The sequence below is a fragment of the Corylus avellana genome, chromosome 5 (assembly GCF_965113065.1).
Source record: "Corylus avellana chromosome 5, dhCorAvel1.hap1.2, whole genome shotgun sequence".
NCBI lineage: Eukaryota > Viridiplantae > Streptophyta > Magnoliopsida > Fagales > Betulaceae > Corylus > Corylus avellana.
The window spans coordinates 12860286-12932374 of NC_142494.1; the positions used below are offsets into that span (position 1 = coordinate 12860286).

At 37.4% G+C, this 72089-nt stretch overlaps 2 protein-coding genes across 4 annotated transcripts; both read right to left on the bottom strand.

Annotated features, from left to right (window-relative positions):
- Positions 1-30046: 30046 nt before the first annotated feature.
- Positions 30047-55987, bottom strand: LOC132180917 (protein RAE1). Of its 3 annotated transcripts, XM_088516266.1 has the most exons (14): positions 55823-55987; positions 50007-50071; positions 42781-42862; positions 42620-42681; positions 38159-38245; positions 37965-38042; positions 37675-37865; positions 36214-36355; positions 34769-34849; positions 33887-34015; positions 32304-32381; positions 30935-31006; positions 30379-30459; positions 30047-30270 (listed from the first exon to the last, which is right to left on the bottom strand). In XM_088516266.1, the coding sequence occupies exons 4-14, from the start codon at positions 42674-42676 to the stop codon at positions 30223-30225; spliced, it is 1044 nt and encodes a 347-aa protein (XP_088372392.1). In that variant the 5' UTR covers positions 42677-42681; positions 42781-42862; positions 50007-50071; positions 55823-55987; the 3' UTR covers positions 30047-30222. The 3 variants fall into 3 exon arrangements, with proteins under 3 accessions (XP_088372392.1, XP_088372391.1, XP_088372393.1); XM_088516265.1 differs by lacking the exon at positions 42781-42862; XM_088516267.1 differs by lacking the exons at positions 42781-42862; positions 50007-50071; positions 55823-55987 and adding an exon at positions 43065-43215.
- A 13644-nt stretch (positions 55988-69631) lies between these two features.
- Positions 69632-71718, bottom strand: LOC132181867 (uncharacterized). The gene is made up of 2 exons (XM_088516766.1): positions 71560-71718; positions 69632-70078 (listed from the first exon to the last, which is right to left on the bottom strand). Exons 1-2 carry the CDS (start codon positions 71716-71718, stop codon positions 69632-69634), a joined length of 606 nt encoding a protein of 201 aa, XP_088372892.1.
- Positions 71719-72089: the final 371 nt, after the last annotated feature.

Consider the following 72089-nt stretch of genomic DNA (forward strand, 5'->3'; position numbering starts at 1 on the left):
GAAATCTGTCAAATTGCAACAAAAGCTGTTGCAAAGAGGATTGGTTCCTCAAAGTGGCCAGTTTTATTGCTTATTTATTAGTTATTTTAAGTACTAATAGAATAATATGTACTAATTCATGTCAATTCAGTTCAAGAAATCCATAAAAAGAATGTCATCATCCAATTTCAAGGCCATCCAATAACAAGATATTATTGTTAATCGAAGAAAAGAAGAATAAGCTATTAATTAAATGTATAATCTATTAATGTATGGTCATCAATTTGTTGAAATTAACCCTTGAATTACTGCGCTTTTGAAAAGATTCCTCAAAATTTTAAAAACTCGCAATTTTACCCCATGAACTTTCAATTTGATTTAATTGACCCCCTCCGTTAGATTCAACTGTTAACCTTCAATAGAAATGCCTAAAAGACTAAAATATCCTTCGTTTTGCATTTTTTTATTATAAAAAATAAAAAAAATAAAAAGAGGAAAATGTGGGTCAAGCTAAACCCACGCCCATGCCCCATGTGGGTCAAATTAGGACCCACATTGGGTCTCGGCCAGAGACTCATCGTGGCTTAGGAGACCCATGGCTAGGTCTGGCCACGACCTAGCATAGGTCAAGAGATCCAGCGTGGGTCTATTTATCCATGGTGGGTCTCTGGCCAAGATCCAGAGTAGGTTAGGAGACCCATGCGGGTCTGGACGTGATGCAGGGTGGATCTCTGGCCGCGACCTGCCTGGGTCACCAGGTGACCCAGTGTGGGTCAACTTTTTTTTTAATAATTTTTAATTTAAAATTAAGGGTAAATTTAGAATTTAATAAAAAAGTTAGGAGTATAAAGGTCATTTTATTACTTTTAACGTTTAAAATTTAACGGAGGGGGTCAATTGAATCAAATTGAAAGTTTATGGGGTTAAACTGAGAGTTTTTGAAATTTATGGGGTATTTCATAACGTGGGGTAGTTCAAGGGTGTAAAGTAAAGTATCCTCAATAATTTAAGCTAAAAGAAAATGGTTATTATTTTTTATTTACTTAATACTTTAACTCTCTTTCATGTATAAGTTGAATGAGGTCCAATATATGTGAAATATTCATTTGAAATGTGAGGTATATTACAGAAAAGAAAAAAAAAATTGATGAATTTAATAATAAGCAAATTTAATATTTTATCTTGTGCGGACATGTAAAAATAATAATAATAATAATAATAATAATATTTTAGAAAAAGTAAAATGTAAAACTTCACATTACCCCCCCTAAACTTTCATTACATTTATTATTATCCTTGTAAACTTTAAAAAATCTCAATTTAATTCATCTTTCAATTTTTTATTTTTTATTTTTTTTCAATTTCACCCACCCGGTTTTTAGGAAAAAGAAAAAAATTGCAAGGATTTAGACGTTGGTCAAAATCTAATGGAATTCGCAAAATACCTACACCTGAATCTTAGAAAGGAAAAAAATCTAGTATTAAAAAAAAAAAAAAAGAAGAAGAAGAAGAAGAAGATTGAATTTGCATTTTCTTACAATAGTTGCCACTTTTAGAAGAATTTTCAAGTAAATCACTTGGGCACTAGGATGGAATTAGATTTTCCCCCAATCCGCAAGCTTTGTTCTAGGTGTCAACTTAAAACTTATAATTGCTTTCTAATGATTAACGGTGCAGATACAGATGATGATGATGTGTGGAAACCAAATGACGTTGACACCAGTTTTGGAAATCTGAATCCAAAATGGAGAAACATCCAAGTCCACCAACAAACACTAGATTGGATTGTGTTTGAGAAATAGAACTTTTAAGTTAAAATGTGTTTTTTTGTCGAAAGTTTTATTTTTAAGTTTTTGTCAAAACTGCGTTTTGACAATTTTTAGAGTAAAAAAGTCAAATAAGTACTTTAAAAATGTTTTACCAAATATGTTACATTTTGTTTGGCACAACTTTTTAGGTACTAAAACACTTTTTAAGCTTTCTAATACAATCACAAACAAGCCATTAGCCTAACATAAATGATCCCCAAAAATTAAAGATTAGCGAATCGAATAGCAATTTTAAAATTGCTGGAGATTTAAATAAAGAAAAAAATAGCCAAGTCAATCAACTCTACGACCTTACTATTTAAATCGTATCATCACACTTTCATCAATAGTTGACCATGAATTACATTGGGCTCTTTGCCATCCTACAAGGTTTTAATGACGGTAATTTCATAATTTCATAAGTTTTAATGAGGGTAATTACGTAATTTCATAGGTTTTAATGAGTACAAAATTGGAATAGAAGGCATCAAAATCCCACGTGAGATGCACGTGGGATGATTTCCGTCCAATTAGAAGGAAATTAGTAACGGAGTGTCTGAATTGAAAATTTTTGAAACATTAGGGGGGCTATATTGCCAATTTTTAAACATTGGGGTTCGAATTGAAAAACTCCTGAAACTTCAGGAGGTAAAATGAATTTTCCCCAAACAATAAATAAATATAAGATTGTGCACACCGAATGTAGCCAATTTTCTAGAACCTAATAGAGTCCATGTATTGTTCTAAGTTGCCGAATATCAATGAAAGGCAATCTTTCAAATTGAAACAGAAGTTGTTGTGTAGAGGATTGGTCCCTTGGAGAGGTTCGTTTTATTGCTTATTTATTAGTTAGTCTAAGTAGTAAAAGAATAATATGTAGTAATTGCAGATTTGATGTCGAATTCAGTTCAAGAAATCCATGAAACGAATGTCATCGTCTCATTTCAAGCTATTGCTACTCTAAGAAAAAAAGAAGTGAAAGTCACTATAATTTAACTCGTTGTATTGCATTGACTATAGAATTAACCTATTAATCTATGATCAATCTTCTGAAATATCACTAAGATATAGTATGAACCAATTTGATAATTATCAACATTTCTTACAAACTTTAAAGGCATAATCTTTCCCTCATTATAAACAAACGTCAATCTATCAAAACAAAATGAAAATAAAACTGAGAAATTAAAAGTAGAAGTTGAAGAAAAAAAAATTGAAAGGTGTTAAATCACCAATTATTCAAAAAGTTAAGTTAAGAAGAAATGATAAATTTTTTTATTTAATTAATGTTTTAACACTCTTCTTCATGTGCGTGTTCAAGCCCCACTTGAATGAATGACGTTCAGTATGTGAAATATTCATTTGAAATGTGATGTGAATTGGATAAACAAAAGAATTGCGAAAAGCAATAAGTAATTAAAATTAGAATATACTTTTACCTCTTCACAAGATATGTTTAGGTAGCTTAGAAGTTAGGAATATGAATTTATTACTTCCTGCATATACAAGTTAATTTTTTTTCTTTTTGTTTTTCTTATTCAACTGGAAAGAAGTTACTTTGCACAAACTAGTAGACTTCATTAGGCCATGCAAATCTTATGCTTTATTCACTTGAGAAGTTACTTGGCACAAAGGATTGGAATTGGAACAATGCAAATCGATCATAAATCTATAACAGGTGGCAGAATATATACCTTACCACCTACCATGGTAATCCTCAATAAGACAATTTGCTTGTTGTTTGCATGCAATTGAATGCCAATTGACTTGGTCTTATCCCAAAGGTTAGATAAGTAGTCTAAGTAGAAATCTTTACCAATTTCCCTCCACAACAACACCAAACAACTGCCACCAACCAAACTTATATTTTTGTCATTTCCAATCACAAATCCCAATAACACTAATCCGTTCTCCTTTGTGTGGCCATATAAGAGAGATGGATATTGAGGATTTTCTAGTAGAGAAGTATTATTGGGGTGACATGTACGCAACATGGGTGGAAAATGATGTTTGTAGGACATACCAGAAATTGATATCGGGTACCGCTTTCATATACAGGGGTAGAGACATGTTCTTTCATTTGTCATGCCTTAATGCACCCACCAATTACAAAGCCCTTATGTTACACTTTAGTAGCTGTAGGCATGATCCCTTGATCTTCACAGAAGAATTAAAAAATGATGGCAAAGATGATGTTTTTTGCTTTGGGTGCAAGAAGCTAGTATTGGGTCCAAGATATAAATGCTCCACCTCCCATTGCAACTTAGCACTCCATCAATCTTGTGCTGAGCTGCCTCGCGAGATACAACAACACTCCTTCCATCCAAACCACAACCTTGTTCTTGTGAAGCCAGAGAAAAAACATTGTAATGCTTGCGGTAAAAACTGCAATGCATACCCTTTCTACTATTGCAATAAGTACGATTTCAATCTTGATTTCGAATGTGCTACTTGCATCCAAATTAACAATACTCAAGACTACCAACACTCATTCATTTCCTTCTTAAAGAAGAACCAATTCACTTGTGAAGCTTGTGGTGAGGAAGGCAAGGAGTTAGCCTCCTTATGTAGCATTTGTCAACTCTTGATTCACAACAAATGCGCTCGATTTCCACGCATCATCACTATTACAAAACGTGATCACTCCCTCGCTCTCACATATTCTCTTCGTCAAGTCAAATAGCACAACAATATATTTTGTGACCTCTGCTATCAAAAGGTGAAGACAAAGTATGTAGCCTATTATTGTCAGAAATGCAGTTACGTCGCCCACTTGGCCTGTGCATTTAAATATGAGAAAAATGTACATCTCACGTGGCTACCTGAGGAACCTATTGATTTAGAAACTAATGTTATGGAGGTTGAAGGGGCTGGGCAGATACAACATTTTAGCCATGAACATGATTTAATTATTAGCAATGAGAAGCTCGTGGATGATAAGCCTTGTGATGGTTGTATGGCATTAATCTCCACCTCATTTTACAGTTGTACGCAATGCAACTTTTTTCTCCACAATAGATGTGCTCAACTAAAAAGAGAGAAGAATCACCAACTTCATGAACATCAGCTCACCCTCATCTCGAGGTATCTAGATTTGGTAAATTGTTCTCTTGTGATGCTTGTAAAAGTCTCAACAACAACTTCAGCTGTAGATGTGACATATGCGATTTCAACCTTGACCTTTAATGTTGTTCAATTTCAAAAACCCTAAAATATGAAGGTCACCAACACTCTCTTCCTTGCTACTAATTCTAATAGAAGATGTGATGTTTGTAACAATTCTATCGAGAAACCTGGAGTATTTGTATGCATTAGTTGCGATTTTGCCTTGGGTTTCAAATGTGCAACTCTTCCGCTCAATTCTAGGCACAAATTTGACGATCATCTCCTCAGGCTCACCTACAGTGCTGAAACACATTGTAACTATTGTCTAATTTGCAAAGAAGAAAAATATGCAAAACATTGGTACTATTATTGTGCAGAAAGTGACTTCTCTGCTCATACCCAATGTGTTTTAGGGAAAGATCTGTACATTAAATTTGGAAGAACTTTCACATCCAAAAATTTTCACCAACACCCTCTCACTTATGTCCCAAAGACTAAGTCATCTCCTCCATGTGTTGGTTGTGGTAAAACTTTCAATGGCATAGCCATAAAATGCACTCAATGCAGATTCATTGTCCACCTTTCTTGTATGTCTCAGAAAAATAACTAACAAACTCACCTCGAAGTGATGATTGAAAAAGTAAAAAAACATAGCCTTAGACTCACCCGAGGTATGGAGATTTTGGAGTTTACTACCTATCAGGAAATTTATCTGTCTTGAGAGGTTTGATGATATCTTTAATAAATTATCTAAGTTGAGGAAAATAGAATTTTGTCAAAAACTTGTCAATATGTATTGTATATTGTGCTTATGCATATGGAGTTTGTTGATGCATGATATTAATGAAAATGATGTTTCTCTTAACATGTTTAAGGAGGAGGTTCTCTTGATTGTGAATGTCGATTTACATCTTTGAATACTTGCATCGTCTAACCTAAAAATTTTCTTTATTTATTTATTTATTATTTTTTAAATAGAATTCTAGTCTTTATGTTATGCTCATGCTCATTTCTTAAACCCTAAGCTAAAGTTTTTCTTAATTGTTTTTTTTTTAAAAAAAATAAAAAAATAAATAGAATTCCAGTCTTTATGTTATGCTCATTTCTATTTGTGACATAACAAGATTTTTTCTGCATCATACGATTAAAAAAAAAAAAAAAAAGTTGGACTATTGGATACTAGGGGTGAAAAGGCGTTTATAGTTAGCGGTTATTAGCAAAAATCGCAAATTGTAACCGTCTAGGTGGTTAGTTAAATTCACTAACCGCCTAGGTGGTTAGTAAAATGCACTAATCGCCTTCGCTAACTACTTAGGCGGTTAATCGCCTAGACAGTTAACTAGCGGTTAGTAGTTAATAACCTAATAAATGTTAATCACTTTTTAACAGAAAAAATTTTAAAATTTTTTTTAAAAAAAAAATCAAATTGATATCGTTTCTATAGTAATACGATAATACCATGATACGACATTGTTTCATAGATATATGCGGTTAGTGGTTAGTGCGGTTAATAACCACCCACCTTTTCACCCCTATTGGATATAAAGCCAAAGACGCCCTTGTACTGTAAAAGACTAGGATTCCTTATTATAATTCAACAATCATTATGAATAGTTACTAATTTTGACCAAGTGTTTAAAAAACGAAACCAACCATGCATGCATTTGCTTAGATAAGTCAACGTTGACTAGAGTTTCACCCGTTAACAATGTGAGTTTAGTAAAGTCTAACTATCAAAGAAAGATGAGTCGCACTTCCAATAGAGAAATCTCATCTTAAGAAAATCATCATAAAACTTAAATACTTTTGTTGATTAAAATAAACTTGATTATATATATATATAGGCAACAATCTCTTATATTTAAACTTAACTACTATATAAATGATTAATAATTCAATCGCACAAATTTAAATAATAAGATAATAAAGATAAACTTTTCATTTAGCTCCAAGATGTATGTCACTAGTCATTTGGAATGCTTTGAATGGGCAAATATTTGTCGAACTAAGATGAGAAAACGACAAGTTTTGAATGGGCAAGTATTTGCAAGGAGAAAGTGGTGGCCACTGGCCCATTGTGATGAGGATCGAGATCGAGCTTAGCAATTTGACTGGTGGGTTTAGAGGGGCCATAAATAATGGGCTTGTGCTTAATTGGAAGCTGCTTAAGAATTGCGGTACGCTGAAGAAGAAGTCGCCAAACTAAGATGGGTTTGGAAGAAGAAGAACAAGAACAAGAACTGGAACAGTTGTGCATTAAGGGAAGTGCTTTCTCTTATACTTCATCTTATACATCAAGAAAAAAACCTAAAGCCACTGTCGGAGACATTGGAAAGGTGGGTGCATGTAGAGTTATGCTACAAGTCACTCTTATGTCATTCTTGTGTCTCTCTAAGAATGAGGTGACTTCTAAAATCACAATAGACATTATGATTGATCATAATTGAATTTTGATTAAATAGTAATTTTAAAAGCCACCTCACTTATCGAGTGACACAAGAGGGATTGATCAAATCAATTTCAAATGCCAAAGGAGACCATTCCCGTGGTAGCCATTTTTGTTCCCATCCAGCAGCCCACCATGATAGCTGTGAAAGCACCAAAAGAATAATAATAATATCAAGTGAGAAATACAGAAATAATATATTAGAGAGGAGGGAAAGGAGTAATGTTATAGACCGCCCTTTTATGTTTTAAAAATAAAATAAAAGTGTGATTTTTAGTATTTCGAAAAAAAAAAAGAAAAAAAAATAATGTTATATATTACACCTTTATTGAACTTTTATTCTTCTATGTTGATATATGAAGGTTTAATAGCCTTTGATTGTTTTTTTTTTTTTTTAATCCAATAATTATTAGACCTTGTCACATCAATAAAATAAAATAAAAAATAAATGTGAACCGTATATCATTATTTTTTTGTTTTACTTAATCTAATCTCAATATTTTCCCTTTATGTTATATTTTTTAGAACTTTTTTTTGAATGTCAAGTCCAACTGTCCAAGTGTGGGCCTTTTGCTTTTGATGTAAGGAAATATTTTGTAACAAATTTCATGAAAAGAAAATGAGAATGCATAATACCTCTTTGTGTTTTTACTTTAATGTTCCACTGTAAGTACCACCTTAATAATTCTTCATTTAAATTGGGTTGGATGGACTTCCTCCAATCTAGTCTATAAAAATGCAATGTATCCATTTTGCAGGTGAGAAACACATGCTTTTGAAATAGTAAGGACAAAGTTGGAAAAGACGCATTTTGTTTTAATAAAATTTCTTTCAACTGTGTCCGTACTATTTTAAAAAACATGTGCTTCAAAGAGTTTGTTTGGGATTATGATAGAAAATAGAACTTTTGGATATAGAGCTTTTTTCAAAACTACTACTACTGAAAAGCTATTTACGTGTTTGGTAAGTGCTTTTTTTATTTATTGATGTTTAGTAACAAAACTAAAAAAATGTTTTTAGTTACAAAAATGTCAATATAGGACATGTAATGTTCTTTTTTCTTCTTTTTTTTCATTTTAGAAAATGGTTAATGTTTACTTCTTTTTTTATTATTGTTTTGTAATGGTTCATGTAACAAAACATCAATATTTTCTTTCTTTTGTACTTATATGTAATAATAAGTTATATCCATCATTTTCTTTATTTCTTTTTTGGGTAAAGTCCTCTTAACCCCCTCAAACCACCACCCCAATGACAATCACCCCCCCCAAACTATCAATTGCGACAATTTACTCCCCAAACTTCCAAAACAATGACAATATGTCCACAATGTTAACAAAATGATGAAATTATCGTTACTAAAATAAAAAATAATAATAATAAAGTTTATAAAAAAAATAAAAAAAAAATAAAAAATAAAAAAACAAAACATGGGTGCAAGACCAACCCTAGATGGAGGTCGGACCACCCCTAGGTAACTGGGGATGGTCCGGCCACCCACCAGGGGTTGGATCAGCCAACCCTGACACTTGCTTGCTCTCCTCGTCCACCTCTGACACCTTCCTCCCTGCTTGTTCTTGTCTTTGTGTTTGAGTTCCGATCTGTTCTTTCCCTTCTTCTTCTTCTTCTTCTTCTTCCACCCTACCCAAAAGAAAGAATTTACGAAAGTTGGGAAAATTCATATTGATTTGATGCAGCTTAGCAACAAGTTCTTACCTTTTTAGACAAAAAGGAGGCCTTCCTGGTATTGTTATTTTGGTTTGCCTCAAAAGATTTATAAGGATCCAAGTTTTGTGCTCAGAACCATCTAATCTTCCATCGAATTGATTGATGGCAATTACAATTCCTTTGAGGGAGTACTCTATTGCAGGCCACACTTTGATTAGCTGTTCAAAAGAACTACGCATTTTGTCTGCGAAAATCGCATCATCAAACGTACTCTAACTCTGCTTGGTTGCTCCATCTAACTTCTTTCTGTGTCAAACCATTTTTAGGCTCTTTGCTACCCCTCCACGTTAGTCATGATCATCGATATCCCTCCCTCCATCGCCGCCACCGCCGAGTTCGTCGTCCCCAGATCGATCCCCACCACCTTCTCATTCACTACCCTCACCAGCCCAACCCTAGCCTTCGTTCTGAGTCTCAGATATGACGCCGCTTTGCCGAATCTCTCTCCTTGAAGAAGAACGCTCTCGAGGACGACAAGAGATTTCGGTGAAAGGGATTACTCCGGAAAGATGCAGTAGTGCCGAGGCCATGAATTTGGGCAATGGAGGAGGACGCCATTTGGGTGAATTGCTGGCGGTAAATTAGGAATTGGTTTAGGGCCAAGCCACCCCTATTATATTCAGTGTTGGCCGATCCACCCTCTAGGGGTGGCTCAGCTATCCCATGCACCTGGGGGGCTGCAGAGGTGCAAAGCCACCCCTTGCCACCCATGGGGTGGTTTGAAAGAACCACCTCTATTCTTTTCTTTTTTCAAATTTTTAGGGGTATTTTTGTCTTCTTAAAAATTTTATAGGGGTAATTTCATTATTTTTCTAGCATTAGGGTACATTGTCATTGTTTTGGTAGTGTAGGGGGTAAATTGTCACAATTGATAGTTTGGGGGAAAAGGTGGGGGGAGATTATCATTACGGTGGTAGTTTGAGGGGGTTAAGAGGACTTTACCATTCTTTTTTTGTACTTATTTTGAACAAAAAGTCATAACAAGTATAGTTTCTAAGCTATATATAAACTTTAAATACAAAACTATAATAATAGTAAAAAACAAATAAAGAAACATGAATGTGCAATAATAAACACACTTATATCACTAAAATAAGAACATATAATTTGTCAAAAGTAGAATCACAACATTTTAAAGTATTTAATACATAAAAAATAACAAAATTCAAGGAGATCCTTACAATATTTTAAATAGTTTATAACAAAATAGCATAACAAAAAAAAAAAAAAAAAGGAGAACAACATCAACGGGTCATAAGTAGATTAGTAATATAATCATGCTCAATATTCATAAAATTTTCAGTGGATGTCTCCGATTGTTGCATGCTTGACTCATCTTGTGCTTTGTTATCGCCTATACTTTTAGTAAGTAGTGAATCCTCATTAGTCATCATCATCATATGGTTGGAACTCAACATCTTTTACTGCATGCTTCCTAATGAAGTTATGAAGTGTCATACAAGCCACCACGATTTTCACTTGTTTTTCATAAGGAAAATTCAGCATGCTATGCAATTCCATTTTTTTTCCAAACTCCAAATATTCTTTCAATAGTGCATCTAAGTGATGAATGTGCATGATTCCATACCCCTCGATTGGCTTCCGCAACGAAAGTCTGGTAGATGATATTGTTCCCCTTGTATGGTCTCATGTATCAGGGTGTCAATACGCTAACCGTAACTGCCTTAGCGGTTAGTAAATTTCACTAACCAATAACTAACGCCGGTTAGCGGTTGGTGAAATAGGTAACCGCTGCTAACCGCTTTTTCAAAATTGACCTTTTTAAGCTTTTTTTTGGCCTTTTTGGGCTTTTTTATTACTGTAGCATTTTTTACTCTCATTTGTTTTTTGTATTTTTAGTGTCTTCTTAGGCCTAATTGCTATAAAAAGAGCCCATATTGAAAAATCAAAAATATTTGACCCCAAATTTACATTTACTTGTACTTTAAAAAAAAAAATGCCTTAAATACTACATCATAACCGGTTAACTTTTTTTTAAAAGAAAAAAAGAAAAAAACCTGCACAACATATTAAAAAAAAAAAAAAAAATCAACACAGCATATAAAAAAAGTTCAACACAACATATAAAAGAAGTTAAAATAAAACATATGATATATATGATTATATGTCATATTATATATGATTATATGTATTATTTGTTATTATATAATCATATGATTTAATGATCAATTCATCATATGATATAATCATATCAATTATAGTGATAATATTACTAAAATTAGAATGATGATACATTAATACTTCAATTGTGTTTATAAGTAATATATTGTTTAATCCAATGTCAATTACTTAATTTGATATTATACGAATCACATTATCATTGTACATTAATAATATGATTCACTTGAATAAAGTATTTAAATTATCATTGAATCATATGATTAAGTATTGATATTATACATTTATATTATTCATATGCATATATGTCTAATTATAATTTATAACATATATAGACTTATAAGTTTATAACATACATTGGAACTAAGTCTCTAGGTACTTAATTGTTGTATTAGAATGAATTGGTATGCTTATGACTTATGCTATATTATATATTTATAATTTGTTATTATATAATCATATAAATTAGAATGATAATACATTAATATTTCAATTGTAGTTATAAGTATCACATTATTGAATCTAATGCCAATTACTTAATTTGATATTATACGAATCATATTATCATTGTACATTAATAACATGATTAACTTGAATAAAGTATTTGAATTGTCATTAAATCATATGATTAAGTATTGATCTTATACATTTATATTATTCATATGCATATATGTATAATTATAATTTATAATATATATATATATATATATATATAGACTAATAAGTTTATGACATACATTGAAACTAAGTCTTTAGATACTTAATTGTTGTATTAGTGTGAAATGGTATTCTTATGAGTTATGTCATATTATATATGTATAATTTGTTATTATATAATCAAATGATTTAATGATCAATTGATCATGTGATATAATCATATAAATTATAGTGATAATATATTAATACTCAAATTGTGATTTAATGATCAAGTGATTATGTTATATGTATAAATATTATCAATATTATAATTATAAAAATATATTATATAAAAAGGCGGTTAGCGGTTAGCGCTTACGGTTAGTAAACCCAATAACCTCTAACTGCTAACCTCTAGGCGGTTATAGCGGTTAGATGGTTAGTAGTTAATACGATTAAGCGATTAAGCGGTTATAACGGTTAGCGGTTAGCGGGCAGTTTCTAACCGCCCGCATTGACACCCCTACTCATGTATCCCTTCATATGAGGATATCCTGTGTCTACTAAGTAATATTTGCCTGCAGAATAACGGTCATAAAAAATATTGAAAAGTATTTTTTCATGTATAATTCATAATTGTTATTTTTATTAAATACAAACCTCTAGGCGGGAGTGGAAATTGCAATTCTTCCTTTCAAATAGCCTCCAAAAAAAAGGTGTTTCATGTGCAGTACATTCCCATCCAGCCCAAACAAAGGTGAAACACATATGAAAATCACAAACAACTATAACATTCTGAGTAGGAGTCCATTTTCGATCAATATATGGTATTTGTTTTGATGGAGAAAGTTTAATTGGCACATGGGTTCCATCAATGGCTCCAATACAATCTTTGAAGTATGCACAATACCGCTCATAATCACAAATTTTGCTTAGAACATCTCTAAATTTCCTATCAATAGGATTAATAATGTCAATCGCCATTCTTGAAACAGCCATTAAAACATGAGTAAAATGTCTACTAATTGTTTTCCCTGAATGTTGAAACCTTGCAAAAAATAGGAAATAACAAAGTAGTTTTAACAAAATACTTTCATTCAAAAGATTATTAGAGGATTACATTTACAAATTTTTTTATCTTAAAGACTCTCGGTCGAGCCCCATTCCTTCAAAGAGTCATTATCATCTGAATGCTCTTCAGGTTGTGGGTGCTCTTTAGCTTCTAGGTGTCCCTCAACCTCGGACCCAGCAAAAGGATTGTAGCCAAAAAATGTGATCCCCTATCAATCTGGCATTTCCTTCTGACCGATGCTAGCAACTTCTTGAATTGCCTCTTCAACAAGAGGAATATCTTCAGCATTAACAGTGTCGAGGTTGATGAGATTTGAAGGATCTTTGGCCTAAGCTTGGAAAGTTTCAAAGCCTATAATAAAACATTCGCCCCAGCTTGAGTCTCAGACCCAGGAAGCAAAGGATAGCTGCTTGTAGAAGCTCTGAGCTTTCTCCTTATATTTGCACACTTGCTCTTTTGCTCGGCAGAACTTCCCTTTGAAGCTTGAAGTCCTCTCCTCAGCAACCTTCTACTTCTCCTCAGTAGTCTTCAATTCTCCTCAGCAGACTCAGCTCTTGCACATTGAACCGAGGCTTCCTTTTGTGCTTCGTGAAGTTCCTCGGAAATAGAGTTAATCCGAGCTTCAAAAGCTTTGCATTGGAGTTTGTTAGATATTTGTGTCTCAATATCTAATTATTTGATTGACTTAATTCGGTGATCAAAACCATGGTAAGTTGTGTTATTCATTTGTGAATGTTTTATAACACTTACTACAGTGGCTACTGTCCATAGGTGCATTCACTGATGTAGTACGCTTAGAATCTGATCTCTACCGTTCACATTAAAGATTCATGTGTTGTGAGCATCTCTATAAAGTTTCAACTCAATCGGACCACAAAAACCTATCCATTCGAGCTGTTAATGAAAGCCCTACGGAATTTCCAATTTCAAGAAAGTTCTGAAAGTAGTGTTGGGGAGGTTAGTGGTGACTGATCGAAGCCCAATCAAAAATCGATCGATCACTCGGTTTAAAGAAAAGAATTTATGAAGAGGGCAGTGGTGACCAATCGATGACCTATCGAAGACCAATCGATCGGTGGCTATGTGAAGAATTTCCTGAAAGTGGTCAGTGTTGACCGATCAATCCCCGATCGAAAACTGATTGAATGGTGGTGGCCTGCAATGCACGATTCCCCCGCCTAACAGCATCTTTTAGTGGAACTTGCCTGCCACTAGTGGAGCACGCCTTTTGATGCGGCATTGGTCCCTGACACACTTGCAGATGCCCTGACACGCCCCAGTATGCATGAAGATGCTTTGACACGCACGTAGTGCGTTCTGTGCACTGACTGAACAAAGACCAATCGATCGGTCACCTGTCAGACAGCTTTTTACTTTGTTTATTCAATGATGTCTTGTCCTAGTCCTTTGTGACTATTTAAGTGAGTACTACTGAGATTATGAGCTCACCTTGAGAGAAAAGCTCAAGAGCTTTGGTATGTTTCTTTGACGTGCTATGAGAGACTTTGTCATGTGCCTTAGAGCCACAACTCTCTTGGAGTAATTGCTATTGTGAGATAGCAAGTGTTGTTTGTATGTTGATAGTTTGTATTGTGTAATTTACTTTGGAGAAGAAGAACCTATCGGAATGGTTCGGTGAAGGAGTATCACTTGAGGAGGATTGTGAGCTAGGAAAACGAGTTTGAGGCTTGTCAATTCTTACAGAGCCAAGAATGTACAAAGGGTTGTAAGTGTCTCGTGTCTGTAATCTCTTGATAATTTGTCTAATAGTGATACTTTTGGGTTAGCTACCCTGAAGTGGTTTTTCCTTGAAGAGGTTCTTCTTGGTTTCCACTTCGTCACCCAAAATACTTATGTTCATGCTTTATCACTTTACATGTTTTTGGTGATTGTTGTTGTTGCATGTGTTTAATTTTCATTCCACATTATTTGTTAGCAACACAAATTCAACCTCCCTTCTAGGTGTATTTGAGAGTCTTAACCTATTTTCAGAGCTTAGCCTCGGCATGCTTCGCCTTGATTTGACCAGTTTTATCTTCAAGGGCTGAATAGTTTGTCAGCAGCCTCTTGGATCTTGCTTGAGCAGCAGGAAGCTCAATTTCTAGATCTCGGATTCAAGACTATGCCTCAGTGTTATCTTTAGAAGCTCAAGCAGACTAAGATTCCAACAATACTATTCATTCTCCTGAAAGTAGAAACTTATTGTCTTATTGAGTTGACAACTCTCGCAACCAAGTGACTTTAGCCTTAGAGTCTTCAAGTCTCTTCTTTAAAGCTTTAGTGTCCGAAGTAGAGTTTTCAGTAGACTTTTTGAAGCTGAGGTAGCAGTAAAAGCTCTTCATGGATCCCTGCAAAGAGATAATGTGTTAAGTCTAAAGATTAAAGAAGAAGAAATCAGAAGACTGAGAGACACTTACATAGAGCTGATGGTAACATCTGCTCCATCACTTCTTTCGGAGGCTGTGTGCTACCACCTGCCGAGCGATTTGCTGGGATCTAACCAATGAGGGTGCTAAAAAGGGTTACCTAGCCAATCTTCGCCCAGTAGAGAAAGGTGTATGATTCTCTAAAGAACCATCTACCCGTGAAGTCCTAACAATGTTATGTATTTCAAAGCAGACCGGGTTATTCCTAGGTAGTTGGGTAGGCTTTTCACTATTAATCGGTTCCCCACTAGCCTAACGATCGGCTTGCTCATTTTCTTCAGCCTCGTCAACTACAGAAGTAGGCCCAGTGGCCGCAGGCTCAGTGGCCACAGGCTCGGGTTGAGTTCACCACAACTGGCATCGGGAATTCACAGATGGAGCTCTTGACTCGGTCTGCTCTGGGACCACCATAGCAATAGGCTCTATTATCGGCGCCTTAGCAGTAAGATCCTTGAGAATGCGTTCCATATCCGGGAAGCTCCTTGTGTCATAATCAGAAGCTGACAAGTGCACAACTTCTATAGGGTCAGCTGAAAGGGGCACAACAAAGAGCGGCACAATTGCAAGTGGCCCAGACGAAAGAGGGTCAGTTTCCAATGGCATGATGGTCAATGGCCTAGAAGGTTTGCCCTTACAAAGAGCATCCCAAATTTTCAAACTCTTGGCCAATAGCATCCTGGCACCAACCAAGACATTAGTAAACGCTCTGATGATTGGAGCAGGCATTGTAGGAGCAGTTATCTCTGCTCCCGAACCAGCTTCAAGCCTATCTGCTCTTAAGCCATCTTTAGGATTCTCTACTTCTAAACCAGCTTTAGGCCTCTCTGCTCCTGAGTCAACCTCAAGCCTCTCTGCCTCCAAGCAAACTTCAGGCCTTGTTGTTCTCGAGCTAGCCTCGGTACTCTCTGTTTTCTTCCTCTTCAAAGGAGGAACGTCAGTGTCTTCAGGCTCATCTATGAGCCTCAAAGAAGTCTTAGCAGGGGCTTGAGGTTTGGCTGCTATATGGATTCTCGGAAGAGCGTCACCAGCTTTCCTCTTGCCTTTATCTTTGACCAATTTTTGAGAAGGCTCACCAATATTGCCTCGATCTGATGTAGGACATGTGTGTCCCCACTCCAAGAATAAATAGTTTAGTTTATTTTTATTTTATAATCATTTCCCCACTAGGAGTATATTTACTTTTCCTATTAGAATTATGTTTACTTTCCTACTAAAATTAGATTTACCTTTGCTACTAGAAGTAGGTTTTTTTTTTTTTTTTCCAAGGTTTTCTCTTCTATAAATAGACTAGCTTATTATGTAAAACTCAATCAATTGAAGTATTATCAAATCAGAGAATTCTCTCTCAAATACTCTGCGGAGTTTTATTTTTCTTTTAGCCAGTAGGCTTGTTTTATCTTTTGGGTAGAAGACGAAGACACTTCTCCTTGCAGAATCAAAGATGCTGCTTTTTTATTAGTTACCATAGTCTTCCGCTACGTCAGTTGGTATCAGAGCAGGCTTTATCCTGATCATGGTCAATCAGCGCAATGGTGACAAACTTCTCCAACAACGCAGCTTATAGGGGAGGGGCTTTTTCAAGAGTCAAATTCACGGGGTATCCGAGCCGGCGTTATCTGGATTCGATGGCCAACTTATACTACAACAACAACTTCTATAACGACATCGTTCGTGAGAGAGATGTTGTTTCAATATCCGACTACCAGCAATACATCAAGCGATCAGAGGCTCATTTGAAAGCCGAATTCCATGAGCTCCGGCAGACGGCCCAGATGATGCAACAGGAGATGCGCCAATTGTGCAAGTTGTTTGAACGTAGGCAGATGCATGCCCATTGAAATCACAGAGACACCTGAGAGTACCGGATGAATATCGATCTCCCTTCATTCGATGGTTACCTTCACATTGAAGATTACCTTGACTAGATAATGGAGGTAGAAAGATTCTTTGAGTACATGTGTATTCCAGAAGAAATGATGGTGAAGTTGGTAGCTTATAAGCTCAAAGGTGGAGCATCTGCTTGGTGGGAATGGTTGAAGCTCTCTCGATCCAGGGAAGGGAAAAGACCCGTGACATCTTGGCATAAGATGAAGCGGTTACTCAAAGCCCGGTTCCTACCACCAGATGACTATGGGATCCGAAGGGAACCCGTTCGGTATCCTTATGTTGACCGATTCCATGATGATGACGTAAGCCACTTTCGTCATGTCCATAATCATCTTCATAACTCCCCAAATAGGCCCTTCGCCTATGAAGAGAATTTTAATTATGGTGAAGAATTTGTGAGAGATGTTAAGTTGGTTGGAGAAGTGGAGTTGCCATCAGAAAAAACATATGTGCAACCATTATCATTGATTCCAACGACTACATCTATGGAGGAACAGCTGTCGCCTCCTCCACCACAAGTGCAACTTCCTCCACCACAAATGCAACCTCCTCCACCACAGGTGCAACTCATCACGATCACCACAAAAATTGGCGATCCTTTGGAAGATAACGGTGAAGTTGAAGATGACGGCCATGAAGAAATCGTTGGGGGAATTTTTATGGAAAAGGACGAAAAGGAGAAAACGTGTCTTAGTGAAATCTATGTAGATTTCTCCAAATATATTTATATGGAGGAGCTGTGCGTGCCATGTCCCAAAGAAACTCGAGTACGAGTTTTTTTCAAGTGGGGGTGTCTGATGTAGGACGATATTTACCTTTATTTTTGGTAAAAAATAAAATAAAGAAAATATCAAAAATGATATTGTAGAAGCGCCGGTTGATCAAAATATTACTCGTTATCAGACAATGGAAGTAGAAAAGGAAAGATTGTCACGATTCCCGTTGATTGTCAATTTTATATTAGGATTTTATTTTATTTTATTAGAACTTTATTTCATTTCCTTAATAGGGTTAGATTTGCTTTAATCATTTTCCTTTCCTTATTAGGGTTAGGTTTACTATTACTACTAGGATTATGTTTACTATTAGGATTAGATTTACTTTCCTACTAAGATTAGATTTACTTTATCTACTAGAAGTATGTTTACTTTCTCTACAAGTATTTTTCTTCTATAAATAGGCAAGCTTATTATGTAAAACTGGAAAAAAAAAAATTAATTAAATTATTATCAAATCAGAGAATTTTCTCTCAAATACTCTGTGGAGTTTTATTTTTTCTTGTATCCTGCGAGCTTGTTTTATCTTTTTGGGTAGAAGATGAAGACGCTTCTCCTTGCAGAATCAAAGACACTGCTCTTTGATTAGTTACCTTAGTCTTCTGCTACTGATGTAGGACATGTGTGTCCCCACCCTAAGAATAAATAGTTTAATTTAGTTTATTTTTATTTTACAGAGAATTCTCTCTCAAATACTCTGCTGAGTTTTATTTTTCTTTTAGCCTACGGCCTTGTTTTATCTTTTGGGTAGAAGACAAAGACGCTTCTTCTTGCAGAATCAAAGACGCTGCTCTTTGATTAGTTACCTTAGTCTTCAGCTACGTCAGTTGGTATCAGAGCAAACTTTATCCTGATCATGGCTAATCAGCGCAACGGTGACAATCCCCTTAACGACGCCGCTCGTGACAGGGAAGCTCTTTTGAGACCTGAATTTCAAGAGTTCCAGCAGACAATGCAGCAGGAGTTACGCCAGTTGTGAGAGATGATGGAGCGCATGCACATGGGTCCTATTCGTAATCACAGGGACAATCTAGCCCATGATGACGATGGGATCCGAGTGAGGCCTATTCCTCACCAACGACCTGCACCCATACCACCGGCCTATGACGATCTTAGTGACAATGAAGACTTCGTTGAAGGAGTGTTCGGATAGGACATTGGGGTAGATCAAAGGGATAGATTACATAGGGGCGCCGGTCGTGGCGGCGCAGGATTCAGAGGCTATGAATGCGGTGGCGCTAGCCATATGGGGAATGTCTATGAAGGCGCTGGCTACCGAGATGCTTATAGAGAGCAACCCTGATGTCAGGATTACAATAGGGAGGAATCCCACGAATATCGAATGAAGATTGATCTCCCATCATTCAACATTCATCTTTACATCGAAGATTTCTTAGATTAGGTGATGGAGGTATAGAGGTTCTTTGATTACATGAGTATTCGCGAGGATCGCAAGGTGAAGTTAATGGCATACAAGTTCAAGGGAGGAGCTTCTGCTTAGTGGGAAAAATTACAGATTTCCCGAGCCCGACAAGGGAAGGGACTTGTAACTTCATGGTTGAAGATGAAGCGGCTACTCAAAGCACGGTTTTTACCACCAGACTTTGAGCAACGACTATTCCAACAATACCAAGAGTGTCGTCAAGATGGTCGAACCATCCAAGCATATGTCGATGATTTCTATTGCCTATCTGCCTAACATGATCTCATGGAGACAGAGGATCAACAAGTTGCAAGGTTTATTGGTTGACTACGTGTGGCAATACAAGATAAGGTTTCTATGAATCCTATCTTTACTTTGAACGAGGCAATTAGTTTGGCAACCCGAGCAGAGAAGCAACTGGAGAGGCTTAGAGCACCAACCTAGGAGCAAAACCCGAGCGATTCGATGAGACCAACACAGGGTCGGGGAAAACAACCTCTAGTCCCGACAATCACACCAAGTCAACCAGTGACTTCCATGGGAGAAGGAGCCAGCAGCAGTTTAAACACCCAGAGACAACCAGCCAACAATCTGTATGCACTGCCCGGTCTAGACAAGTGTTTCAAATGCAACCAACCGGGACATAGGTCACATCAATGTCCTCGGAAGGCAGATGGTAAACTTGATCGAACCCGAGCTAGAGGAAGGGTTCGAGAATGGAGATATTGATACACCCGAGTATGAGGAAGAGGAGTTGGCTGACGCTGATGAGGGAATCCCACTTTCCTGATCCTTAGTAATTCAACGTTTACTCTTGACCCCAAGGCAAGATGATCAATCTTAAAGGCACAAGATTTTTCGTACTCGCTGCACAGTCAACAAGAGGGAATGTGATGTTATTATTGATGGTGGTAGCAGGGAGAACGTAGTGTCTAAGGAGATGGTTTCAAAGTTGGGTTTGAAAACTGAGAAGCACCCACCCCCATATAAGATCAGATGGATCAAGCGGGGAACCGAGATATTAGTAACCGAGAGATGTTGTTTCACATTTTCGATCGGTACACATTACTTGAATTCTATTTTGTGTGATGCTGTGGAGATGGATGCATGCCACTTTATCCTGAGAAGACCGTGGTAGTTTGACGTGGATGCCCAGCAATAGGGAAGAGCCAACGTCTACACTATCTTTTGGGATGGTCGGAAGATAACATTTCGACCCTTATAAGAAGTCAAAAATTCTACTCATTCCAAGGGAATGCCGGTCCTCCTATCCACTAGATCAAAATTTATAGAAGAAGTTAAGGAGGCCCAAGACATCATAGCATTAGTGACCGAGGGAACCCCGGGCTCTGTCTCACAAAAAGTTCCCGAGATAATGCGACGGATGTTAGAAGAATTCCAAGACATCATGCCTGAAGAGATGCCCAAAGGACTGCCACCCATGAGAGATATCCAACACTATATTGACTTAGTGCCGGGAGCAAGTCTCCCAAACTTGCCACATTATCGAATGAGCCCAAAGGAGAATGCTATTTTGCAAGAGCAGGTAGAGGGGTTAATTCGGAAGGGACACTTGCGAGAGAGTATAAGTCCATGCCTAGTACCAGCCCTACTTGTACGAAAGAAAGATGTGAGTTGGCAAATGTGCGTGGATAGCCAGGCAATAAACAAGATCACGGTCAAGTATCGGTTTCCTATTCCCCGAATAGGTGACATGTTTGATATGCTATCTGGGGCTAAGATTTTTTTGAAGATTGACTTGAGGAGTGGATATCACCAAATCCGAATACGATGGAGAGATGAATGGAAAACTGCGTTCAAGACTAAAGAGGGGCTTTACGAGTGGATGGTGATGCCTTTCGGCCTTTCGAATGCACCAAGCACTTTCATACAACTCATGAATCAAGTACTGAAACCTTTTATTGGAAAATTTGTCGTTGTTTATTTCGATGATATTCTTATCTATAGTTGCAACCCGGTGGATCACATGGATTACGTGAGGAAGTGTTGGAGGTCCTCTGTGAAAATAAGTTATTTATCAACTCAAAGAAGTGTAGTTTCATGATGGATCAGTTACTCTTTCTCAGATTTGTAGTTGGTCCCGATGGAATCTGAGTGGATGAAGAGAAGGTGAGAGCAATCCGAGAATGGCCCACGCCCACGTCAGTGGGAGAAGTAAGAAGTTTCCATGGGTTAGCAACTTTCTATAGAAGGTTTGTTCGGAATTTCAGCAGTATCGTAGTACCGATCACCAAGTGTATGAAGAAAGAAAAATTCAACTGGGGTGATGAAGCCGAGCAAAGTTTCTCAATCATCAAAGAAAAGCTATGCACAGCACCTGTACGTGCCTTACCTGACTTTAACAAGTTGCTTGAAGTTGAATGTGATGCATCAATCGTCGGGATAGGAGCTGTGTTATCTCAAGAAGGGAAGCCTGTAGAATTTTTTAGTGAAAAGCTCGGAGAGGCAAGACAGAAGTGGTCAACATATGAGTTGGAGCTTTATGCTGTCTTGAGAGCCCTCAAGGTGTGGGAGCACTACCTGATCCAACGAGAGTTTGTCCTCTATACCGAACATCAAGCATTAAAGTTCATCAATAGTCAAAAGAATTTGAATTGGATGCATGCTCGGTGGGTTTCTTAAATCCAATGGTTCACTTTTTCTCTCTAGCATAAGTTGGGAAAACTGAATTGTGTAGCTGACACTTTGAGCCGCCGAGCTACCCTGCTGATCACCATGAAAGCTGAAGTGGTTGGATTCGAGTGCCTAAAGGAATTATATGAGGAAGATGAAGATTTTGGTGAAACCTAGAAACGTTGCAAGGAGGGGAAACCAATTTCTGAGATACTTATTTAGGACGGGTATTTATTTCGTGGGAATCGGCTGTGCATTCCAAGGAGTTCTTTACGGGAACAAATAATTAGAGAATTACATGCTGGAGGTTTGGGTGGTCATCTAGGAAGAAACAAGACCATTGCTTTGGTAGAGGAGCAATATTACTAGCCGCAACTGAAGAAAGAAGTAGGTAATTTTGTCCGACGATGCCAGACTTGTTAGGTCGCCAAGGGGAAAACCCAAAATATGGGATTATACATGCCTCTACCAATACCGAAAGCACTGTGGGAAGATGTATCCATAGATTTTGTATTGGGTCTCCCGAGAACCCAATGAGGAGTAGATTCTATAATGGTAATTGTGGATAGATTTTCCAACATGGCTCACTTTGTTGCTTGCAAGAAAACATCTGATGCTGTTCAAGTGGCCAATCTATTCTTCCGAGTGGTGGTTCAATTGCATGGAGACCCAAAGTCCATCACTTCTAACCGAGACACCAAGTTCTTGTCTCACTTTTGGCAAACATTATGGAGGCGGTTCGACACAGCATTGAACTTTGGTAGCATGAGGCATCTGTAGATGAACGGGCAAACAGAAGTTGTTAATCGACCTCTAGGTAATTTACTTCAATGTATTGTAGGTGACAAACTGAAGTAGTGGGACTAGCTTTAGCTCAGGCTGAGTTTGCCTACAATAACATGGTGAATCGATCTATTGGGAAGGCACCATTTGAAGTCGTCTATGGGAGAACTCCGAGACTTGCAGTAGATCTTGCAGTTTTACCTAAGCTACCGGGAGCAAGAGTGGCAGTGGAGCATTTAGCAAAACGGGTGAAAGCTACCCAAGAGGGAGTTCGTCAGCATCTAGAAGAATCATATGCTAAGTACAAGATGGCAGCGGACAAGAGTCGGCAATCAAAGATTTTTCGAGAAGGAGATCTTGTGATGGTGTCTCTACGCAAGGGGGGACTGCCGACTGGTACTTCTGGAAAGCTGAGGAGTAAGAAGTATGGTCCATGCAAGGTACTAAAAAGGATTAACAACAATACATATGTCATCAATCTTCCAAAAGAAATGGCGATATCCTCACCATTCAACGTGGTAGACATTTTTGAATATTTTCTACTAGAGGAGTCAGAACCAAACTCAAGGACGAGTTCTTTTCAAGAAGGGGAGACAGATGTAGGACATGTATGTCCCCACCCCAAGAATAAATAGTTTAATTTAGTTTATTTTTATTTTATAATCATTTCCCCACTAGGAGTATATTTACTTTTCCTATTAGAATTATGTTTACTTTCCTACTAAGATTAGATTTACTTTCTCTACTAGAAGTAAATTTACTTTGTTTTTTCCAAGGATTTCTCTTCTATAAATAGGCTAGCTTATTATAAAACTCAATCAATTGATTATTATCAAATCAGAGAATTCTCTCTCAAATACGTTGCAGAGTTTTATTTCATTTTTTTAGCCTATGGGCTTGTTTTATCTTTTGGGTAGAAGACGTAGATGCTTCTCTTTGCAGAATCAAAGACGCTGCTCTTTGATTCGTTACCTTAGTCTTCCGCTATGTCACGGTTAGCGACAGTCTCCCTTGAAGGCTCAGCAATGGGTTTCTTTGAAGCCTTAAGAGTTCGCTTCTTGCAAGCCTCGGAAGCCGTTTTCTTCACAGCTTCAGGAGCAGGCCTTTTCTTCAGAGAAGCGGCAACGGGTTTCTTCAGGATGACGATCAATGGTTTCTTTGAAGCCTTAGGTGAAGGCTACTTCTTTTTCTTTTTTCTTTCTCTTCTATTGAGTAGCCTCATTCGATTCTTCAGCTGGCGGGTACCCCAAGTATTCCATGAACTGAGCCTGGGTGACCAAAGTGTCGAAATCCACTTCATCAGGGTTCTCCTGAGCATATGCCAGCATCTGATGCACCCGAGATTGGTCTTCCTCGGACAACCTTGGTTCTTTTTGTCTTGCGAAGAACTGCTGTCAGATTATATAAAAAGAAGAACAAAAAGAGAAAAAAAACATTTCAGCAATAGTAGTTAGCTGATGCCAAGGGAAGGCATGTCTCCCAAGGGATGCTCAGGTCCCTGCTAACTTCTGAGGATCCAAACTCCCAGTCACTTTGAGCGAAGAAGAACTTGTCTTTCCACCCTTTGTTGCTGGCGTTGGTCCTTGCCAGCAGTATGAATTTTGACTTCTGTCGATCCTTGAAGTTTAAGAGATATTCGGCATTGGGATTCTTCACGAGCTTGTACACCTTCAAGAACTCGCGAATTGAAAGAGGATGCTCATTTCCGAGAACTTTTGGCCTCAGCACTGCGCAGCCGAAGAAGACCCTCCAAGCATTTGGCACGATTTGGTGAGGGGCCAACCAAAGGTAGCTCAGTAGCTCCCAAGCTATCCTCGGGAAAGGTAACCAGAAGCCTGCCTCGAACATATTCTCGTACACGCAGACTTCGTTCTTTTCTACACATACCACAGCGTCGGTTTCTTTACTGTCGAAACACAATTGTACCATGGGAGGAATGAAACACGTCTTGCGAATCCTAGGCTCATCAGCAGCAATCAGTTCTGCCTTCCACAAGGCTGGGTACGTGTTACCCAGTCCGTCAGGATCTTCACTGCCTTTGCGACCCATTAAATATAGAAGCTCGGGGACTAATGACCAGGGAATACACGAGTATCCTTTTTGAATCAGAAGGTGTGTGGCACACAAAAGAAGATGACCGATAGCTGGTTTGGTTACGAGAAGAAGAAAGTCTAGGTATTTAAGTACTGGGCTATTTGGACCAACGAAGGGCTCTGCAGAAGGGACAGGCTGAACCGAGACTCTGAAATATACCACTCTCAGGAAGTAGTACTAAAGCAAAGTGGTATGAATGAAAGCAAACCAGAGGTGAGAAGAAGACTTGCAGAGCTTAAAGGACGCAAAAATGGCTTATGTCGAGGCAAATAGATAGAAATGAAGAAATGGTGAAGAAGAAGGCCTTTCAAAGGTTTGGGAAGACGAAGGAGTGTCGGTACAGCGTTAAATACCCTAGGAACTAGAGTTTCTCAAGAAGGCGCACCTTGATCAGTCCACTACGTAGAAGTCGACACATGGCTGCTGTGTTTTCTAAAAACGCGAAGCGTGACACGTGCCACTAGACCAGGAAGTGGGAATTGCCTAGCATGCCAACCATTCCCTCCTAAGAACATCGAGGACAAGTCATCACTCTAAAAGCCAACCCACTCTCGGGAACATGAAATTTTCATAGTCACTCGGACAAGGAAATTTGGGGGTAACTGTTAGGTCATGAATCGGCCACATAAGGCCCAACAGACCTCTAGACCTAGTCCAACACATAAACCTACTAAAGACCAAGCCCAAACCAAGACTAGTCGACCCAACCAACTAGTAGCCTAGACCAAGACTAGTTGGCCCAACGAACTAGTTGATTGATCCACCAAGGGTTCATCAATCCAGACGATAATCCGCTATCTAAACAAAACACGACAAACAAGCGTTCTCGAGGAACACTCGGGAATGCATGTCCAACACATACGTGGCTTTCACTCACAATCCCTTCCACCCACATAGCACACGTGGATCCTCGGGAAATGTGAGGCCTACCATGCCAGCAAGGTAGTTGCTTCCTAATGCCTATAAAAGGGGAACTCCAACTCATTATTCAAGGATCTCAATCTGAGTAATCTCAAGACTCCCTTGTTTGAGCTCGTATTGTTTATACACTCTTGAATACGTTGCTAACTTAGGCATCGAAGCTATCCCCGTCGGCATATCGCCAGCAGCTCTGACCTTGCCACTTGTTATTTTGTAGGCTGACATATCCTCAAACATCACAACACTCTATAGGAATTGTGCCACGCCACCTCTCGGAAAACTGTCATCAACAGTTTTCATGTGATTTATTTCAGAGGTGGCTACATAGTACATAGTTTGTACAACTTTGATGGCATATCCAATACTCATGGTCGATGTTTGATGTGAAGTTGAGTCATTTGTTGTGGTTCTGAATGAAAAGATGATTTCACGAATATTCACTTGAAACTGATCAAAATAACCTACTCAATGAGATATTCTACAATTATCTTAGTGAAAAAAACCCAACAAGTATGAATCTTCCAAGATGTCTTTAGATTCTAGGATTTTAAGTGTTTTGTTTCAATGTAATACAACTTGCAATTGAAAGTGAGAAAAACGGTGGAGTGGCAGCTGTCTTGAAGGTATGGCATGAGTTTTGGTCAGTCACAAAAGAATTCTAAGATTCGTGATACAAATAGAAGCAAAAATTGGAAACTGCATAGGATTACGGAAGGCATTCAACAACTTTGGCACACGTACTTCTCTTTCTTTCTTTTTTCTAATCAAATAAGGAAAACGGTACATAAGAAGGTCATTCCCATTCTTGATCCGAATAGATAAAGGAATGAGAGACCAACTGGGAATGCTTACGAAGCTAAAGGTTGAAAACAGCCCATCAAACTACATAATATGCACAACAGAGTGCACTACAAATAAGGCAAATAACAAACCAAAACATAAACAATAAAGTACAGTCTTGAATAACTTGAAATGCAGCATGGGCTTCACCAAAGATAGCGGCAGACGAGAGACAAGTGATGGCAGCATGAATAATTTTATTGTTAAAGAATCTAATAACCACAACTGCAAAGGAGAGATACATCTTAACCACAATAGAGACGCACAACAACAAAACAAATATCAAAAAGTATCAAAACAAAGCTAAAAACCGAGTCTCTATCCAAAGATAATACATCACAAAAACAGGAGACTACTTACACATAACAACATAAAAATAAAGACAATAACACAAAAACTATAGGAAAACCAAACAAAAGGGACATTGGAGCAAGGAGGGCATCGGAGGTGGCCAATGGAAGCGGTGGAGGCGCGGACTGACTGACTCGTGGTTGGCAGAGAGATAATCAGCTGGCGGCGATGGGAAGCTGGGAGGTCATTGGGGAAGGTGGATAGCACGATTGGCAACGGGATCGACAAGGGAGAGTAGATCAAGTTTTGAAAAAACCCAATCTAAATCCCAAACGACGGGCTGAGGATGAAGGGCTGGACGACGCTGTGTGGTAGGCGGAAGGCATGGCTGAACCGGGACGGGCGGCACAACAAAACGAGAAAAAACACAGAAAACCCAAACAAACCAGGAGTGACGGCCAGGCTGAGGACGACTGGCTGAGCAGCAAGGGTTGGATGACGCTGTGCGGTCGGCGAAAGACGTCGCTGGTCGGCAGTGAGCATGAAACTGGCAGATAGGAAGAAAAGTAGTCTTGAGGAAACCATTGCCTTGTGTTCAGTAAAATGCAAGGGTTTCATTATTCTTCTATGTTGTTTACATAATCGGCTCTATGGTTGTTTATCAAAATTCATTCAACTGTACTATAGAACCAGACATAAGAGTTTCATCTCATCTATCTCCTCACAACAAAGCAATTATAATTCCCCCATTTTCCCCCTCTCCTGCATTTGATTAGAAAAAAATGAAGCAATTATAAAATAATATACATATATTTAATGAATAATATGTTGAATCGTGAGATTCTTTTACATTTTATTGAATCTATTAGAAATTCGTATCTATTCTTCTGATAGTTTATATAATTAACTAAGTATAGATTCTAATTTCCATTTATAGCTATAGATAATTGTTGTTGTTGTTTTTTTTTTTTTTTTTTTTTTTCTTAACGAGTCGTTATTCTGTTTTCTTTTTTATCATTCGGATCAACTAAAATATAGAAATCCAATTAAATAAAAACTTTTGGCGAATATTTACACATGCCATGACCTTCCAAAATAAAAGTGGATTGGTCCCAGATTAATGAATCATTACCATTTGTTTTCTTTTTCTTTTTTCTCTAATCATTACCATTTGTTTTCAATAGAATCTTATGCATCCAAATATTCCGTCATTTCCATAGAAGCAACAAATTCATCTAAATATAGATTAATCAAATTAGTGTTTAGACTCGGATAATCATAAAATGTAGGGAAAAATACATATAAGCCTCCTAAACTATCCACACTATGACATTTTAACCCCCAAACTTTAAAATGAGACACAAAATCCCCTCTTAGAGAGCCTGTTTGAAATTGCGTTTGAAAAATTGAGCTTTTAAGTTAAAAATAGCGTTTTGGCAAAAGTTTCATTTTCAAGCTTTTGCCAAAAGTGTTTTTTTGGCTATTTTTAGGCTTTTTGAACCCTTAAAAGCACTTTTAATTTTTTTACCAAACGAGTACTTTTTTCTTCAAACGGACTTTTTAAGTGTTAAAAGCACTTTTAAACCCTCAAACGCATTCCTAAACAGGTCCTAAGTATCAAATGTTAGCAATTTAGTATCTCCGTTTATTATGTCCGTCAATTTGGACGGAAATCACTTCTCATATTTATCCTTCCCAAAATACCCTCTGGAGAAACGCACCTTCCTTCTCTTTATCCCTTCTTCCTTTTCTTCTTCATTCTCTACTCTTTGCTGAACCAGAGAATCAAGAGTTGAGGGAGAATGGGTCTCAGTTGGGTCTGGCCGCCAGACCCGCGTGGGTCACGGCCAACGCCTGGGTCTTTGCCGTGACCAACCTGGGTCTCTTTCTCTCTCCCCAAACGCTCTCCCCTTCTCACGGCCAGCCACAACCACCAACCACAACGTGGAAAATGTGGAAAATGTCTCTTGTTCACCAAAGAATGCCTAGAAAATCAACAAAGAAGAACACCCAAACCCAGCCGTGGTGGATTCTGACATCCTCAGCCTGTGGGTATCGAATGTTGGGTTTGTTGTTGATTAAACTTTGGACGGGTTAGGTTTGATTTTCTGTTGTTCTCAGCCATGGTTGGGTTGGGTTTGTTGTTGATTAAACTTTGTACGGGACGGGTTGTTGATTAAACTTTGTTGGTTAATCGAAGATTGGGTTTGATTTTCTGTTCTCTACCATGGCTGAATTCTGGGTGTGTTGGGTTTGGGTGAATTTTGGTTTGGACTGTAGTGTTTGGGTGAGTTTTGGTTTGGACGGAAATTTCAGAGATTTCCTCCAAAATACTTTTTGTTCATTTATTTGTTTGTGAATTTTGTGGGTGGATGTGGTGGATGGAAATGGCCGGTGGTGAATGACAAAGAGGAGCAGGGGAAAATTTTCTGGTCGTAGGGCGTCATGGGAAATGCCTTTTTCTGAGCGTTAAGGTTGAGGAAACCCATTGAGGTTTTGAGTTATTTTGTTGCTGGGCTATTTTGTTTGGTGTTGGAGTGGATTTGTTAGATTAAAAAATGGGATATAAGAACCATCCTTGCCGAACCAGAACCAGATAACCAAAATTTGTAGCTGCAGTGTTGAACCAACAATCCCAACTCATATGTAACCCTTCAGTGGATAATAGCCATTCAGTGAATCAAAACTGCCCACAACGCCACCTCTTCCTCTCTCTCTCTGATATCTGTCTCGTTCTCCCCTTCCTCTTAAATTTTCTCTCCTAATCCCACTCTCTGATTCGGCTTATAGAAAAAGGAAGAGAATGGGAGGAAGCAGGTGGAGTGGGCGTGGGGAAGAAGGGAGAAGGAAAAAGAAGAAAAGGAAAAGGGAAGGGGTCTGTCCGTAGTGGGGAAAAATATGTCATTTGCAGAAGATGAAGAGAGAAAAGTAAAGAGAGAAGAAGATGGATTAACGTTTGGGTAGAGAGAAAGAGAGGGAAAGTGAAATATATTGAGGGTATTTTGGGAGGAAAGAGAATTTTTCCCTAAAATGTAATCAGGTTCAGGTTAGACTCGGATAATCATAAAATCCCAAATTGATCTCACAAGGATCTTGAGCAAGTAGGTTTAGTTAACAAAAATATTACTCAGATGCACAAAAAAACGATTATAAATCACTGACAAAACCAAAAAAGACAAAAAAGACTGACTAAATTTTTGTACAGCCACTGTAAATCTATCTGGTAAAGCAGCTTCACTTTCTACCAGTTCCAACTCGTGGCTTGCTTTTAACCTCGGCCTCCTGCACCAGAAAACAGAAAATTGCAGTTTTCATTAGGGTGTTCCAAAGGATAGACAATCATTTTATCAAATAATTTATCTACACTCTAAACCATACACATGAATATACCTGTGGCAGATGCAGGAAAATGTATGTCTTCGCTGTTGCTGGATTGTGATTTTCTGCACCCTTACTCCAGTCGTAGCACGTCTGCAGAAAGTTCAAATAAAAATTTCAGTGCCAAGCAATATTTTCTTCTGAAGTTCTCATCATGAGAGTATGGCTTTTACGAGAAATTTTAGTCACACTGTCAACTAAAAACAGAGAGTTTGACATGGCTCTGAAGGTATGGGTTGATGAAATGTGCATATGATATGCAGCGAAGTGTTTGCAATGCACCAAAAGAATGTCAACTAAAAACAAGTAGTTGAAATGGCTAGGTAGGCATGGATAACTGAAATAAGCATATGACCTGCACCCAAGTATTTGCAATGGCAACATTTTCTGCAACATGAGTTGCATAATAGCATACATGAGCAAGAAAAATATTATTTTTTCTTACAAGCGTGTGTGGATAAGTATATATAAGATGTTATGTGAGAAAAAAGAGTGACAAAGCGTGTGGGAGACTAAGAACTGAATCATTATTGGTTGTAAATGGTAAGAGAACTGAAAAGAGGCATACCGTGTATGCAAATAGTGAACCATCGTTGTTGAAAGTACTGCAGGGTATGGGTTGACTGCACCTTGCCATTGCCTGAAGAAAAAAATAAATTATATATATGTTACAATGTATGTATATCAGCTACAAAATACCACAACAGCCATAATAATGACTATAGACAAAAGATATCTTGCATATTGGATTGCTTTTTTTCGGGAAGTTATATACCATTTACTACCTATGGTTTGCAGCCTTATCAAAAGCTGCCTGAATTTTCAAAAAAAAGACAATTTTACTGCTCGAGTTTTGTACGCTTATCAAAGTGCTACTTTCATCAATAACAGTCATAAAGCCACAGTAGTCAAATCGTCACATCATCCCCAATAAGATTGTGCCACGTGTACACCACACCATCTCATATTTAATAACTCAACATCATTTTCCATATCAGTCTCATGATATTTAACATGATAATCAAAGTATTTTTAAGTTACAATTATGACCACATGTCAAAAAATTCCAAAAAAAAAAAAAAACTGGCCATGGAGACCAGACCCTCTGTGTGGGGTGGAGGTCGCAGCGCGTCCTCTATGAGGGTGGGTCCCCTCAATGAAGGGTACAGAGGGGGGTCTGGGTCACGGTGGCTCTACAAAGACTGGATGGTGAGCCTCCATGGAGGAGGACTTCACGAGAGGATCGCGAGGCCTCAACGACCTCCTCCCCTCATAGAGGTCGCAAAGGTAACCTCTACTAGTGGGTCATGAAGACTCTACGACCCATCACAAAAGTAGTGTACGCTTCGGGACCCACCCCCCAAGAACCAAAGGGTGGTTGCATGGTCTGCAGGGGATCTCAATGGGCAACTTTTTTTTTTCTTTTTAAACAGGAGGGCATAATTGTAACTTAAAATACTTGATTAATATGTTAAATATCATGAGGGTTAACTGGCAAAATAATGTTGAATTGTCAAACATGAGAGGATGTAGTATACACGTGGCCATTTGTCCAAGAGACATCATGACCATTCTATTTTTTTATGGAAGATTAACAAAAATAGCAATTTGATGAAAGTGCAAAACACGGGTAGTAAAATTGTCATTTTCAAAAACCAGGTAGCTTTTTGATAAACTGCAAACCACAGGTAGTAAAATGAAATTTAACCTTTTTTGGGGTGCCTAATACTGCAAATTAGATTCATGATTGTATTATAGATCAGCAAGAATGTGTGACACCTGTACCAAACACATTTTGATTGTGGAAACACTAGTTGAAAATAGAAATCGGTATTCAGTTCAGAATTAAAATAAATCTACAGTTAATGGAAATGCAGTAAAACCAAGACAAATGGCTGAAATATGAATTAAGCTTAAAAAAGAGATCTGGAAAACACCTTAAGTCTCTGTTTACTGTCTTTATCCCAGAAATTAAAAGCACCATCAGATCCTGCAGTTGCAAAAGTGTGCTGCACCTGAAACGGAGGGTAGCCAGATAAGCAGCAGCAAATTAATATACAGAAAGTGCCAAACAGTTTACAATTCGAGTAATAACTTGTATCTTCACTGAACTCAAGAAAATAAAGCTACTGCTAGCAAAGATGTAAGAGCACTAACAGTAGACTCCCCAAACTTACTCTATTCCCTTTCCTAAATGTACAGAAAACTCTCAAAAACCCACCTGCAGTAGACTCTCTTGGTGCTCCCTAAACCAAGGGAAACTAAAGTGATACCCTTTAGCTTCCCTTACCATTATTTTAATGATGTAGGACGATATTTACCATTATTTTCGGTAAAAACGAAAATAAAGAAAATATCAAAAATAATATCAGAGCAGCGCCACTTGATCAGAATTTTATCAATTCTCAGACAATGGAAGTACGAAAGGAAAGATTCTCACGATTCCCGTTGATTGTCAATTTTATATTAGGATTTTATTTTATTTTATTAGGACTTTATTTCCTTTCCTTATAGGGTTAGGTTTACTATTGTTACTAGGATTAGATTTATTTTCTCTACTAGGATTAGATTTACTTTCTCTACTAGAAGTAGGTTTACTTTCTTTACAAGTATTTCTCTTCTATAAATAGGCTAGCTTATTATGTAAAACTCAATCAATTCAATTATTATCAAATCAGATAATTCTTTCTCAAATACTCTGCGGAATTTTATCTTTCTTTTAGCCTGCGGGCTTGTTTTATCTTTTTGGGTAGAAGACAAAGACGCTTCTCCTTGCAGCATCAAAGACGCTACTCTTTGATTAATTACCTTAGTCTTCCGCTACGTCATTTAAATTAAGAAAAAAAGTTCTCACACCTCTCTTTATACACACTCCTACCCCATCTTCATTTCCTGCTTCGATTGAGAGAGAGAGAGGCGATACAAGAGAACCGAGAATCAGAGAGGACCGAGAGAGAGAGAGAGAGAGAGAGAGAGAGAGAGGGAAATCAGCTCAAGGTGGCTCTATGGGAGTTGGGAGAAGGAGGTATTAAAAACCAGCGACTTTTCTTTTGCTTTCTTTCATCTTCTTAGAGACCAAACCAGTAAATACAGGAGAGAATTTATGAGTCGTGCTGTAAAACGTTGAGGATCTGAAGCTGGTAGAGAGAGAGAGAGAATTTAGCGAAGAGATCACTTTTATAGCTTTCGTGCAGTTAGTCTTCCAGGAATAACTCTTTTTTGTTGTACAAATAACATTTGAAGAGCTCTGAAAGGGGTCACCTAGAACGAATTCTAAGTGGATTTGGTTTTGATTTCCATAGTTGATTGCGAAGCTTGGATTCATTTCATTCAAGATTACACAAAGGTCAAGAATTTCGAGTTTTTAGGTATTCAATTTGAAAGCAGAATTTGATTCCTTAAATTTAAGGAAATGTAAGGGAATTTGCTGCAATTGCTCTAACTTGTCTGTTAAAGTACAAGACATCAAACAAATAACTAACAAAGAGATCTAACGGGTAATGGAAATACAGAATCTTACTGGATGGAAATTTAGAGAGTTGACAGAGTAAATCTCATTATTATCTCTGTGGCATTTGAAAGTAAAGTTTTTACTCTGCTGTGAATCGTCAAGGTGGTGTACACCGACCCTTCCCTCTATCGAGCCAATCTGGATACAAAAGCAACATCAAATTCAATAACCTAACAACCCATTATAGTCAACTCCATAAAATAATGCAAATCTAATAAATACAGTTTATCAATAGTAATAGAAGTGGTAAAATTGATTCAAAAAAAAAAAAAAAGAAGTGGTAAAAGCATAAAAGTATGACGAGTGCAACACTATATTAACTTAGAAACAAGATACCAGTAAATGTTGTTGCACAAATCCTGACAATCTCTGTTTTTAATAATTAATTCAATCTTACTAGAAAGGGCAACGGGGCACACAACCCAAATGCACAAGTATACATTGAGAGCCACCCTGCTAGGAGGAAGATGAAGAACACAAATCTAGAAACTCTAGAAATCCTGACAATCTATGGACCATACAAATTTAACCAGCTAATTAAATCACTCGTTTCAACAGAAAGTACATGTTGCAATAATTTTCATATGGATGCATCTACTTCACACAATCAAAGTTGACTACTTTCAATAGAAAGTAGATATTTCATTTAACATTAATTTCTCAGGAAAAACCTGACATAGTGTAAAAATGGTGGTGTGCTCTAACTTCTCCTTTTAAATGACCCACTAGCTTGAAGTGAGAAGAGAAAATTACAACCATACAAAGCAATCAAACAACAGGGAAAGGGACTGAACCACTGAAAGTCAATAATTGGGGAAAAAAAACCCAGCAACAACTACAATAATCATAGATAAATTATTTGAAAGGATGTAATAAGAAGCAGGTGCATACCAAGAAACCTTGTTGATCAGGAAAGGCAGCAACACATCTTGTCTGATACTTTAAAGGTGAAGTGATTCTCTTGTACTCAGTCTGTTGGCATTTGGATGATAATTAGACTTCAAAAATCAAAGCAAAAATAAAGGAGGAAGATGAATATCAGAAGTCTCAAATTCAATTTACATTTGAAACATTATGGCATCTCCTCCATTAGCTCATTATTAAGTAAAATGTAATTCCAAATAACAGTACAAGTACAAAACATGCATAATACTCTTTGCATGAAGAAGCATTAGCAGACTATTGCCAAATTTGACTCTTTTATACGCAAACTCAGAGCTTTATGTGTGTGTGTTGTACCTAAATAAGTTACTCACATCATGACGCCAACCACAAAATATTTGTGTAGTTGCTGGATAAGGAAACAGTAGTAAAAGAAACGAGAAGAGCAAAGAAACCTATTCTATTACTATGAGGGGGACACAAAATTAGTCAAAGACAAAAACCAATATCAGGTATAAGTGTCCAAAGCAACATAATATACTAATATTTCCACAATCAAGCATGTCCACAGATTAAATTATAACACAACCTATTTGTCATACTACACAAGCAAACAAAGAAATACAACTAAAAAAATGTATGATCTTTCATCTGAAGGCCTCATAAGGACCTTTCATGACAATAAAACGAGGAAGCATTCAAGCTATCAAGCTTCAGTGAATAATAATTTAAAATTCATATTTAGATTCTTAACATAAAACTTCTGCTGGTGATGAAAGGAAAATTCCCTAGCACTTTCCAGGAAGTTAGAATATGATAACCGAGAAGATAGGTCTCTCAATGACATAGAAAGCATTTTGCTTGAGCACGTTCTAACAATGTCCCATTGCCACTTCTAGGTTATTCAGATAAAATAGTAAAGTACACAATCACAACAAAACATTTTGTTTATGGTAGTAAACATGTTAATTCACATACAGATAGAATCAGTGTCAAGTTATGAATATAATATTTGAAGCCAGGAACCCACCCTATCACAAGTTCAAAACACAAGCATAAAAAATAAAATATTCACTGCGAAGAATAATATATAATAAGATGCTCAGGAAAGTTGTATGCAAAACTTTTCAAAGCAACAGCAGACCATATTTTAGAGGCTTAGTAAATACCAAAACAAGCCTAACCAACCAGCTAAATATACGGATGTAGATCTTGCCTTATATTTCAATTTGCATATAGCCTTACATGATCACATGTTAGAAACCTAGATTATAACATTAATTTCAAAAGCTGAAATAATGAGTTGCTCAAATTTCATCAAAATCTATGTTTGAAACATTACTACCAGACTCTCACAGAATATTGTCATGTAATTTTGAAGCATCTGATTGTTGAAAAACTAGAAAATCATTTAGATAATATATTTCACTCATTTCATTATGTGAGAACATTACCTGTGGGTTCTGCAAGTTAAAGACTATCAAATTTCTATCTGCAGTGCCAACAACCATCAGAGGATGCCTCACTGTTAGTGCATAACAGCGGTCAGGGAGTTGTTGCGTATGCACAGGATTTGACTGCCTAGTATCCCAGTACCTAAGTTAAAGTAGGGAACCAATAGAAAAGTCAAGTGCACAAGAACATCCAATACCAAAATAATAGATCAAGAGCAAGCAAAATAGTATAGGGTGCACAATCAACCATATTTAGATAAGGATGTCAATCTAAAGATGTCTTGAATAGTGAGTGCCCAAATATGAACAAGGATACGAAATAACAAAAGCCACAATAAGCGATAAAATCTGTAGAAATTGGAAATAACAATTTCACACTTGTCCTCCAAAATAAAAGAAAACTTTGTATTTTAAGAAGGTATTCCTCCACAATGAGACAAAAGTTGTCAAGGTTCATAACCTTATCATAGGCTTCTTAGAGAGCAAAAACTTCTGAAGAAAACATAATCTGTAACATGTTAACCCTACATCAATTGGTCATAAAGCACAGGAAAAGAAAAATTATAAGCTTATTTCTGCAATGAATCCTCATATATATATATATATATATATATTTGGGAAAAGTTCACTTAACCTCCCTAAACTTTCGTCGCTTTTGCAATCTCCCCCTCAAAGTTCAAAAACTTTCGATTTAGCATATTGAATTGTACAAAATTTGCAATCTCACCCCTCCCAAAATACCCCTCCATTTTCCCCAGTTTTTAAAAATAATAATTGTAATTTACGAGTATTTTTGTAATTTCATAAAGTTTACATGGGTATAATGGTCATTTCACCCTTTGACCACAAACCCTAACGGGAGGTAAGATTGCAATTTTTTTTTTTATTTGGCACCAAGTATCCAGAGCTTGGCTCCGACTAATTTCGGGGGTGTATAGGCCCTCGGCAACGAGTTTCACACAAGTGCGCCTCGCTTAATTCAATGAGCAAACCCCCAGTCCGATGGCCCCAAAAAGACCTTGAAGAGCATGCTCAAAGTCCTAGGTTGTCCAACCACTAAGCCAACCCCTTGGGGTTAGATTGCAAATTTTTTAAAATTCGATACACTAAATTGATAATTTTTGAAATTTAGGGACAAGATTCCAAAAGGGATGAAAGTTTTTTTTTTTTTTTTTTTGATAGGGCAAAAGGTATGAAAGTTCAAGGTGATAAAGAGAAGTTTCCTCTATATATTTTCAAAAGATCTCCCTATTGTCAATTACTATGTTGCATGACTTTCTTTGAAGCAATAAGCATAGTTGCCACTTAGTGCAAAAGTATGAGAACTTCCAAAATAGACTCATCAAACCAAAATCTAGGATCATGCACAGATTACAATTGAATTAGCATGCAATTGCCATAAAAGAACTAATAATAAAGGTTTCTAAGGATACAGAATGCAGAGAAGAATCAATGTTTTACTTTAGGGTTTTGTCCCAACTTCCTGTGACTAAAAGGCTCATCTCTGGGATCCAAGCAATATCTTTGATGGGCGCATCATGCATGGCCACAGTCACTGGCTGACCACCAGACAAAGGCCACATTTTTGCTTGCTTATCACAGCCTCCAGAAAAAACAGCTGTTCCATCATCTTTCCAAGCCGAGCACAAAACCTTATGGGAAAAGGAAAAAAAAATCAAGAAAGAGAATGATTATTGTCATTTAAAGATAACAGTGATAAGATTTGTAGAGGTTGTGAACTTCAGTTTTACCGGATGGTCATGAGATATTGAAGCCTTGGGTGTACTGCCTACAACAGTCCCACTCTGCATTATCTCCCAACATCGTACCTACAAAATTACAACCAACATAATTGAATAATGGAGCAAAGAAAGGACAAGTTATCAAGATAATAATGATATTAATATGGTAAACAAAAAAAAAAAAGGAAACCAACGGAACAAACCTGGTTATCCCAGGAAGTAGCAACCAGGTAATTGGCCTTCGGGCTGAAATTGAGGCTCGAAACAGAGTCACTAGGGGGCTGAGCCACCTAAATTTGAAGATTTCAAAGACAAATCAGCTCAAGGACCCAAAAGAAGAAAAATAAAAAGAGCATGAAAGAAAACAGAACTTATCAAAAAAAAAAAAAAAAAAAAAAACAGAAACGGAAGCAAATAAGCTCAAAAATTAACAATTTTAAAAATTTTAAAAATAAATAAAAAATTTAAAAAAAAAATGAAAATCTAATGGAAAACAATTAAATTAAGCTCAATTCAAGATTGGCAGAACAGAAGAAATATTTCAATAATACAAATTTCACAATTTTTTTTGATAAGTAAAAATTGTATATATCAAAAAGCGCAGAGAGGCGCAACTCATGTATATAAGACGTATATAAAGGGCGTATATCAAATTCAGTTGTAAATTCACAAAACAAATCCAAACATTGAGGTTCTAGATTCTGATTCGTTTTTTTTTTTTTTTTTTTTTTGTGATAAGTAAGATCCCATCTTATTAAAAGCATAAGGCGCCAAAAGAGGCAAGTAGGCAAGTAGGCACCATTTTCCTCAAATCCTCAAATCTTCTATTATTCATTTTCCTCCATAAATACCAAAAGAGGCAAGTAGACACCATTTTCCACACCGCAGCATTCCTTGACCTTTTAGAAAACCACCAACAAGCAAACAAGTCGATAACATGTCGCTTCCTTAGATTATTCAAGGTAGGGATCTCGCCTACGATCGCCGACCACGCAAAAAATGTCGGCCTCGAAGGACAAGGAGGACTTGACCTGGAACAAACCTCTTTGGAGGAAACCCACCACAACATATCTTCACTACCTCTCCTCACTTTGCTGACTGTAACTCCTGCAAAATTGAAGTAAAGGCATCGACCTCCCAATCATGCGCCCCTCTAGTAAAGCTCACATGCCATTGGTTGAAACCGCCCAAAAACTCCAAATTAGCATCAAGGCCTCCTTTGCACAAGCAATACCAAATAGAACTAGATAAACTACTTTAGGAACCGTATCTCCACACCACAAATCATGCTAAAAGCTAATCCTGGTCCCATCCCCCACCTCAAATCTAGTACAACCTGAAAATTTCTCCCAACCTTCTCTAATATTCTTCCACAACCCCACCATGAAGGCTCTTGAGGGCTCAAGGGAGCACACGCAAGAGCTAAAACTAGTCCCATCCCTCACCTCAAATCTAGTACAACCTAAAAATTTCTCCCAACCTTTTCTAACTCACCAAAGTTATATTTGGTGAGATCAAAGAGCACCCAACCCTCCTTTAGAGATCAAAGAACATACCTTGGTCTAACTCACCAAGTTATATTTGAACTCTTCATCTAATCAACACCATAAAAAATGACGCTGAATCTTCACCATCAAATTTTTGAACCTTTTTTCTTATAATTAATGTGAATATTATTGAAAAACAATAAAGATGCGCAACCCTAGAACATAGGATATATACAATAGAAACCTCAACGGAATATACAAAGAGCGCATATTCAAGAACTCTTCTACAGTCGGGACAATAATACAGTGGTGTACCAATGCCCACGTGTAGCGCGCCACTTGTAGAGGTACCAGCCAGGTCAATACATGCTTGTACCTCCTTGGAGACTCCTCTTGTAGGTGCTTGATGGTAATCTCTACCCAATGCGGCCATATCCATTCTTCACCCACACTGCTAAGATGCCTTCACCGCCTTGGAACTGCCTGCCTCCTCGTCGTGCTGTAGAAGCTTATCTCTGGGTATCGACAAATGGGAACTTGCTTGATTGGGATGGTCGGTGTGTTCTGGTCCAGAAACACCGAGAAAATCTGTCGGGATGTGCTACAGCGAATCACAGGCAACTTTTCTCTCACTGGAATTTCTAACCAGCCTTCCTGGGTCCACACCTGCGGCTGTAAGTTTTCTTGAATCTCATTGTGGGTTGCACCCTGGATAGATTATACACTGGGTTCCTACTTATTTTGGGCTTTACATGTACAACCTCAATCTCCCCCTTTTGGGCCCAATCCATCTTCCGTGCTTCCAGTTTTCCAACAAGCTCCTGACCCAACTTAATAATATCTCCTTGGGTCTCCCATTCCATTATCTTTTTGACATAGCTGTGAATTTTCTCCTTTAAAGAAAGCAGCATCTCCTTTACAGCCTGAATATTAGAAAAAGCAGGATTTCCTAGAGCAATTTCAGGGACCTTGTCCTTCAAGTTTTCCAAAGTGGGCATGTCATCGGCAGCCTGTTTGCCGGAGATAGAATTCCCTGCCAAACCATTTTTTCCGTCGTAGTCATGGCCGGAATCCATTTCCCCTTTACCACATTTGCGTATGAACCCCGCTCATGAACACCTGATGATCCCGCCGGCAGCTTCCACTTTTGCGTCTCTTCTACTTTACCTGCTCGTTGTTTGTCGAAATACAACTTCAGTTTCCCTAGTTGGACACGACAGGCTTCCCAACCCATCATCTCCCTCAGGGATGATCACAAAGCTTCTCCGCCCTCGATCTCCATATTCCGATAGCTCCAAACCGGAATGTTCTTTCTTCTTTGCGTTACATAGACGAAGCAACCAAACCGGAATGTCCTCCAGCTCTCACGTACCGTAGCGTCTTTGGTCAAAAGTCCCACGCACTCAACAGCCAAAAGACTGTCAGCCAGGCCCCTTTACTTCTTTCGACTAGTTGAACCCCAACATTCACATTAGAACAAATCTTAAACGATTTGGTTTCCACATAAAAGAATCCCAAATAACCCATCTACTCTACTACGATAACTTACTAAGACAAATTAAGCAGTGAAAACCAATACCATGACTCCGAGTGAACAATAACCTTCCTCAAGCGCCGCCCCCACAGGGGGAGAAGCAATGAAAGAGAGAATAGAGAAACCATTCCACTCCCCCCCACCTTTTTGAACCTTGTTGCTTAGGTTTGTATCAAATTCATTCTAAGATACAAAAATTATCTTATAGCTCCTTATGATAAGCTTTTAGTATCAAATTGATCATTAATTTCATCCAATTCTAAACAAATTTTTGATATTGGACCTATACCATTCTAGTCAACACAGTTCATTTATTTTTTATTTTTTTATAAGTAATGTTATATAAATCAAAAGGCGCAAATTTAAAGGGGCGCAACCCAATTACACAGTATAACAAGGAGCGCCTAAGAGCACCCAAAAAAAACCTGAGCTCACATGGAGCACCCACAAGAGACCCAATAAGAACCCACTGAACACAAAAAGAACCTGCGAAAAACCTGACCCAATAAGAACCCGCAAGAAACGCCCTACATGGGAAGCACCCTACAGCTAACCCGCAGAACCCAACAAAACCCACAAAATCACCCCACATCCCTCATCCTACTCGAACCCCCACCCTTGACCTCAAAGAAAACGGAACATGCAATCAAAAGTCTTTCCTCATACTCTCCACAGAATTTCAATGCGAACTTCGTCACGTTGTTCTTCACCCCCAACAGTGTATATCAATTGTCCAGACAATATAATGTTGTATATATCAAAAAAGAGCAAATTTAAAAGGGCGCAACACTATTACACATAAAGTATAATAAGAGAGCACCTAATAGCACCTAAAAAAAACCCTACACTCACAAGGAGCACCCACAAGAGACCCAAACAGACCCACCAAACGGCTGCATCACCAGAGACCCAAAAAAACCCAAACACCCACAAGAGGCACCCTCCACGAAGGGCTACATCCCAACAGAAAAAAATAAAAAATAAAAAATTCTACATCAAAATATTCAAGCCCTAGACCAAGGTTGCGAAATATTTAAATCCCTCATCACCACCTGCATCAACTCCGACTACATCAGCGCTGAACCCTCAACTGCACCCGGGGGGATCGCAACCTTATTTAATTGACGTGCCTCCTCTTCCACGTCCTTCAAAAACGACAATTGCGTCTCATCGTGCTTAACTTGATTCCTAATCAAGTCCAATAACTTGATATTGGACTTTAATTTATTTCTCTTATACTCTTACAATATCAAGTTGTTAACAAAATATAAAAAAAATTCATGTTTTATTCATTTCCACTTAAAATTGGGCTTCTTCTATCAAATTGTCGTTTTTCCCAATGAATTTTAGTAGATCCTATTGGAAGAGTCTCGCGACTCTCGAGACTCTTGTATGTAATATACAAAACAAATTTATAATCTACACATACCAGTAGATGAAATATATAAAGTAAATCATTAAGAACACATTTTAGACGCAAGTAAAGAACAAGAAACAAGGGGAAAAAAGTAGTAGTTAACATCTTTGGTTACAACTGAAATTAAGCTTGAGAATCCTAGTAATTTTAATCATGCATTTTAAGCTCGACAATCAAAGCAAAGGCAGAGAAAATTAAAACAAAACCCTCATATCACAATCTGTACCTCAAATGATTTGTTCGGATTAGGATTTGGCCCCGAAGCCGCTCCAAAAGTAGACATTGACACTGTAAAATCCAAAACCGAAAAATATAACAAGAATCAAGTTCGCATAACTGAAAGAAAAAGAAAACTATAGTTAGAATCAGAATAGGTATAGTGTATACCTATTGAATGGAATTGTTCAATATCGCTGCTTCTCAGGAGGGTGGCTTAGTATATCCTTCATTCCCTTATTACATTGTTTCTCTGTGGTGATTTGTATGAGTTGATTCAAAGATTAGTAATGCTAAAGAGATACTAGGACTTCAAAGTTTTCACATATCTAGTATGTTTCCTTGTACGCCTCTTCAGCATAAGTTTTAAAAAAGAAAACCAACAGATGGAACCTTCCAAGAGATGAAAAACAACACTAGGTAAACTCTTTCAAAGATTAGACATACTGCCATACCGGAGACAGAGAGTGCAGAGAGAGAGAGAGAGGAGCGGCTGAGTCGGGTTGGCGGAGAAAGAGGCGTAGAGATTCAAAATTTCAGATGACCACCATGACACCATCCACCACAGGGAGAAGAGGCACAGAGGAGAGATTCAAAGATGAGAGAGAGAGAGAGAGAGGGAGAGAGAGTCGCCGGCTTTTGTGGGGGGGTGCAATAGATTTAGAATAGAAAGTCAGGAGTTACTTAGGGCACTTTAGGTTTTTTTTTTAATTTTTCTTTTTATTTAAATTTTAAATGGATCTGGCGGGTCACCCGATTGACCCGCTAGGTCGACCCGTCAGACATTTTTTAAACGAGTCTGGTGGGTCACTCGGCTGACCCGCCGGGTCGACCTGCCAGACATGAATTTAATCGAGTAGACCCGATTAAAACCCAAACCCGATAAGCCCAAACCCAATACCTGTTAACTTCGTGTTGTGTTCATGTCGGGTTCGCGGGTCGTGTCAAAATTGCCAGCCCTAGGTATACACTAAAAAGAAAACTGATCAGAGAGACTTCAAGAAACTACTAATACCTAAGAGCAAGGGATAGAGATCGAGTGGAGTTTAATTCAAAGTTAGAGGAAAATATTGGGCTCGAAGGGCATCATATGAGTAATATATTGTCGAGGACGGGGACGCCAGCATAGGTTAAGTAGCATTGGAAGGACGGGGCCGCATGGCATAAGTTAAGTAGCATATGCTACCGTATGAACAATACATATAATCTATTACTCAAACTACATGTATTCCATTTTTGCATAATAACATCAAGATATCCCACACAAAAGTTGAAAATCAAATTTTCGCCAAAAAAATTCAAATTTTCCAAACCGGTGTAGCTGAAGTTTAAGTCAAAAGTTAAGAGACCTAGGGCCTGTGAGTCTTATATTCTATATATACAAACAGAGAAAGTGGTATCGAAGCAACTAACCAATGAGTTGGCTAGAGGTCGTTTACGGTGTAAACCCATCCACCGCCGGATATTACAAGAACAAAATAAACTTTATTAACGAAAAAAAAAAAAAAAAAAACAAAAAAACAAAAAAACAAAAAAAAAAACAAAACAAAACAAAACAAAAGAAGAAAAAGGAAAAGAAAATAATGTTAAGTAAGCATTTAAAAGGTTGTCAATACACAACCCGTCCGACACGAAATATTAAGATTTGAGTTTGATTTAAATGGGTTAAATCATACAGGCGAACCCACGGATGGCCCATTAAAAAAAAAAAAAGTATAGGCCTAAGCTAATAAAACCTATATTGTTGTCCCTGGTACTTTTCTTGAATTTAGCAGTCTATGCTAAGGAATCTGCCTAATTCCTCAATTCTACAGCTCGTTAGATTTAGAAAAATTTTAAAAGGATTGAACCAGGAAAAAAAAAAAAAATTCGGCTGAGGTTAGAGTGGTTGTGTTCGAATTGACCATAACGGACCACCGATACTCTAGCGCACCCTCCAGCTCTGTCTCCCGCTTCTTGGCCGAACTCCGACCTCCAGCCAACTCAATGGTTAGTTGCTTCGATACCACTCTCTTATATATAGAATATAAGATTCACAGGCCCATGTATTTTGTCGCTGACTTAAACTTCAGCTACACCAGTACAACTTTTGTTCGAAAAAATTGAATTTTTTGGCGAAGATTTGATTTTCAACATTTGTTTGGGATATCTTAATGTTATGCAAAAATGGAATACAAGTAGTTTGAGTAATAGATTATATGTATTGTTCATACGGCAACGTCCTTTCACCGTTGCTAAACCTACGCCATGCGGCCCAGTCCTCCCAACAATACTTAACCTACGACGGCGGCCCCGTCCCAGACAATATATAAGTAGTCATATGATGTCCTTCGAGCCCAATATTTCCCTCTATGCGAACTTAATTCTTCTTTCAATTATGCAAACCTGATATATAAGTACTCATATGATGCCCTCCGAGCCCAATATTTCTCTCTATGCGAACTTAATTCTTCTTTTAGTTATGCGAACATGATTCTTGTTATATTTTTTGGTTTTGGATTTTACAGTGCTATCAATGTCTACTTTTGGTGCCGCTTCGACCCTAATGCAAACAAATCCTTTGAGGTACAAATTGTGATCTGAGGGCTTTGTTTTAATTTTCTCTACATTCTCTTTGATTGTCGAGCTTAAAATGCAGGATTAAAATGCAGATTATGTGGCTGAATGTAATGCTTTTGCTACATTTTCTAAATCTCATCCGTAATTAATATGTTTCTACGATTCTCGAGCTTAATTACAGTTGTAACCGAAGATATTAACTGCTACTTTGTCTCCCTTTGTTTCTTGTGCTTTAATTGCGTCTAAAATAATTTCTCGATGTTTCAGTTTAGATTCAGCTACTTATCAAAAAAATAAATTTAGTTTGTTCCGTGGGAGTTTCGTTCAAAATTAGAGGAAAATATTGGGCTCCAATGGCATCATATGAGTACTTATATATTGTCTGGGACGGGGACACCGGCATAGGTTACCTAGTGTTGGAAGGACGGGGCCACGTGGCGTAGGTTAATTACGTTGAAAGGACGCTATCGTATGAACAGTACATATAATCTATTACTAAAACTACATGTATTCCATTTTTGCATAACATCAAGATATCTCAAACAAAAGTTGAAGATCAAATCTTCACCAAAAATTTCAAATTTTCTGAATGAGGTCAGAGCTCGGCCAAGAAGTGGGAGACAGAGCTAGAAGCGGCACCGGAGTATCAATTGTGAGATGCTCAACGGCTTCTGTGTAGACCCGAATGGAGAGTATTCGAGAGAAAAGATTCATTTTGTTCTTAAATACAACTTTTTTCATTCTTAATGTTGGTGCATGGGCTTAAAGGGCCGGCAAAATGGGTTGATGAGTCGGGTTCGGGTTAAAGGTTTACTCAATCCGTTATGGTCAATCCGAACACAACAAGTCTAACTTGAGCCAGTTTCTTCTTTTTTTCCTCGTTCAAGCCTTTCAAAAATTTTCTAAATCTAACGAGTTGCAAAATTCAAGGGTGCAGATTTCTTAGCATAGACTACTAAATTCAAGCAAAGTACTAGCAACAACAATATAGGGTTTACTAGCTTGCGCATATACTTCTTTTTGAATAGGCCATCTAAGGGTGTAAGCGAGCTAATACAACTCAACAACTCGCACGATACCGGCTCTGTTTGTTCTGTAATCTTTGTTTTTGGAGGTTCGATTTTACATGCCATGATTTTACAAGTACTTATGGGTGCTACCAAGATATGAAGACTCGCGAACATCTATTGAAGGTTTGGCTTCAGCTCTTTTCTATAACCATTAATGGTTCAAATTTTGTCCTTAATGTGTGTTTTGTGACCAATTTATTTTCCTTTTTCTTGATTCTTTAGGGTTCCTTTGATCTGGTTAGAAACCGATTAGCCTTCCGTCCGAGGAGGGAAGAAAAAGTGGTCACCGGCGACACCAGAGCATGCTGGGACAAACCCATCAGAACGGTAAAACCCATATATAATCAGTGGTTAATAATCCATGTTCTTCGTTTTCTGTTATTTTTTGTTATTTCTGTTTTTTATTTTGGCTATGTTTGGTTGATGTAAAGTGTAGGAAATAGCAACGAATTATTTTCAGAATTTGATTTCTCAGCATACCACAAACACCGAGTAATATAAAGGCTCATAAAGCATTGATTTTTGTTTAAGTTCTAGTTGTGGTGATACCAATGACTTATTTAGTTAAAATCAATTTATATATCTACTTATTTATCTTTTTATCTGTATGAAGCGGGTATCCCAAGCTGGAGCATACCCTTCGATGGAGAAGGAACACAGACGTCAAACTTACCCGTTGGGGAAGCAGAGACCGCCACTTCACCCTTTTCCTTAGGATCAACCCCACGACCCGCTTCAGCACCAAAAACCACAGTGTCACCCAAGAGAACCCCAATAGGCAATTCAAAAGCAGAACCCCAATTGTTGCTTGAAGAAGAAAAAACTCGGAAGTTTGCATCCAAAACCCCGGAAATTTGGAATTCAGTCCCACCCAGGAGCAAACCCGGTCCACGTTAGCCCAGAACTTTCCCAAACAATTGGGCTTAATCCTCAACTTGACGCCCAGCCCTACCCTCATCCTTAAACCCCTCTTAGCTTTGAACTTAAGTCCTAGCCCGACAGAAAGAACTCGATCCACGTCAGCCATAAGCTTCGCAAGAACCTGCTTCAACGAGCGCAAGGTCCTCAACGCCTCCATCATAGAAGTGCCGCCACCTAGAGGAAGGCTCCTCCCCAGCTCAGAGCAAACCACCACAGGAGCTAGAGTTTCCACGCGGGACGGCTTCAAAGCACCCGGAGTGGCGGCAAGCATAGCCGCAAAGGACCAATTAGGCGAGCCACCATCCTCGCCGGAGATAACTACAGGAACCGACGAACAATCCTTCGTAACAAAGTGCGCAAGCAGGTGTCATAGCTCGACCAAGAACCTCCGCCAACCCCAACCTCCATGGCCTCAGCGAGCCTACAACCCCTTTCCGACCACCCTCGACAAAGACAGCCGCTTCCAAAAAGCAACCAGCCTTGTTGCTTCCATTACAGACCTTCAAAACCCCACCTCATCACGGAAAGATTTGGCAAAATCCTCCTCCCCCTGAGACGAAAGCGCCTCCTCCACCGTGTCTGCTAACCAGTCCGAACACAGGATCCCCAGAGAAATATACCCACCGAACCCCTTCCTCCTTTCCTCCAAGCGAAATACCGATTTGCCTATATTCGCCGAAAAAGAGAAGGATTTAGCTTCCATCGAAAACCGCCACTACATCTTAATCACAATGAACGCGTCCCACAAACCAGAGGCCGAGCAATATTGGACATCTTGAAAATGTGAATGTTGTGATAATATTTTGTAGTTACAGGTAATCATCAACAAAGATTATCATGGTTGTAATTTGAAGATTACACAGTCAATAGGTAGGGTTGGACCTTATACAGGTTTGATGGTTGAACTGGTCTATGGTTTAATTGGTTGTTTTAGGGTCTCATAGATATGTTTGTTGGGGATAGGGGAAAAGTATCAAATTCTGAAGGATTGGCAATTGCTTGGTATAACACTTAGGCCCCTAATGAATTTCTAATGAATTTCTGGCTTCCTAATGCATTGATATGCTACTCATATTTCCTATGTTATCTGTATTTGTCGCATGTTTGTCAATATAAAGTACCCACCACCATTTTTTTTGTCTGTTCATGTGGTTTTCTTTTTGGTACAGGGGAAACAAAAATCTCACAAGAACAACTTAACCAATTTGAGATTTGTTTCTGGTCGCTATGCTTTTGACATGGATGCCAAATGTTGGAAATTGTGGCTACGATATACGAAATCAATGCAAGTGATTGATGAAAAATAAAATATTTTTACGATTTTACACATTACGATTTTCTGCATTAGTTGTTAGATTTTTGCATTTGCAGCTTGCAGGTTTCAATCTTGTGTTGTGTTGGCAGTTTTTATATTTGCTTTGTGATTTGTAATTGTAATTGAAGGCTTGAATTTATGAGATTGTATTTGTAAATTGTAATTGTTTAGTGACTCAGAATGAAGTGAATATGTCAATTTGCACTTTTGCAGCAAATTGATTTTTAATTTATAAGACTGTATTTGTAAAATGTAATTGTTTAGAAGGGTTAAGTGAATGATAAAAGAAAGTGTAATTGTAAATTTGTTTAGTTTTACTTTTTGTAATGGATGGGGATAAAGGCATTTTTGGTTAATTGTGTTAGATTTTTTATTATTTTTATTTTTAAATTCCAACTGAAACTTAGTTTTGAAAATTGGATTTTTAACAATTTAATTTTATGATTTTTTTAAAAAACAAAAAAACAAAAACAAAAAAAAAGATTATAAATGAGCAGAGCGAGCCGAGTGCCCGATAAGACACTTGAGTCGAGTTGTGGACGAGATCGAGCTCGCACACTATGTTAATGTTAGCAAGCCGAGCTGAGCCCACCATTTAGGGCTTCGAGCTTTTTGCACAGTATCTGCGAGCCTATCCTGGACATTCCAAACTCACCCAAGGTGTATGATTTAACCCATTTAAATCTAACTCAAATCTTATTATTTCGTGCCGGACGGGTTGTGTATTGACAACCTTTTAAATGCTTACTCAACGTTATTTTCTTTCGCTTTTTCTTTTGTTTCTTTTGCTCATTAATAAAGTTTATTTTGTTCTTGATGATATGTAATATCCGGTGGTGGATGGGTTTACACTGTAAACATTATCACTAGCATCCACCGACAAAGTCTTTTGCTTCTTGGATTCTATGAACTTTAAACAATTTTTCAAATGCCTAACCCATGTAGATGTAGTACTAGATTTTGTTTTGCTGAATTTAGTCTTACACCATTTGCATTGGTTTTTTTGCACACCACCACCTTCATCTACTTCAACAAAATGATTCCAAACAAATGAGGTCTCCTGCCACTCCTTTCTCTTATGTGAATTGATTGAACCATCTTCTACATTTGAACCCTTAACCAATGTAGATGTAGAGGCAGTATCATGAACCCTAACACTAATAGTTTCGTCATCTATATTAGCACTTAGGCTAATTTTGAACTCATCCTCATCCATACTCCTCAATTGTATTTTCATCAGCAAGTAGCAAGTTAAACTTCAAACAGAAAAATGATATTAGTACACAACTATACTAATAGGTGGCTAACTATGTCACTAAATTTCTAATCATGGCAATTGCATACTTAAACTAACAAGCAGTATAAATTGCAAATTAATAAGCAGTATCATGGCAATTGCAAACTAAATCAGATCGAATTTTAGTAAAATTATAAATTGCAAATTACTAATATATTAGAGTTAGGAACAACCAAATCTGAAAATAAATTAACATACTCTAAAAATTGAAGCAAAATCGTTAGGAAAAACATACCTTAGGGCTTAGCCTTCCTCCTGCTAGATCAAACAAGTGTATGATGGTATGCGGTCTCTTGTAACCTACAGACATCAGACATGTATATAAGGGGGATTAGGAGCCGTCAGATCGGAATTTGAAGCAAATACTCCGATGATAGGAACCCAAGAGTTTGTATCGAGAAAATATGGAAATTAAGGGATAAATCGATCACTTCGAGGGGATTGAACCTCCTTTGATCACTTCAAGGGGATCGGGCCTCCTATTCTTGCCTTCATCAAAGGTAGTTTTCATGGATGATTTGCCATACGGCATCTACAGCTTATTTATAGGGAAAACCAAGCTAAATGTGAAATGAAATCTACAAAGTCAAGCATGACAGACAAGTATTTTTTGTTTTTTATAAGTAAATGACAGACAAGTATTCTACAGCACATGAAGTCGAGCAGGACAACTAAGAAAAACTAGTGTAGATCCTATAACCATCTAGAAGGAGGAGACCATCTAGAATGAGGATCCTATCATTCCCCCACCCTTAGAAACAACCTTGTCCCCAAGGTTGAATACCAATAAAGTCAGCAAAATGCTCCTTTATGGTGTTGTAGGGCTCCCATGTAGCATCTTCCCGAGGCAGGTGGTTCCACTGGATGAGGATGTTGACGGCAGTTTGATTAGGGCGCTTGACAAGCCTACGACCCAAAATAGCAGCAAGTAGAGTGCAGATTTTTCCAGTAGATGCAATGTCGGACAAGTGTTGTTGAAAAAACACGTGTGCCCAACTTCATTTTGAGGTAAGGCACATGGTAGACCGGATGTATCTTGATTTCCTGTGAAAGATCGATGAGATAGGTGACGGGGCTAATGTGCTTGAGAACTTTATACGGCCCATAAAAATGTGATGTCAAATGCATCCGGATAGAGATTTGATAACAATTACATAGACAAAGAAAGACCCAATTATCATATTTGAATTTGCGATCACTCCTATGTTTATCAGCCTAATGCTTCTTGTGGGATTGGGCAGCGGTAAGGTTATCCTTGAGAAGTCGTGAAATGTGGTGCGTTCTTGAAGAACACGGTTAACATGATCCACCACCGATGAACATGTAGTGTATGTTGGTAGTATTGGTGGAGGCCGCCCATAAACAGCTTCAAAGGAAGTTATTTTGATGGTAGAGTGATAGGTGATATTATACCAACATTTGGCCCATGGAAGCCACAGGACCCCACTACTTGGGCTTATCTCCCATGAAACATTGCAAGCAGTTTTCCAAGTATCGGTTCACCACCTCTGCTTGTCCATTGGTTTGGGAATAATATGTGGTGTTCATCTTCAACTACAGGCCCTGCAAACGTTAAAGCTCTTCCCAAAAGTTAGAAGTGAAAATCTTATCGTGATCACTTGCTATCGATGGAGGGATTCTATGCAATTTGACAATGTTATCCTCAAAGAGCTTTTTAGTAGTCAACATCGTGTAGGGTTGGCCAATGGAACAAAAGTTAGCGTACTTTGTTAGGCAATCCACCACAACAAGGATTCATCTTTCTGTTGTTGACACACTTCGCATTCTTCCTTCCAATAGGAGAGTCGAGAGATGCGCTAGTAGGTCCGAAGGAATCACGAATGTCCTGTGCTAAAGGATGCATGTAATTCCTGCAAAATAGTAGATTTGTGAGTGGAATTGGTGACCAAGATGACCGGCCCTTTGTAGCAGAGATCGTTCATAGCCCATGAGTGATGTGGAACAGAGGCGAGGTTGCGGGCTAGCTTGCGAACAATCTTTTGGAGCTCAGGATCATTGTTTTGTTCTTCCTTGATGTGCTTCAAAATGGGTGATGTGGTTGTTGAGATAGTATGAGGCTCAGCCTGCTCAGGAAGATGAGAGAGTGCATCGACCACCAAATTCTCAGTCCCTCTTTTGTAGACAATATCATAGTTAGACCCGAGCATTTTGGTTACCCATTTTTGTTGATCCATGGAGGAAATCCTCTGGCCCAACCAATGTCTTCAACTCATCCTCGATCCTATGGCGGCACCATATCTTCATTACATGTAGTATCCCAAGAATGAAGTGTGATTGAGAATGAGCAAAAATGAATTTTTTAATAATTTGCATGACTGGGGAAACCACAAAAAAATTCGGAATCAGCATTTAACCTTCTGAAGCATGTCGTGGTCCCTCATAATTTGGAGCAAACACTTCGTCGTAGTCATGGTGCTTTGTTGTTTCAATTCCTTCGCTAGAAAGTCTTGCCACATCATATCATAGCTTGCTTCTTCATCAAACTGTAAGGAGGATCTCAACTGATTATTTATCCATTTTGGACCTTGTACTCTCTAAGGAGAAGTTATCTTCCGCATCCAACAATGGATCTATGATTTCATCTTTTTTAGGACAACTATCAACTTTGGAGATATCTACACATGCGGATAAAACCAACTTTGAAATTGTTACCTATGTCCCAACCAACTCCTCTTGCCTGGCAGTAGCTTTGCAAGTTAGGGTAGAAAATGAGTTATGTTGGCTCCTTGTTGGCTCATCTACCATCTTGACTCATGGACACTTTTTCTTCGCTGAATCTTTGTGCTTATTTCCTTGCAAACGAAATAGAAGCTCTAATGGTTTGGGATTGATAGGTTTGAACTTCACGTCGAATGTTCAAGCGAAGACCCTCAACAAATTTAACTAATAGTTGTCTTTCTGTCAAGTTATGAGCATAATCAGATAATTGTTGGAAACGACTGATGTAATCCGCAATTGTTGATGTTTGTTGAATTTTTGACAACTCGACATCAATGTTATCGAACTTAGAATAGCCAAATTGGGGAGCTTCCATATTTTTTTTTGATTTGGCACTAGGTATCCAGAGTTTCACTCCTACTAATCTCGTGGGTGCACAGGCCCACTGCAAGGAGTTTCCCCCAAGTGCACCTCGATTAATTCAAGGGCCGAACCCCAAGTCCGATGGTCCCAAGAAGCAGTTTGCACTTGGTGGGTTTCAAACCTCAGACCTTAAGGAGCATACTCAAAGTTCCAGGCTATCCAACCACCTAAGACCTTCCATATATTCTTGCTCTCTTTCTGAGTATATTTCAGAAGAACACATACTTCTAATTGACTCAGAATTCATCTCATGCTTGACTTGTTTGATGGAATCCGCAGTCAATTCCTTTAATTGCTCCATAAATTTCGAGCCAAATTGTAACTCTAATAAAGCCATTTTTCTCTTATTTTCACTTTTTTCCTTCTTTTTTTTTTTTTTTTTTTTTTTTTTTTTGCACTCACAAAACCAAGATACTCTTAGTTTACAGCAGCAATACTAGGATAAGAACATCTTAACACTGTAACCAAACAGATACTATTATAATAACCAAACTTGTCTAACATAACTCTTTTTTTTTTTATAAGTAATGTTGTATAAATCAAAAGCGCAGAGGGGCACAACCCATTTACACGGGAAGTATAAAAAGAGAGTGCCTAGATAGAGGGGGGAAAATGAAAGAGAAAATCAAAAAAACTAATCACAAGCAGAGCTAACCAAGCGGCAGTCCAAGTGAAAAGTGTAAAGAAGAAAAAGTGGCTAAGCTCTTCTAAAGTCCTAGAGGAGTCTTCCAAGCTTCTTGCATTTCTTTCGCTTATCTAACATAACTCTAAACCAGAATATGTCTATCCCTAGAATAACAGAATCTGGGCTAAGGTTATCTTAAACAAATATCCAAACAGAATAGATCTAGTACTAAAACACAATAAAAACCAAGCCTTTTGTACTGAAATAAGAATAGAATAAGACACAGTCCGAGTGGCTCTAGCTTTTAGCCAAACACCTCGACTTCTCCCAATAACACTTCCAGATTCAGATTGCATGCTCATGCTGCACAACCCAACCCCAAAACATTTTTTTTTTTTTTTATTTCGGGGAACTACTCCAAGGCAGGGCCCTTCGGACCAACCCCTACAGAGTAAACCTTGGTCTCGTGCACTGCACCCTCAGAAGTTTTCTTACACAGAACTGGTTAAATCGCTAACATTTTACCAGGGGGTGTGGCCCCAAGGGATTGTTTGCACCCATGAGGTGTTGAACCTTGGAGTTTGAATGGACAATACCTCAAGACCAAGGCCTCGACCACTTGGGCCAACCCCTTGGCAGAGGCCCAAAACATTATTTTACAGTCATTAGTAGCGCACCACCACGCCCTGCCCTGACCTCACCACCACCACAATGGCAGCAAAATACAAGAAGAAGAAGATAAACCACCATGGAGGACCAACTACTACAACTCACAGTCAGACACTATAGATTTTTTTTTTTTTTTTTTTTTGAATCGGCTAAGCAGAGAAGGAACAAGGGAAAAACTCAAAAAAAATATATATATATATATATATATATATATATATATATATATATATAAGAATCGAACTGCTGTGATACCAAATGATAGGAACCCAAAAGTTTCTATCGATAAAATATGGAAATTAAGGAATAAATCAACCACTTCAAGGGGATCAAAACTTTTTTTTTTTATTTTATGGAAATTAAGCAATGGTTATTTTGTTGGATGATTTGTCAGACGGTATCTACAACTTATTTATAGGGAAAACCAAGCTAAATGTGAAACGAAATCTACAAAGTCAAGCATGACAAACAAGTATTCTACAACCCATGAAGTCAAGCATGACAACTAAGAAAAACCCGTGTAGATCCTATAACCATCTAGAAGGAGGAGACCATCTAGAATGAGGATCCTATCATCTGAAAATTGAACATTGTTAGGGAAAACATACCTTAGCCTTCTCTTGCTAGATCAAACAAGTGTATGCGGTCGCTTTGAGTTTTTTTCCTAAAATCCAGTCGCCTGGTAACGGGAAAATGGGAATGGAGAGACTAGAGAATCTGAGAGAGCGGTTGACAAGCTGAGTGAGAGTCGAGAGAATGGAGAGATGATAGGTTTAGGTTAAATTTCAGTCCACTAATGTTCAACCGTTGGATTTGCGAAAATAATTAAATTTTAAATATTAACGGTCCGATTCATTTTACCAAAAGCTTATCCCATGTGGCTGTTTCTACTTACATCTGGTGTGCTTGTTCATTATGGCCTGTTGATTATATATACGTTTTGAAAACCTAGGCTTGCACAAGAGGTTGCTATTATTGGCTATAACCGCAACCGCCTTGGGCGGTTATCAATTTTTAATAACCACAACCGCCTAGACGGTTAACGGTTATTTTATAACCAGCAGTTAGCGGTTATTCCAACCAATAACCGTTTTTTATATATGGGCTTTTTATGTGTATTTGGGCTATCACTGGGCTTATTTTAATTGTTTGGGCTAAAATGTACCCAAAAATATGGGAAAAAAATGCTGTTTTTTGGCCCATACATAGCCAAATAGCCCAAATCCATTAATCCAAATACAAATTAACAAATTAAAAAGACAAAAGAGCCAAAATGGCCCAAATAAATTCTATTACATAGTAATTTTCAGTAATTACTAGTAATGGCCCAATAATTCTGTTATCTAGTAACAAAAGAGCCAAATAATTTTCTCAGCATGTATCCTTCGATATTTTAACTTATCAAAAAAATTTCTCAGCATCCTACTTATCACAAAAAAAAATCTCAGCATCCAATTCATCTAGTATATCTATATCAAAGGATACAATGAACAATCTGCAATTTCCTAGTATATCAAAACTCGTACAATCAATTTCCTCATTTATCACATTCATCTAGTATATCTATATCAAAATCCAAAAATATTACCTAAACCCTAAAAACCCAATACCCCATTACAGAGATAGATAGGGCGAGACAGAGACACAGAAATTGGTACCTGGTAGAAGATAACGAGGAGTCTGGTGCGAGACGAATGAGAGACACTGAGACAGAGACGGAGACGAGTGACAGTCGAGAGACACCGAGGCAGAGACGGCCGAGAGCGGCGAGAGGCTGCGAGACAGAGTGAGAGGCGAAGGCTGAACGAGGAATTGGAAGTTGGGGAATAGGGAGAATATGATAAACCCATAAGGGTTTCTCTTTTTCTGCAAAAAAAACGACGCCGTTTTGGTTGGATGTTTTATATATATATTATCATTACCTAGAGTAATACTAAGAGAGGGAGTTGCTATTGAATAGTGATTTTTGTTTGGAGGTGAATTTAGTATTTAGGCCTTGATGATTTTCTTATTAGGTTTTAAATGATTTTAGACTTTTTTTTTTTTTTTTTGTGGGTTTTGTTTGAAACCGGTGTATCAAAAGGTAAGGATTCATAAAATTTTGTAATGTGTTTTTCTTATGATTTTCCTGGTGGGTTTTGTATGAGTTTTTGATTTTTGTGGGTTTTATTTGAAACAAAGATATATCAAATAGATCAATAAAGGGAGTTACTGCCATGGTATGGATTTTTGTTCGTTAGTTTACTTGATGAATTTCTTGGTGTGTTTTGTATGGATTTTTAACAATTTTATTAGTGAGTTTTGTTTGAAACATAGGTGTATTTAAGAGGTAAGGATTTATAAAAATAAAAATAAAATGATTTTTTTTTTTTGTATAATTTATTTATGTGCTTGATGATTTTTTTGGTGGGTTTTGTATGGGTTTTTAATCATTTTTTTGGTTGTCTTCTTCAGTTTTGGAAGATTTTCATGGTGATTAGAAAATTTTATTCAAATTTTACAAGAATTTGCCATATATTTTTGTTGACTTCTTATCGGATTTCAACAGTAACGAAACCACTCTCTCTCTCTGTGTATATATAAAATATAAGATTCACAAGCCCTGGGAGGAGAAAATCTAGTGAGAGAGTTTCTCTATGCATGTTCCTAACTAATCGAGCGGGTTTGATCGAGTGAGTCGGGTATGTATCACTAACTAATCGAGCGGATTTCAACAGTAACGAGCGGACTTGTACAGTGTCAAACTCGAGTTTGGGTCGATCTTAACTGAGTAGGTATCAAGCAAGCTGTCGAGGTTTATCAGCTCACTTACACCCCTAGATAGCTCGTTCAAAAAAAAGTATAGGCGTAAGCTTGTAAAACCTATATTGTTGTCGCTAGTACTTTGCTTGAATTTAGCAGTCTATGCAAAGGAATCTGCCCCCTTCCTGAATTCTGCAGCTCGTTAGATTTAGAAAATTTTTAAAAGGATTGAACGAGGAAAAAAAGAAGAAACTGGCTCAAGTTAGACTATTCGTGTTCGGATTGACCATAACAGATTGAGTCAACCTGAACCCGACTCATTTTGCCAGCACTTTAAACCCATCCACTGACATCAAGAACGAAAAAAGCTGTATTTAAGAGCAAAATGAATCATTTCTCTCGAATACTCTCTCTTCGGATTTACACAAAGAAGCCGTTGAGCATCTCACCAACGATACTCCGGCGCCGCTACCAGCTCTATTCCCCGCTTCTTGGCCGAGCTCCTACCTCTAGCAAACTCATTGGTTAGTTGCTTTGATACCACTCTCTCTGTATATATAGAATATAAGATTCATAGGCCCCCGGGTCTTTTATCGCTAACGTAAACTTCAGCTACACCGGTACAACTTTTGTTCATAAAATTTGAATTTTTTTTTTGCAAAGATTTGATTTTCAACTTTTGTTTGAGATATCTTGATGTTATACAAAAATGGAATACATGTAGTTTGAGTAATAGATTTTTTTTTTTTTTTTTTTTGATATCGGGGAACCTCTACAATGCAGGGTCCGTCTTACCCACCCCTGCCAAGCAAACTTTGGTCCCGTGCACCGCACCTTCGAAAGTTTTCCTACACGAAACTGGGCAAGTTGTTGGCTTTTCACTAGGGGGTGTGGTCCCAAGGGATTGTTTGCACCCAAGAGGTGTTGAATCTCGGACCTTGAAGGGAGCAAACCTCCAAGACCAAAACCTTCACCCTAGATAGATTATCCACTAGGTTCCCACCCTGGATACATGTAGTTTGGGTAATAGATTACATTTAGTGCGATCGAGTGCACACGCCCCCATTGAAAGTGGAAAGTGATGCACGAGTGCGATCGAGCGCACTTGGCCGACCTAGCAGGGCTGAAACCCTAAAATTAGCTTATAAATATCATTCTTTTCTATTGTAAACACATAGAGATGTGCTGGGGGCGCCGTGAGTTGTCAATTTTCGTGTTTTCAAGGGTTTTTGGAGCTTTGAACTCCAATTCTTTTGTAAGTATGTCAATTTCAATGAAGTATTTCAATTTCTTTATGATTCCTTGTGTCATGAGAGGCTAAATCTTCAACTAAGGTTGAAGATGAAGCTTCACCATTGATTAGTTTTATATTTTTATGTTTTATCTGTACAAATTCGTCGTTTAATGTAATGTATGTTCGTTTCAATTGAATTGTGCGATAAAATTGTGATTGATTGTTGTTTATAAATCGTCAAATCGTTGGATATTCGTTGTGTTTCATCCAACGGATACATCGAATGATTTGATTGAGACTTATATCTATTGTAATTTACGGATACAGTGGATGATTTGATCTCAATTGAATATTCGTTGTAATTTGTAATAGAGATGGATTCATTGAATGATTCAATTGGTTTATAAAAAACAATAGAACATATATAGGGTTTGATTGTTTGTCAGATGCATGAATGAAAACATGAGAATATATGCTTTGATTTAGTGAGGTGAATTCTAAAACCTTAGTTGTTTATCTTTTGATTATTTTTATTTTATTTAGTTTATTTTCAAAATCAAAATCATTCGGAACTAGGTTAAGATATAATTGATTTAGATAGAAGTTTATTTATACAAACACAATTCCCTGTGGATCAACCTCGCATTTGCATAATCTGTACTACACACGACTCATGCACTTGTAAATAATTATAATTTGCACATCAGTAGTACTAGATTTTGTTTTGTTAAATTTGGTCTTACACCATTTGCATTGGTTTTTTTTTTTTTTTTTTTCACACCACCACCCTCATCTACTTCAACAAAATGATTCCAAACAAAAGAGGTCTTCTGCCTCTCCTTTCTCTTATGTGAATTGATTGAATGAGCTTCTACATTTGAACCCCTAACCAATCTAGATGTAGAGGCAGTATCATGAACCCCAACACTAATAGTTTCGTCATCTATATTAGCACTTAGGCTAATTTTGAACTCATCCTCATTCTCATACTCTTTAATTGTATTTTCATCAAGTTGCAAGTTAGCATCCACCATGTTGTAAGTTATACTTCAAACAGAAAATTGATATTAGTACATAACTATACTAATAGGTGGCTAAGTATGTCTCTAAAGTTCTAATCATGGCAATTACAAACTAAAACTAACAAGCAGTATAAATTGCAAATTAATAATAACAAGTAGTATAAATTCAGTAATAACAAATAGTATCATGGCAATAACAAACAGTATTGTGTCGTTTTGCGGGTGAGTTGCGTCAAATGATTGCGATTCAGGCTTCATTTTCAGGTCTTTGATCGCAAAGTTCCCCTTTCAGGCAGGGATGCAGGTCTAGGATGGGAGATTGTTTGTGGATGTTTTGCGATCGAATTCTTGTGGCGCAGCGGAGGTGGCTGGGTTGAGGCTTCTCTCGTCGCAACTTTTGGATCTATTCGCGGTGTCATTTCGATTCGAGAAGGGGATTGATGGGGTGGAGTCGCGTTTAGTGATGGACTGCTATGAAATGGAGTGCTCTATTCCATTATCACAACAAGGCTTGCTGATTCCTCTTATGGCAGCGGGTGCTAAGTTTGGGAGACAGAAGAGGAAGGGTATTTTCGGCAATCGTTGGCTGAAGAAGCGAATAGGGTTTATTTGTTCTAAGTTGGATCAAATCCTAGACAGGCTGGCTTTGAAGCCTAGAGTTAAGCGAATCAGGGCTGGGCTTTTGGATCTTGGGCGTCCAGCCCCCAAGTCAATCATTGGGTTGGTTTCTGTGTTGGATTTCAAGATGGATGCCGGGTTGGATATCGAATTGGGTTATGGGTCGAATTTCGAGTCAGATTCCGGGTCAGATTTCAGGTTAGAGGACGGGTCGGGTTCTACTTAGTTTCTTGATTTGAATTTGGATCTGAAAACCGTCTCGGGTATGGGTAAGCTTCCTCTTTCCATTTCGGGTCTAGTCATGGGTTGGTTCCAGCATCCTCTGCGCTGGATCATCAAATCATCTCCTCTGTCTCGAATGATCCTACATCTTCAGGGTTGGTTCTTTTTGGGTCGGAAAAGTCAGCGGGTAGTTTCGTGTGGGTCTGTTAGGGTGCTTGGACTCCGAATTTGGTCTTATCTTCAGACTCCTCTCCTCCCGGCAATCCTTCGGGCTCCTTGCTGGATGCCATATGGCCTTATCAGGTTTGTCCCTTTTTGTCGGAGAAGCCTGCCAGTTTCGTTGAGGGGGTCTCGGTGGTTCCTGTTGTTCAAGGTGCTGTAACTTTGGGTGATAGGCTACGTTCGGAGAGTGGGGTCCCTATAGTCCGGTCTATGTACAAGCAAACGTTGAAATATTTTCAGAGAGCAAGGAAAGCAAGGGGCAAGCCGGTGAATAAGTCCTTACTTTTGGAAGCGGTGGAGGCTCTCAATGCTCCTCCAGTGCAGTTTCAATCCCTGCCCTATTTATGGGTTTGTAAATCAAGTTCCTTTCGAGGCAGCAGCTAAGACCGGGGCTTCAACTGCTCCAAAGCCTAGCTTATTACGGAGAGGTTTCCTTAATTCAAGATCACCAAGGAAAGGTTTTCCTCCAGCTATGAATTCTGTCATTCCTTTGGAGGTGGTTGAGGAATGGGAGGATTCCAGTGGGGGTGGGTATGGGATGTTGCAACCCCATTATTGGCCGTTAGGTTTAGGTCCTTCTGGGAGATGGAGGTCCTTTACCCTCTGGACGATTGTCATTGGTCTAAGGAGATTGATGAGTGGGATTATCCGGAACCTCTCGATTGGGATTATGCTGAAGAGGACAATCCGGCCTTAGCAATTTTGGACGCCATAGAAAAGGACTTTCGTAAGGAAACGATTGATGTATTTCGCAACTGTTGATGTTTGCTGAATTTTTGACAACTTGACATCAATATTATCGAACTTGGAATAGCCAAATTGGGGAGCTTCCACATATTCTTGATCTCTTTTTGATTATATTTCAAAACACATACTTTTAATTGACTCATAATTCATCTCTTGCTTGACTTGTTTGATGGAATCCGCAATCAATTCCTTTAATTGGTCCATAAATTTCAAGCCAAATTGTAACTCTAATGGAGCCATTTTTCTCCTTTTTTATTTTGTTGAACTCACAAAACCAAGATACTCTTAGTTTACAGCAATACTAGGATAAGAACATCTTAACATTGTAACCAAATAGATACTATTCTAATAACCAAACTTATCTAACATAACTCTAAACGATAATATGTCTACCCCTAGAATAACAGAATCTGGTCAAAGGTTATCTTAAACACATCCAAACAGAATAGATCTACTACTAAAACACAATTAAAACCAAGCCTTAAATGAGGAGAAGTATATCCTTGTACTGGAATAAGAATAAAATAAGACACACTTGGAATGGCTCTAGCTTATAGCCAAACACCTCTTGTCTTCTCCAAATAACACTTCCAGATTCAGATTGCACGCTCATGCCGCACAACCCAGCCCTAAAATATTATTTTACAGTCATCAGTAGCGCACCACCATGCCCCGACCTCACCACCACCGCAACGACGGCAAAATACAGCAACGGGAAGATAAACCACCCCAGACAGAACACCCCTTAATTTTTAAATTTTTTCTTTTAACTTGGGATGGGGGTATTTGGGGGAAAAAAAGAAGTCAAAATGGTCGAATTGTAACAATTTTGAAGTTTTTTTGGGGGGTTCAAGTGTCACTTTTAAACATTGGAGGTCAGAGTGCAAATGGGTGGATAGTTTAGGGGGTAAAATGTATTTTTCTCTTTTTTTTTTTTTTTTTTTTGGGAAAAATACATTTTATCCCCTGAACTATCGACCTATTTGCACTTTGACCTCCAATGTTTAAAAAGTGACACTTGACCCCCTCAAACTTTCAAATTGTTGCAATTCGACCATTCTGACTTTTTTTTTTTTTTTTTTTTTTTTCCAAAATGCCCCAATCCCAAGTTTTTTTTTTTTTAAAAAATAATAATTAAGGGGTGCCCGGTTTGAGGTGGCCGAAGCCACCCCTAAGCCCAATAACCATAACCGATAGTTATCAGTCGGTAATCAGTTAAAAATTTTATATCGATAAGCTTATCGGTCGGTTAATAATTTGTTATCGAAAAACCGATATGACCGATAAGTTTTTTAAATTTTTAATTTTTTTTAATTTTATATTTATTATTGAAACCAAAACGACATCGTTTTGGTTTTTATTTTATATTGTAGTGGATCAATTTTTTGAAAAAAGCTTCAATAAGCTATTTTAGCTAAAAATATACCCCAAAATAACTAATTTTTAATAAGCTATTTTAGGCTTTAACCCAACAAAACGTATTTGAGCCTCAAAAACAAATAATTTTTGGCTCAATTAGCAACTAGTTAAAAGCCCAATAAAAAGCTTACAAAAAACCGATTTAACCTATCGGTTCACCGATTACCGATATGACCGATAATTTTCGATAACATTTCTTATCGGTCGGTAATCGGTTAGGATTTGGTTAACCGATAGCTTATCGGTTACCGACCAATAAGCATATTAACCAGACCGATATGACCGATATACAACCCTAGTGGCTGGCCACCCCTTAATTTTTTAATTTTTTTTTTAAAAAAAACTTGGGATGGGACCATTTTGGAAAAAAAAAAAAAAAAAAAGAAGAAGTAAGAATGGTCGAATTGCAATAATTTGAAAGTTTGGAGGGGTCAAGTTTCACTTTTTAAACATTGGAGGTCAAAGTGTAAATGAGTGGATAGTTCAGCGGGGTAAAATGTTTTTTTTTTTTTTTTTTTTTGAATCGGCTAAGCAGAGAAGGAAATAAGGGAAAAACTAAAAAAAAAAAAAATTAATATTTCTACAAGAATCGAACTGCTCTGATACGAAATGATAGGAACACAAGAGTTTCTATCGAGAAAATATGGAAATTAAGCGATATATCGACCACTTCGAGGGGATCGAACCTCCAATTGATCACTTCGCGAGGATCGGGCCTCCTATTCTTGCCTTAAGCAAATGTAGTTTTCTTGGATGATTTGCCATACGACATCTGCAACTTGTTGTGCGGAAGCGCCCAAATCTCACACACACAAATATTCAAGCGGAACCAACAAGATTTAGTGTTTAAAGAAAAATGAACAAAATGACAACAAGAACACCAAATTTACGTGGTTCGGCAATTTGCTTATATTCACAGTACAATGGTAGAGAGAGATTTCACTAATTCAAAAGGGGAGATACAAAACAAGAGTGTTTAACCACTCACAAATCCAAATCCCAAATGCCCACATATTCAAATGCCCATACAAATCCCAAATCCCCTTGGATTTCTCTCTCTACTAACAAATGGAGCAATTCTCAAGCTCATTTTTCACCTTCGTCGTATGGCCTCCTTATATAACAATTCTTCTCCAAACAATTAGTACCCAAAATGCCCTTGGAGACAACTTTATGAAAATAAGCTCAAAACATGCATTATTATCTTCATTGTTTTCCTAAAGCATCCACCAAAAATTGCTCCAATTCCAATATTTTAATTTCTTTCTTCTCATCTTGTCTTTTCTTACTCTTCACGTCCTAACGTGACTCATTTCTTGTTAAGATAGAATGACCAAAACTTTAGATATGGAAAATCCACATTTTAATGAGAAAGAAGTTCCCTCATGACGAAAAGAACAAATGATACCTCCTCGTCACATGTCTCGTCCTGACGCTCCATTTGACGAGAAACTAGGGAGTCCAACGTTGGTCCCGTTACATGTCCGTCCTGACGAGAAACCAGTAGCTTTAGCTTCACTCCCGTTACATGCCCGTCCTGACTCGACTCTTGACGAGAAAACAGTAACTTTCAAGTTCAATCCTGTTACATGCCTGTCTTGACGGTTTGGGGCGGGTTTTGGCCTTTCCGGCCACTCGACACGAGCCCAGCGGGTTTGAAAAACCCAACCTGCTACCCGAATTCAAACCACCAAATCGGTCGAGTTTTGGGTAGGGCGGGGCGGGTTGGTCGGGTAGGGTAGGGCGAGGTGGGTTGAACACCTTCATCTCCCTCAAACTCATAAATCATCGCCTTCCATCTCCCTCAAACCCACAAATAACTGCCTTGAACCCAAGTAGCTAATGAGGTTTGTTGTTATTCCTCGTATTCTTTGTCACAATTAATAAAGAAAAGCCTAGGTAGCACTAGGCCCCAGGCGATCATCACATCACTCTCACCATTGCCTTACATGCTTTTTCATATTTTTCTTTAAAGTGCCTGTAGAGACCACCATATAAAGAGAAAAATAATATTAATTTTTTGGGGAAAATACATTTTACTCCCTAAACTATCCATCCATTTGCACTTTAACGTCCAATGTCTAAAAAGTAACAAAAAAACCCATCCATTTATTTTGGTCATCACTTTTGACCGAAACCTAGTCATGTGCGTGGCACATGACATTTTTCAGCCAAAAAGTTTGAAAATGCCTTCAGGGGGTAAAGTGTAAACATAAATTACTTTTGGGGGGGTAATGTATAAACATAAATTACTTCAATGAGGTAAATTGTAAACATATAAAAAATAAAAAATAAAAAATAAAAACTTTAAAAAATATACATATAAAAAATAAAAATAAAAACTAAACTAAAACAAAAAAACTCGGGTTAATTATCTTTTTAGTACTAAGGTTCTCACTCTTTTTTTAAGGATGAACCCTAAAAAAATTTAAAAAAATTATAGCCACCCATTTTGTCCTTTGGGGGTGGTTTCGGCCACCCCTAGACCATCCCTAGGGCCATCCTCATGCCACGTATCCCACCTATTAAAATATTATTTTTTATTTTAAATATAAATATAAATTAAAATAATAATATAATAGTAATAATAATAATAATAATAATATATTTTTTTTATTTTTTTATATGGCCCTTGGGTGGCCACCCCCAAGGGCCACCGTTTGGCCACGAGTTGGCCGAAGCCACCCCCAAGGGCCGGTTGGGGTGGATCGGCCACCCTAAAGGCCAAACAAACCCACCTGTTTGGCCTTTGGGGTGGCCCTTGGGAGTGCTCCGGCCACCCCCAATGGCCATATATATATATATTTTAATTTTAATTTTAATTTTTTTAAAAATAAAAAAAAAATTATTTTAGTATATTTTAATAGGTGGGACACGTGGCATGAATTTCTCCTAAGGCCATCCTAGCCATTAACTGGAGGCCTCTCCTGTCCAAAAGGATTGGAGAGGATTCGGATCCCCTTAGGGGTAGCTCAACCAGTTATTAAACCAGTTTTTTTAAGGACATGTGGCATTTTTTAGGGGTGACACATGGCAGTCCGTTAGTTTGAGCTAGCAGAATGTGACGGAGGTACCAAGTTAGTCTTTTTCCATAACTCAGGTACCGTCTATGATACGATTTGTAACCTAGGTGAGAAAATAAATAAAGTGTGAACCTTAGTACTAAAAAGGTAATTAACTCGAGTTTTTTGTTTTAATTTAGTTTTTCTTTTTATTTTTTAAATAAGTGTTTTTATTTTATTTTTTTTATTTTTTATATGTTTACACTTTCCCCCTCGAAGTAATTTATTTTTACACTTTACCTCCCAAAGTAATTTATGTTTACACTTTACCCCTCGAGGGCATTTTCGAACTTTTTGTTGAAAAGTGTCATGTGCCATGCACATGACTAGGTTTCCATCCAAAGTGACGGACAAAATAAATGGATGGGTTTTTTTGTCACTGTGTTAAACTTTGAGGGGGTCAAGTGTCACTTTTTAAACATTAGACGTCAAAGTGTAAATTGGTAGATACCTCAGGGGGGTAAAGTGTATTTTCCCTAGTTGTTTTTAAAGAAAAGCCCATCGCTTTCATTAAAATCAAGGGTATGCATTCGCATATTATCACAAAAAGTTGTTATGGGTATATCCTAGAGGGAAAACTATGGCAGAAGCATTGAGGAAGAAGAGAGGCTTCATGAACAACGCAGGAAGACTCGAGAAGCTTTAAGACAGTTGAATTTACTTTTTATTTAATTTTGTTGTGTTGCTTTATTTCTTAGTTTCAGCAAGCTTGCATTTTGCTTGTATTTCTTTGCAATTTGTATTACTTGGAAGCTTGTGTTTCAGTTGTATTTGTTGCATTTTAGGCTGGACAGCTATAGAAGTTGGACAGTTATATGGGTTGAACAGCTGCAATTCTATTAGAATACTCTGATAGAATTGAGCCTATAACAATGGTTGCCAACGGATAGAAGGGGTAAGAAATCAGAATGTTGTTTGGCCTTGGATTCTTAGGAGATTGAGCATTCTTGACATTAATCATTATATTTTAAATATATTTCCAGTATTATTCAGAATATCACCATCTTCTTCATTCCATTTCCATACACAAAGCTTACAAGAAACCAGAAAACCCTTACCTTTGGCATCAAGAGGCACTGATTCTCCATCTTCTACCCACCAAACACTCCAATTTTTTTTTTTTTTTCATTGCTATGGTTGAGGTACTAGACTCTTTTCAACTTTCTTAACCACTCCAAGAATGCCAAGATGCTATCAAATGCCGTGGAGAGCAGGCTGATGCTTTCCAAGTCCAGACGACCGAAATGTCAAAGATGATCAAAACTATTGTTGTCAACCAGAATCGACCTCCTCTAGAACCACGTGACAAAAGGTATCAACAGCAGGAGCTCCGTGGCAGAAATGACCAAAGCTACTAGCCTCATGATCACCCAGACTTTGAGGATGAAAGATCTCAAGAGGAGAACTAGTTCTTCGACTACTTCTAGACTGCTCTTACCCAGCGGATCCATATATATGGCTTCCTTCCACATGGAGGAAGAGGCCTTGGTGTAGTTCCAAGATGTTGAGGAAATGGATCATTTCCCTACTTGGCATGTTTTTATCAAGGCTCTACAAACCCGATTTTGCCCTGCTTACGATGATCACATGGAAGCTCTCACAAGACTGAGACAATCTTCTACAGTTGCCTTATACACTTCTCAGTTCAAGGCATTCTCCAATCGCTTTAGGGGTCTCTTTGATGGGAATCAATTAAGCTATTTCTTTAGTGGGCTGAAGGACGAAATCCGCCTTCCTCTCCAAATGTTAAACCCATTGACATTGAATCTGCCTTTGAGTTAGCCAAACTCTAAGAGGAATATTTGCTAAGCATTAGGAAACCCTTTAAGAGCCTGTTTGGGATTGTAGTGGACATGTTTGGTTGTGAGCTTGTGAGCTTTTGGTAAAAGTGCGATTATTGAAAAGTTGTTTACATGTTTGGTAACTACATGTCTTAAGTGCTTTTTTTATGTTACTGATCTTTGGTAACAAAACTAAAAAAGTGTTTTTAGTTGTAAAAATGGCAATAAAGGACATGTAATGATTTTTTTTAGTATAGCCTGAAAAAAAAATCATTATGTGACATCAAATATATGTCCTTTTATGTGAGATTATTACATGTTTTTTCAGTAAAGGCCTAAGGTTGGTAATGATTATTATTATTATTATTTTTTTTTCATTTTATACCAACCTTTTTATATAAAAATGGTTAATGTTAGCTTTTACAAGTAAAAATTATTTTGTAATGGTTTATGTAACAAAACGTCAACATTTTCTTTCTTTTGTACTTATATATAATAAAAAGTGATGTTAATCATTTTCTTTCTTTTCTTTTTTAAAGTATTTAAAGTATTTAACACACTTTTTAACACCACAATACTTCAAAGTATTTAGATCATAAAAAAGAACAACATTCAAGGAGATCCTTCCAACATTTTAAGTAGTTTATAACAAAACAACATTAAAAAAAGAAAAAAAAAAAAAAAGAACATTAACGGGTCATAAGTAGATTAGCAATATGATGACGCTTAATATTCATAGAATTTTCATTGGATGTATCTGATTGTTGTATGCTTGACCCATCTTGTGCTTCCTCATCGCCTATACTATCAGTAGGTAGTAAATCCTCCTCATCATCATATGGTTGAAACTCAGCATCCTTTATTGCATGCTTCCTAATGAAGTTATGAATAGGCATTGACGCTACCACGATTTTCACTTGTTTATCATAAGGAAAACTCGGTATGCAATGCAATAACTTCAACTTATTTTTTCAAACTCCAAATGTTCTTTCAATAGTGCATCTAAGTGATGAATGTGCATGATTAAAAATTTCATGTATACCCCTCAGTTGGCTTCCACGACGAAAGTCTGGTAGATGATACCGCTTCCCTTTGTATGGCCCCATGTATCCCTTCATGTGAGGATATCCTGCGTCTACCAAGTAATATTTTCCTACAAAAAATATACAAATAATAGTCATAAAAATATTGAAAAGTATTTTTTTTTCATGTATAATTCATAATTGTTATTTTTATTAAATACAAACTTCTAGGTGGGTGTGGAAATCGTAATTCTTCCTTTTGAATAGCTTCCAAAAAAATACGTGTATCATGTACAGTACCTTCCCATCCAACCCAAACAAAGGTCAAACACATACGAAAACCACAAACAGCCATAACATTCTGAGTAGGAGTCCCTTTTCGACCAATATATGGTATTTGTTTTGATGGAGAAATTTTAACTGGCACTTGGGTTCCATCAATGGCTCCAATACAATCTTTGAAGTACGACCAATACCGCTCATCATCACGATTTTTGCTTAGAACATCCTTAAACTCCTTATCAATAGGATTAATAATGTCAATCGCCATTCTCGAAATGACCATTAAAATACTAGTAAAATGTCTACTAACTGTTTCTCCTGTATGTTGAAACCTTTCTTGCACTATTCTATTCCCAAACCCATGGCCTAAAGTATTCAAAAACATAGCCACCAACTCTTCAACAGTTAATTTCTTAGTACCTCTTAAATGATATATTTCCTTCAACTCTTTATACAAGTAAATGAATACGTGTATTTCCATCCTAAAATTTTGTTCGCACCTATCAGGATTACCTTGTAGAATCTCCATAACCCACTTATAACCTGTTTGAGAAGAGGTTCTCCAAGGTTCCTTTGCAATATATGGCATATAATAGTTCTCAACAAATTCTATTACTGCAACTTCTTGAAAAAAAAAAAAAAACACCATTTTCATTTTCATTTTCATTTTCCTCTTCACCATAATCACTATCACTTGTATCATCTTGAGTGCTATAATCACTATTGTCCATGTCTGTAAGGAAAAAAAGAAAAAGAAATAAACACAAAATAAATATATAAGCACCCATAAAAATAAGAAAAAGAGATATCTATGTAGTTATGAAATATTATAATATATTCACCTTAGTACACAAATCAACATATAAAAAAAATAACATTCAAATAAATCCTTAAAGCTTTTCAAATAGTTCATAACAAAACAACATTATTCCATGTTATGACGGTTAATTTCTCTATTTTTCCATTCGCTTGATAAAGTCAATTTGCAACCATGTCTCTTTAATAGTCACAAACATCTCTCTATGTGATCTCTTAAGAAATACCTTTGTTGCAAACTTAAGGATGTCAATGTCATTTTCTCTTTCAGCAATCCCCTAAACCACATCCATAACCTCTTCAATATTACATCCAGGTTTATTGTAGCTCTTAGATGTCACTGTATTCTTACTTTTTATTACATCACAAATACGACTCAAATGTTGACTAACGATTTGAACTCCTTTCTTTCTTTTCTCACATTGAACCGCAAGACCAAACTTCTTATTTCTTTTATCCCGCGTATCTAAATTAGCAGGAATATCATTAATGCCATGTGTATTGAGATTTGGTTCATCATCCAAAACATCTAGACCTTCTACAACATTGTCATCTTCATCAAGCATTACATTTGCAACATCTATGGCACCAATATCATTAGGAACCAATCCTATGGATGGTGCCCAAGATCCTTCTCCGGTGGCAGTTATATCTCTAAACAATATTTTCACCTTCATGGCATAAGCCAAACCTATCATGCGAAACTTGGTTGCTTCTGGAACTTCCTGTATTTAAGTATATGTAAAAATCAATGATAAAACAATTTTTAAATCATTTAAACAAAAAAAATAAGTACAAATATAGTACCTGCAATTTTTTTCCCACCAATCATTGGGCGCATCAATTGTCTTTTTCATCGGATCCCATCTAAGACTAGTTTCCTTACCTATCAATCTCTTCCAAATGTTCCACTCTTTTTTCAAACTATCCCACTTGTTCTTTAGTTGTTTATAGCAATATTGTTTTCTAGTTTTTTCATTAAATTTATCTATCACATTTTTTCCATCCTGTCCTATTGAAATGTGTTCCTGGGCGGTTACCAGCATGAATCTTAGTAATACATATGTCAAGATAATCTTCTAGCATTTTTTTCAGTCTAAACTACTTTCTTTATCTGAGTATCTGCAGTAGCAGCAGTAACGTTGCTTTGACATTTTTTACTCATATTTGTCACACAATAAATAAGCTGATACAATTATAAATAATAAAGTATGTTAAACACTATTAACAATTAAAAATTTGTTTAAAGTGATCAACTGATATAATGCAGAAATTCATATTTACATGAATAATATGTATGTCCATCAAACAAAAGGGCAACAACAAAAAATAATGGAATCAAATTTCTGCAACAAGAAAATCATTAAATAATTCACGTGAACTAATTGTTTTCCATGCCGTTGTGTATATATATATGTATGTATGTTGTAATACCCCAAAATTTATACCCTAAAATAAAGGTGATCTTAATATCAAGGATAAGGAGGATTTGCAATTTTATTAAGATTTATATGAAGTTAGATAAATAGACTTAATGTGAAAGATAATGGAAAATTACTAGTTAGAAGTTTAGAGGGTTATTGAAAGAAAAGTCACATTGTTTTGGATGCCAAAAATTCTATGAGTGACCTTAAATAAAACTGTTTTAAGGCCTTATAGAATGATGAGAAAGAAAGATTTTAAAAGTGGTTTCATGATTTTTGGACGCTTGTAGAAGGAGTTATGATTTTTAGAAGATACAAGTGTCAAAACAGGAATTTTAGTCAAACAGAGGCACAAGATTTCGAGAGACTTTTGAGGTACCAAAAAGTTATGAGTTGCTATGATTTTTGGATATGTTGTGGGTCTTTGAATGAGGAAAATTTCAAGCCAAATTTCGTGTCATTTAGAGTTAAATTGAAAACATTATGATTTTTTCAAGTTTAATAGGTCAAGCTGTTGAGTAGTTAAAGTACCTGTGATTTGGGAAAATTAATTGGATATGTTAATGATGTTCGTAAGCCACAATTTTTGGGTATATGGTAGTTGAAAGATTTAGGTTCATTGAGGATTAATTGTAGTTTTTTTATGACCAAGTTCTAATGTAAATGCATGAGGAGTTTGTTTTAAAGCTTGACAAGTCATCAAGCTCAAGATGACACATGGCCTCGCATGATAAGTTGCTTGGGGACCAAGTTTAAGTTGCTTGGTTGACACCTAAAGCTACAAGTGTTAGATAGCATGCATTCTCGGTGGACTTTTGGGGTTCTAAGGTGTCATTCTCTTGAGACATTCCTGGACATTTGTCTTTGTTGTAGCTGGAGTGGAGTGCATGTGGGACAAATGTCCCACACGTGGCAAGCTCACAAGGAGCGATTCTCCCCATTTATCACACTTGTCTTGTGTGTAGCAGAAGTTGAGTGTATGTGGGACAAACGGTAGGTATTTAAGGGGAGCAAATTCCCCTCAATTTCTCACAAGTGTGAGAGCAAGTGAGCATGAGATGAGGGAGAGAACCAGAAGAAGAAAAGAAAGAAAGAGAGAAGGGAAAAGAGAAGAAAAGAAAGGAAAGGGAGGAGAAAAGGAAGAGAGAAGAAGAAAAGAAAGAAGAGAAAGAAAGAGGAGGATGAAGAAATTAAAAATAAGAAATAAATGAGAACTCTCCAAGGTAATATTTTCATATCTTTTATGGTATTTTTAGTATGAAGCTAAATTCCTAATATTAAATTAGGGCTTTTAGTGTATGAACTAGAATTG

What these genes read in the sequence shown, in the direction of transcription:
- LOC132180917 (XM_088516265.1), bottom strand. Translation starts at nt 42,676, where the DNA reads ATGTCTACTTTTGGAGCGGCTTCGGGGCCAAATCCTAATCCGAACAAA. An exon ending in CAATATCTCATGACCATCCG is followed by an intron (nt 37,866 to 37,964) that starts GTAAAACTGAAG and finishes TTTTCCCATAAG; the next exon opens with GTTTTGTGCTCGGCTTGGAA. An exon ending in CTGATCAACAAGGTTTCTTG is followed by an intron (nt 34,016 to 34,768) that starts GTATGCACCTGC and finishes TTTTGTATCCAG; the next exon opens with ATTGGCTCGATAGAGGGAAG.
- LOC132181867 (XM_088516766.1), bottom strand. Translation starts at nt 71,718, where the DNA reads ATGGGGAGAATCGCTCCTTGTGAGCTTGCCACGTGTGGGACATTTGTC. An exon ending in ATGCATGCTATCTAACACTT is followed by an intron (nt 70,079 to 71,559) that starts GTAGCTTTAGGT and finishes ACTTAAATACAG; the next exon opens with GAAGTTCCAGAAGCAACCAA.